The sequence below is a fragment of the Ursus maritimus genome, unplaced genomic scaffold, assembly GCF_017311325.1.
Source record: "Ursus maritimus isolate PB19 unplaced genomic scaffold, ASM1731132v1 scaffold_2, whole genome shotgun sequence".
Lineage (NCBI taxonomy): Eukaryota > Metazoa > Chordata > Mammalia > Carnivora > Ursidae > Ursus > Ursus maritimus.
The window spans coordinates 78,726,364-78,793,064 of record NW_024424452.1 but is presented as its reverse complement, the minus strand read 5'-3'; the positions used below and the strand labels follow the sequence as shown (position 1 = coordinate 78,793,064).

Below are 66,701 nucleotides of genomic sequence, written 5' to 3'. Positions count from 1 at the left end.
TAAATAAAATAAAGCGTATAAAGCATTCAGCATAGAGCCTGGCTTATAGGACATGCTCTGCAAATGTTAGTTGTTTTAATTAAGGGTAGAAGGAAGATAATGAGAGAGTTGTATCCTTGAAGTCAAAGGAGAAGAAACTTTCAAGAAGAAAGGAGTCCATAGAGTCAAATGATGTAGACAGATCACATGAGATAGGGGTTGAAAATAATGTGCATTTTCTATTCCTCTCAGCGTGGTATGTTCCATCATTTCACCACACACTGCACAGTCTACAATATTAAAGATACTCCCAATTCGCAATATGTGATGGTAGGGTGTCTACTCACCCTTGCCTCAGCCCCTTCTGCACACAACGAAGCCACCCCGTGTGACAGTGCCCCCTGGTGGCCAGATCAAGAAAGACTTTGCGCCAACATCTTTCCACTTTCTATGGTGGTTCCCTTAAAACATCAATCCAGCTAGAAGGCTGGGCTTCAAACTAGACGCGCTAAAGAGTCGCTGGGTTTTATGTGATGTTCACGAATCCGTCAGGGTCGAGATTGCCATGCTTACCTGACAAATGAGGGATTTTCATAACCCGAAGTCTTAATTGTCATTATACATATTTGGTGAAGTATTTCATAGTTTACATCACTGTCTCCAAGAAAGCTTCCCTAACCACACAAGTCTTCCAGATTGCAGCAAGATCAGACTAGGCTGCCCCGTGTGTGTTCCTGTCTTCCCGCACTCCCCTCCCCTCCCATCCTCATTAGAAGTAGCCTATGTGAGGCCTGAAGAGTAACTATCTTACTCACCACCTTATTTCCAATAACTAGAATGGAGCTTAGTGCATACATATGCTAAATAATATATTGATTAGGAGGAAAAAAAGAAAGGAAAAGGATCCCTGGGGTGTTTCTTACACATGCAGATTCCCCATCCCTCTGGCCTCGTGATAGATTTTCGAGGTCTAGGGTGGGTCCGGACCACCGGCTCTTCTAAGGAGCACTCTAGGTGATTGCCAGTGGTCCCTGAACCACATCTTAAGAAACATCATCTACTCAGAAAACAACAAAAATGCTATGGTCAAAGAAGTTTGCAAAATACTACATAACATGACTTCCTCTCTCTACCCCCATGAGATCTGCAGTCGTGCTTCACATTAAAGGTTCTAACAGGTACTATAGTAAAGAAACTAGTGTAACTCCCCATAACTCAGAGTTTTCCCAAGCTTATTTGGTCATGAAACCTCTTTTTGTAGCAGATCTGGAGGGGCAAGGGTCCCGAGGAACACCATTTGGGAAACGCTGCCATGGAGGGTTCATGCACAGCTCAATTCATATCATCCCCAAGGAACCCCTGTCTGATTCTTTCTCACTCTGCCTTTCCTCTTTCTTCATTTGTGAGCTGTAACCATCCCACTGGTGGCTATCCATAGCACATGCGCCTTAGAGCTGGCTACAGATACACCACTATCAAGGGAAAAAAAAGAAGAGGAAAGAGAAGAAAGAAAATCCAAACATTTTGATGGAAGTTATAAGGACTAAGGATCCAAGCCCTCTTACCATTCCGGAGTGCTACATATTACATACGAGTGTTTTCAGGATCTCATTTGATTCTTGAAGTGAGTACATCAGGGACTGAGGTCATTCCCATTTTATAAATGAAGAATCTGAGAGAAGGTGAGCAACTCACCCAGACCTGGAAAGGAAACCCAAGTCTTCAGGATCCTCTCCTAGTGCCCCTACCACACACCAGGCATCGTGATCCAGGCTACTCTGCGGACTTGGGCTCCTCAAAGACCGTTAGCTTGCAGTGTCTCCTCTGAGTCGGAAACCTTTTGAATACACTAACGGGCTCTACCCATAAGACTTCAGAGTACTCAGATGTCTCCTTCAGATGTCCTACAGCAAGCCTCACCAGCCTCCTTACCCTTGTCTAATTAAACCTAATTTTCTTCACTTACCCAAACAAAGAACCATTTCCACCCCATTTTGTTTCCTTCCCTTATTTAGATTACAGTATTGCAATACCATCGTTTTCTATTTCCGTCATTATACATGCACTGCATTGTAGAATACACAGGCGTGTATGGGCTAACCTGGGAACCTAACTTCTTTGTATAACATTGGAAGTGGCATTCTATCCATTCCCCATTTCCCCCATAGAAACAACCAACTAACAGAAGGACTTTGGGATGTGAGTTCATTTACACATTAGGAGCTGCCTAAAATCTCTTCTGGGGGTGCCCCCCTCACCTTTCATCATGCCAGGGGACCCATCTCCTGTCTCAGCACCAGCCCAGGAGACCACATGGGGGGATTAGAGTCCAGGTTTCACTAGGCAATCTCTTCAAGGTATTTCCCAGTTTCCTGTTTTGTGCATTAGTCCAGGAGCAACACTACCTGCACCACTACCAAGCATGGGCCGGATGCTGAGCCATCCCCCCTAAGCAGATTCTCCAGGAAGGAAGAAAAGTGAGGACCCCCAGAACTCCCCTTTATAGAGGATTGGAAAGTGGCCTTGAAGAGAGGCTCCCGATGGGACAACACTGCCATCTCCTGGCCCATCTGGGTACAACATGTCTACTGCCTGGGTCTGGGGCACTGACTGTATTGATCTGAGCTCTTTATTGACAGAAACTCCTTCCTGATCCTCTTCACCGTCCTGGTGGACGGCTTAAGGGAATGATTTGGAAATTGTGTTAGCAGAGGACTTCCTCCAGCAAAGGACTATGTTTTGCCCCGAGTTTTTCATTACTTCCACTTGTTTTTCCTCCTGCCCTGCTGTTCGTCTGTTCGCGAATTCTCTTTTCCCATGCCACACCTGGTGCGTGTCCTTCCTGCCATCCCCTTGCTCACAATCCCTGGAGTCGTTCTTAGTCTTTCTCCCTGGCTCATTCAGCAGGTTCTGGCTCTAATGATCCTTGAATCCCTGAGACTTCTACGTTGAAAAGCAGAGCTTGTGATGTCATGTGACACACATAAACTCTAGGACCCTATTTCCAGAGGAAGGGGCGTCAGGCACAACCCACTCGACACTGTGCCATGAAGGGACCCTTCCCTTTACCACCCAGGCCCTCGCCTCCTGCTGATCCTTCCTCCTAAAAATCTCTCTAATCTGTGCCCTCTCTGCTTTCCCGCCGTGCCTGCCCCAGACCCAGGAGCTGTGGTCTCCTGCAATAGCCTTTAACCTGTCTGCGAATCTCCATCGTCTCCCCTCTGCAGCTCCCCACCCTCCTCTAACCTGCCAGCAGACGGAGATTTCCAAGATGCACGCCTGACTACCAGAGCGACTGCAGGATTCAACACCTGGGAGCGTCCTCCGCAGCACAGCTCGCCGTCCTGGCAGGGGTCCTCAGGGCTGACTGCATGGCAGCTTGGAAAAGCTCCAAGGCACAGGCCACAGAGGAGACAGAGTCCCTGGAGGTGATGCAGTTTCCGTATACCCACAGCTGAGCTGATTCGGACGCACCGTGCGAGCCGAGAATGGTCCCTGCCCATGTCCCTGGCGCGGCTCCCCACCAAGCACTCCTCACCCCACCAAGAAACCGCGTTCCTCCCTCACCCATCCCTCACTCTGCCCTTTCCCACCTTTGCCGCCACGTTCCCTTTCCTCAAGGTGCCCTGCCTCCCTGACCCACTCAGACTCTTCTTCCGGGCCTAATGGTGACCGTCACGTCCATGACGCTTGCTCGAGTATCTGTCCACACCACTGCTGACTCTCTGTCCCCGACGTGCTACCTGCTGTCACGGTGTGTCCCCACAGCCGTCCGCCCGCACCGTGTCCCAGGCTGCTGGAGGCAGGGCCTGTGCTCTGTGCATGACTGCTTGGCTGGCATCTTGCGCGGGACAGAAAATGGCTCAGAAACTCCAGCAGTTGCTTGGGATACTTCTGTCCTTGCCTCTGACCTCCTGCCTGGCTTGCAGCCCGTCCCTTCGGTGACAGCCATTGTTCTCTTTGGTCTGTCCTCACGGGGAAGGATTGCCCCTGCAGCTTCAAAACCCTGATGGCTCATATCTGACTCTAAGGAAGCTGCCCTCTGAAAAGCAGGTTTGTGCAGACAGCCCCCCGCCCCGGGGCCTACACTCAGCTGCCTGTCCCCTCGGGCAGCACGGCTCCCACTGGTGAGAGAAAGCAAGCCGAGTTTCCCGCAAGTTCCTAGGTTGGCCGGTGGCGAAATGCTGCGGTGGGCGAACACAGGGGCCTGGGGCTGGCCTCGCAGGCAGCTCCAGAGCAGAGAGACCCGCTGCTCCAGGAGCGGCCCCCAACAGGGCAGCAGCCCCAGCCCAGACCTACTGAGTCCCGAGGCCTGAGGATGGGGCCCCTCGATCTGTGCTTGACCCAGCACGGTTCCCAGGCATGTCAGAAGTTGGAAAGCGTTGCCCACCGCGCACCCTGGCCCTGCATCACTCTGGGCCTCGATCCACATTGCAAAGCGGGCCCTTGTTTTCTACAAAGCCTGCGTTCGCTGGGTTGAGCGTCAGGCTCCTGAATCATCACGGCGAGGTCCCCCTGTGCCCACGGAAGACAAGAGGACTCGGAACTGGGAAGCTGGGCTGAGGGACCCTCAAGACGGCGAGGAAATCAGCTCCAGCTCCAGCCCCGACAAAGCAGGTCTCTGCGAACGTCTCCTCCTTGGAGAGACCCGGCCGTCCCGACCCCTCCCCGCCCTCCTCCCCACCCCAACCTCCACCTCCACCTCCCAATCTATTTTTCTGCCAGGGCCTAACCCTTCTGGACTGGGACATTTATTTGCTGTTTATTGTCCGTCTCCACCAGCAGAATGAAGCGGGAGGGCAGGAATGGTGTGCTGTCTTCCTTCCTCAGCATCAGGACTCAGAGCCCGCCTGGCCCCAACAGCGCTTCATCAGCATTTCTTAGAAGGAATGAGGGAGAGAAGGAAGGAACACAGCTGTCCGGCTTGCTCACCTCTGCGATGGCACCTCTGTTCCCCCCAGGGCAGGGCACGCTGCCTGGGAGGAAGCAGGCAGACACGAACTCTCACTGAGCTCTTGTTTGGATCCCCTCACGAGATCCAGCAGGTACTATGGTAATGGGGGGGGGGGCGCGGAGGCTGAAAACTTACAGGGGTGAGGTGAGCCCTTTCGAGAGTACGGCTTGGCCTTCAGCTGGAGGTGAAAGCCTGGAGAAGCCCCGGCAGTGAAGGCCTCTGGTCCTGGAGCAGCACTGCAGCCTTTAGGGCACGTGCCTCCCTTCCCACTCCCTCACCTTTCCTGGCTCCAAACCCCATTGTTCGCCGTCTCCCAAGTGTGAGACCCCAGGCCGACCAAATGCCACTACAACGCACAAATTGTACCTTTGTGTGCACTTAGGTTAAATTTAGAATTCAAGTGCACTCGTGTGAGTTCAAGAACACAAGGCACATTTTTTTTTAAATCAGGTGGTTTATTATTTTTTCTTTCTTGAATAGGAATTTAAGTTACTTTAATAATGATCACGGACTTCGCTACAGAAAAACCTTCCAGAGTCACAGGAAAATAAGCCCAAAGGATCCGACTGGCCAAGTGCCCATTCAAACAGTATGCCTCCATCGTGGAGTGCCTTCAGAAAACCTAAGGGTCTGACCATGTGGGGGGCCAGGGAAAGGAAAGGGTGCTGACGGCCGGAAGGCATGAGAGGGAGTCACAGAAGAGTCTTTGGGAGGAATCAATCATCAGAAGAGTCAAATTATTTAAAGTTGAAATGAGTGAGAATTTATTCACAACATATGCAGATCTATGCAAGTGATTATGCAAATAGGTGGGAAGGGGGCCCTCGAGAAGAGCTGTAACACAGAAGCTGGGTTTCCAGCATGCTGGACACTGGTCACAACTTTGCTAGACGGGAGTCCATCTTGGTCCCTCCTAGTTCCCTTTGTTCTTCCTCTTAACACTAGCATTTTTTTTTTTTTTAAACAGGGAAAGTTTTACAGCTTTTTCCTCAAAACCCAGTGGTAATGCGAGGTAACAAACATCAGACCACTTTAGCCCCTGGGCCACCAAAGAGAACCCCTCCTTGGTGCTTCTTTCTAAGGGAAGATTTCTAGTAGCAGAGCTTTACATAAAATATATATATAGATATATCTATGTCTATATATCTATATATACCAATTTCCAGAGATTTCCAATTGGTGAAGTGCTAGATGATTCTTTTTTTCCTTTTTTCCCCCCAATCCCATGTATTTGTTACTGAAGATAGACTGAAAAACCTCGCAGCCTGGTGTCGTCTTTCTCGTATGCTACCATTGGTTGATTTTCAGGCCCCCAATACAGATGAGCAAAAATGCAGGTGACAGGGAAGTAACCTGTATGGTCTGAAGCTTGGTCATGTGCTTTGTCCTGCAGGTTATCCAGCCATCTCAGAAACCAGAGGCCAGGAGCCTCCCCCAAACTCCCAAGAACCAGTCACTACCACCCACCCTGCCCCAAGCCTACACAGCCCCAACCCTGGGCCGGTCTTGTCTCATGTGACGGCTTCTCCCATAGGCCATCAGAACGTTCTCGACTTTTCTCCCAGTGTCCGCTTCTTTCTGTCCAGGACATGCTCCCCGCTGTAGCCATGAGGGCGGATTTTCAACTCCACATAAGGAATGGAGAATTCATGTCCTTTCCACGGCTCCCAGTTCACCCCCTACATAAAAAAAGCCAGCATCAAGAAGAGGCAACTTGGGAGGAAGAAGGGGTACAAAGGAATGCTTCTTTGACAGGAAAACCACTCCCTCTCTGCTTAGGGGAGAGAAAAAGATCCATCAGCGGTGACTGGGGTCCTTATAGAAGTCGGGCTGGAGGTAGAAACAGGCGCCCTCTTCTGGGCATCTGAGGTTTGACAGGCTGATAACTTGGAAGACCTCCCCCCCCCACCCCAGGGGCTGGAAGGATGGGGTGTGGTCCCAGGGGTACGGAGGAGACCACAGCAGCAGCAAAGCTAACGCAGGGTCGACCTGGCCAGCAACACGCACATTATCTTTGCCTCGCTCTTTTCCTTTCCAAAAAAATTAAAGGCAAAAATAAACATATTAATTGGTCAATCGTGTAAAATCATTTTCAATTTAGACTGTTTAGATACTAGCTCTGGGGTAACGAATAGCCTGCTGAAAACTAAATTTCATTTTATGTCTTTTGACTGGTGAGGGCAATAATATTTAATTCACTTAATAACCTTGCAACCTGGCCAATAAAGAGCCCAAGTGACCAATTTTATGTATTTTAATTTGTGAGGTAAATAATAAACAAGAAGCTAAATGCCTTGCAGACTGTGAAAAGCACATTAACCAGATGAATGTCTTTTATTAGCAAATATGGGGATGGTTTAGGGCATGCTGGCTGCTCATTTCAAATATCTGATCTCTGATCACAGGCTTCCGTGCGTCAGCCCACATGGCGCCACCATGATTCATGGACTCGCCCTCCTTGGCCTCCCCGGGGGGAAATTTCTTCTTCCCTTTGAAAAATCGCACAAGGATTGGGAGTTCCTGCGGCCTGGTCAGGGCCAAAATAATCAAACTGTACCTGGATTTGAGGTGTGCTAATATTTACAGTAATATCGGTAACAAGGTGAGTTCTGGGAGAGGCGGCTTCCTGAAGGCTGCAATAGACCCAGGATGGGAAACTGGAAACCCAAGATGGGGAGGAGTTCGTGGAGGGGATGGATTCATGATGAGCAGGACAAAGATGCCATTTTCAAGGAGCTGTGAGGGAGCAGCCAGGAGACGCCCCACAGCTGGCACGGAGTCCAGATGATGCCCACAGGTCACAGAGCTTTGAGAAATCATCGGTAGCAAAGCTTCAGAGCAAAGAAGGGGAGAGGAGCCCTCGCGAACTCAGCCCTGTGCGTACCTCCTGAAATGGTGTTTAGCGTAACACTCTGGGTAGACCCTGAGTGGCTTTGGAGGAAGTGGATCCAAAGGTGGGTCTGATCAAAGGCCGAAAAGACTTTGTTTTCCTGGTGATCAAAGGATTTGAGAAAAATAGCTCTGGTTTCATTGGGAGAACAACTAGAAAGAATTATGAAGTGTCTGTTACAGAATGGAATGTTTGTGCCCTGCCTCCAATGCATATGCTGAAGCCCTAACCTCCCGTGTGATAGTATATGGACGCGGGACCTTGGGAAGGTAATTAGGGTTAGATGAGATCATGAGGGTGGGTCCCCCAAGATGGGATTAGTGCCCTTTTTTAAAAAGATTTTATTTATTTATTTATTTATTGAAAGAGAGAGAGAGAGAGAGAATGAGTAGGAGGAGGAGCAGAGGGAGAGGGAGACAGAATCTCAAGCAGGCTCCGTGCTGAGTGCACAGAGCCCGACACGGGGTTCGATCTCACGACCCTGAGATTATGACCTGAGCTGAAATCAAGAGTCAGATGCCCAACCAACTGAGCCACCCAGGGGCCCCAGGATCAGTACTGTTATAAGAAATGGAAAAGAGACCAGCGCCCTCTCTCTCTCTCTCTCTCCACTGTATGAGGACACAGTGAAAAGGCCACCATCACAAGACAGAAGGAGAGCTTTTATCAGGAACTGAATCGGCTGATAACTTGATCTTAGACCTCTTAGCCTCCAGAACTATGAAAAATAAATGTGTGCTATTCAAGTCACCCAGTCTACAGGATTTTGTTCCTAAGACAGTGTCCATGTGTGAACCAGTAAACTGAGATGGTGCATAATCCATGTTATGTATCTAGCAGTGGACAGCCTGAGCTCCCACCCACCTACACTAAGTAAGTGTGCAGCACTGATAGGAATCCAGAGCAGGGGAGAGCTGCAGCAGATGGGCAGGGAAGGCCTTGACCTCAAGGCCATGGAGCGTGGAGAAGCCCTTCTGCTCTGACTGGAGGCATCAGAAGGAGAGGGGTAGCCAAACCAGCCTGGAGAGTGTCACTGGGAACTGAAAGCTTTGAGCAGAGCATGGGACAGAAAAGTTCACCTGTCACCTACCTCACTGTGTTTGGTCTCCCCGTATCTGCCATTGGGGTTGGCCAAGTGACAGTTCTTGTACCACCAGCCACCATGATGGGTCAGGGCACAGTTGCTGAGGGCAATATCATTGTCTCTGTCAAAAGTTGTAAACTTCCATCCATTGTGGTAAGTAAGAGCGTCCCCTGCGGGAGAGGAGAGATGAGAGGTGAACGTCTAAGTTTTGCCACTGAGATGGTGATTGGGCTCTGGACTCAGCAGGACAATCTTTGGACATGAAAATAGCAAGGATCCGGCCAGTTACATCACAGGGAATCACTCGTCTCTCAAAACGGCCAAGATGAGAACATGATACAGACGAACAGATTCTCCTTCCTGGCCTGTCACCCAAACTTTGGGCCTGTCTCTCCAATAGCCTGAAAAGCCTTGACAGCATTCTCACTTTGAGGCCCTGCAGTCATGGCAAGTAACCAAATATCCAAAACCAAACCTGTGGGCTCTCCTCACAGTACCTGAGCACCCCTTCCACAAGGTAACCCCTCACCCGTCTTCCCCGTCTTTGCTCAACCATCCTCCCTGCCACCCCACCTCGAACTCCGAGCCACATTTGACAAACCCATTGCACCCTTTTATGGAGCCCTTCCTCCTGCAGGTCACTCCCAGATGCCCTCCCTCCAGCCTGTGCTCCTCTTTTTGCACCGGTCTCAACACAACAGCCCTCCCAGCCTCCCTGACGCACACGCATCCTCTTTCACGCTCTCAGACTTAAGGGCCTCCTTCCCACCACCTTCCTGGCTTTGCAGGCCTGGAGCTTGGCGGTAGCCTTCGTACCGTCTCAGAGCCCACTGTCCCTGCAGGCATGTGCCGCTTGTGCGGTGGACGGCTCTGTCCCTGTGCTTCTGCTCCCGCGCCCTCCTCGGTCCAAATCCTAACCATTCCTCAAAGGCCAGCTGGGCGCACGCCTGAGGAAGCGCCAGTCTCCTTAATAATCCTCTCACACGCGCTCCTTGCACACACACCTGAGTTTCTCGAGCCTTCCTGGCACACAGGTACAGTTTAGGGCTTCATGACAACCTGTCCGGAAAGCCACTCGCATCATTTGACTGGTATCTCTACTATTTCCCCAACATCTTCATCATCTTTTTATCAGTTTATTTCTTAATTCAGCTCATAAGAGGCGATAAAGGCCCGTATCAATCCCAAGCTAAATCAAGTCGTGTTCCTGCAATAACAACACTTAGTTTTCATCGGATCTCTGAGTACCGACCCTCTTCACGTAGGTGCCCTCCTCTGGCCCCCACTCCAGCCTATGAGGTGGGGCGGGTGGCTCTCAGTCCCAGGAGGAAATGGACTCACAGAGGTTAGACTCTGGGGACTTGTCAAGGCCCCACTGTCGACAAAGAGCAGGGCCGGGGGACTCAAAGCTGGGTCCTCAGATTCCAAGCCCAGGGTTCTTCCCGCCTGTGGCTTCCTCCTTTCTGCAGGGGTCTCGAGTTATGCTAACAAGAGCAAGCTGGCTCTGGTTCTCCAAGTGCGGGCCCTGGAGCAGCGGCATCAGCAGCACCTGGGACCTTGCACATTCTCGGGCCCCCAAGGTACTGCCCACCTGCAGTCTGTGTTTTCACGAGCCCTTCGGGTGACAGGCCCCTGGGGTGCAAGCTGACGTCAGAGACCTGGAGTCTGCAACTTCATTTATTCAGGAAACTCAGACCCCCGGCCCGGCCAGCGCCACGCTCGGCCCTGGGAATACAGACTGAGGGGGCCCTGCTCCCAAGGACTTCGCTGCAGGTGGGAAGGGGCAGATCCAGGGAAAGAGTTAACACCAGGTAGTGAAGGGGGAAGGTCCCAGGTTGTCCCTGTGATTAGCAGCTCGAACAGTGAGTCCTGCCAGCTTTACCCAGCATGGGGCGGGGGGAGCGGGGGGGCTGCAGAGGCCACTCCTGCTAAGACAGCTGAAGGGCTCTGCCCCCATTCCTTTCCTCCAGTTGAGGAAAGACATACTGTGTCGCGCTCGCTCTCGCACGCATCTCCTCTCCCTTCGGCTTTCTGGCAGATAGTCAACGACAGCTTAAAATAACACGCGATGGCTCCCTTGGTGACACCGTTAACGAGCACAGCTTACCTCACTTGCACCTAAAGTTCCCAGAGCTGTTTTCTAAGAGTCTGTGCAAAGGCTATTTCTTGACGATTTGCTTGTGGTTCTCTAACCTTGGGCATTGGGATCAGGAAAAGCGAAGCAGGGTTCGGGCTTAGCGGGGCTGCTTATTCCACAGACGGATTTCCTTGCTTCCGGAACCGAAGGCGTGCTGACGTTCAGAGCGCAGACAGTGAGTGTACCCATGAATCAAAAAAATCACTTTTCTCTGGTTGTCAGGCCCCCAGCCAACACAGTATTTTGATTTATTGAGCTTATCTCAGAGTAGAAAAGCCAGTGGTGGTCAGACCCTCTTTCTTCTCTCAGGGTTTTAGGAGAAAACACTGGGTGAGAAATAAGCACCCCTAACTTCTGGTATAATGTTTTCGGGGGGGGGGGGCCGCTGGCTCTCCTCAGGTCATGGGTTGGAGGGGTTGGTGGCAGGCCCAGAAAAGCCCAGAGAGGGGCCCCTGAGCTGGTCATCTCCCATCTCATCTAACATTAGTCCACCATCACCTCCTGAGACGGGAAGGAAGGCCCGGACAGCTGAGCCAACTCAGACCCGAGGAAGCCATCCACATCCTATCGCCCATAAGTCACACAGGACCATGTGTCTGGACCTTGAACTCCGGACCAGGAATGGGCCAATGAAAGAGTGATGTGTGCCATTTTTGGCTTTCCCTCTTGTCCACGGACCCAACAATTTTTTCCCCCGTCCTCTGAAGCACCAGTATGTAAAAATCCATTTCAAAGCGAGGCAGGCAATTTGCGTAGAGCAGTTCTTCACTGTGGACATTGCCATCCCTGGCCCCACCCACCGAATGCTGGCGGAGTTCTTCGGTTGTGCTTCCAAGTGCCCCGGGGTGTGGACCCATCGCTGGTTGGGCATCACTGAGTCTCCTGGAGGTGGGACTTGAACCCAGCTGTAAACAATGGGTCAGCCCATAGAAGTCACTCTGCACCATTCCAAACGTCTATTTATGTTTTCAGGATGACCTCTCAAGGGATGAATAGCATCTTGAAGGTAGAGCTCACTGGGTGGCCTTCCTGCCCCACTCCAAGATTCAGAATCAGAAACCAAATTTACCCAGCACCGCCTTGCTAGGGCTTCTTCGTGGCAGAATCAGGGGCTCTCTGATAGGACATCCGTGGAAGCCGAAGTCGAGGGCCCAGGTGGACAATGTGAGTAGTGGTGACGTTTCCTGGCATGTCTCCCCCAGGGCCACGCAGCTCCGATTCTAATCAGAACTCTCGTGGCGGCAGCGGGCACATGTACAGAGACATCAAACCGTTCACCTTCTCTTTGAACGCCCCGTCCTCTACACAGTACCTCACCATTTAGGACATGGGGAGCCAGAAGCTTCCTAAATTTCAAGACCCTCGTGGGGACCAATCAGCATATATAAGGAAAGCTAAAACACCATGAAGCCCACCATGCAATTTCAGAGTTTCCAAGTAGGAACGGTGGCACGTACGGGGAGACCAGATTGCTGGCTGAATGCGGTGTGATCTGAAAGTCTTCCCAGGCTCCCTATGAAGAAAACACACCCTCCACTGACCGGCATTGCGGGCCTGAGCAACCTCAGAATGGGAACTAGCCTGTAATCACGGTTAAAATGCAAACAGAGTCCCTGGGAAGAGAATCACATTAATTTGTGAATAAATTGACTCCTTTTCACTCATTTTCCCGTTAGCATCCGTTCATTTCCTGGTTATTTTAAGACAGGCCTTGGAACAGGTACACGTGCATAAGAGAAGAGAGGAGAATGGGCGACCCTAGCTGGTCCCCCGCCAGCAGTCCAGGAAGTCACTGGGCTTCAGGGAGAGACGTGAGACACCATCCCTTGTCCCATGTCACCAAGCTCATGCCTTCACTGACCCCGACCCAAGCTACCTGGGTCTCAGGGACTATCCTTTACGACATAAAACATCTGTAAGATTGCACGGAAAGCTCTTGCTAGCAACGTCATGCTTGAAACTCACCTACCCCGCCCCAGACCAGACTCCATGCTAAGCACTGGAAAACAAGAGCAAATGCAAAATTCATGTGATTTTTTAAAAACAATTAAATTACAAGACCTACGAGAAACTTTGCCTTAGCAGTTGGCCACTTCGGATCCTGCCACTAAAAGAGGCATCTGTCCACAGTCCTCTGCTGTTAGGGGGTTCTAGAGTGGCCTCAGGCTTCCCAAGCACACCCCATTTTCCTTGAGGCAGCTCAGTCCTTGCTCACCGTGGACTCCCCCAGGCGTGGGGACCCCTTCTTTGTTTCCCATCTAAGTCCTACCCTTGCAGACCCGGCTCCAGCCCACTGTCCTGCGGGGAGCTTCCTTCAGCAGCCTCAGGCCTCAATGTCCCCATCTTCTCACACCCTATAGCTCTTCATTCTCCTCGCCAAGATGTGGCTCTTTGTAAAAGTTCTTTTCTAGTATGACTTCTCCGCTCACACGCAGTCTCAGGGGAGAGCCCATGGCCCGTACAGTCGGTGAACCCAGCTGGCAACGCATTCCTACGTAGTTACCCCCAAGTCAAAAACATGTGGACTTACTTGTTAGGGTTTAAAAACTATAAATCCAGGCGTAAGGTATGATATCAAACCAGTAACCACCCTGTCCCTCTGAAACAGAATATTCAATGGTATAATCCCAGTGTTTCAGTCACGTGGCTTGATTTAGTTCCCTTCCTTTACAACTGGACACACCATCAACGGGCTTGTGTCCACTGAGCTGCTAATCGAGGTTAGACGTTCCCGGCTTTCAGCTAAACTGCTCACCTCTGTGTCCCACAGTTGTACGGAGTTAATGAGACCCATACTGCTTGTTGTCTGAATCAGCACTTCCATTTTTCCCTTTACTTATGGCAAAGCGCTGTGAAATATTTAAATAATCACACACACACACACACACACACACACTCCTGGGCAAGGACAGCAGCCAGCTTGCTGGAGCCCAGTGACAGGTGGGCAGGCATCGTGAATCACTCCGGAGGCGGCCTCCTTGGCGGCCGCACAACAGCCGGAACCAGGGGAGTGTAAGAGGAGGGTTTTCACCGGTGGAGGGGTGCGGGGATCAATGCATCACAAAGAAAAGTTCCAACTTTGAGATCATCAAGGATTGCTTTCATACTTCTGTTTACCCCCCGCCTCCTGCAGGGAGCAGGGCCTCAGCCATCCGTGAGGACAGTTCACCTCCACGGAGCAACATTCCATCCCCCCCGATCCGTAGACGCACAGAGAGCCAGAGACCCGAGCCGGGAGCAAATGTGTTTTCCTACCTGCGGTGCCTCTGTATTTCCCAACCGAGAGCCTGTACCGCTCCTTGCTGGAGGCCACCTGGAAGGAATCATACACGGCGTAGGCGGATTCGTTGGCAGTCTGCAGGTCCACTCTCACCTCATAGCGGGTTGGGGTGCCAGTGGTGAGATTGTGTAGCTTGTCAAGTCCTGAAAATAAGGAAGGGAATTCCAACAACCGACCCACCGGGGTGTGCAGGCGCGTGGCCGCTAGCATCTGCGGTCCTCAGCACCGAAAGTCACCGTGGCCTTTCCCTCCTTTGCTACTGGGGGCTCTCCTCACACTGTCTCTGCTGGGGGGGATGCCCATTTTCTCATCCTATTATGTCTTTGGCACAGCTGTGTTTATGAGTGTGCAAACTGTGTCCTCTGGGAAGGAGCCGTGGAGGGCAATGCGCGGCGGACCTGCCCCCAACTCCCTTTCTCTAAAGCTGAAGCACTTCCCCCTGTCGTCCCCATATCTCACCAAGTGCAAGAGGACATCAACCACCACTCTGAGGTCTCTGAAGGAATTCTGCGCCGAGCAGACCACAGCCATCATCTACTCCATCAGACACTGAGTCTCTATATTATGATTTTGTAATTCTTCGTTTCCCTGTGGATGTTTTTGGCTATTTCACTCCCCATGAATATCTGCTCCAGATTAGAGCAGAAGGAAATGGGAAAACACCATCCCCATAATGAGTGGCGTTACTAGAAGAGCTTCAGGGCCTACAGGCATGACCTCCTAGGAACAGCCCAGAATCCCAATGGGTCAGCTATTTTCTAAGATGTGTAGGCTCCAGGCAGATCCCATGGGGCTTACAGGCAGTGGGAAGACCCCCTGTGACAGGCCCATCCTGTCACAAGCCCGGCACATGAGAACCTTCCCCGCAACATGGCCCCACTGACACCCTGGTGGTCAGGATCCTTAGAGTGTCCTGTCCCTGTCACTGGGGACAGAGTATCCTGTCTTCCTGGATGTGAGGAGCCTTCTTGAGCTGCCGACCAGCCTTTGAGGGTGAAATAGCCCCTCCCCCACAGCCCTCCTGGAACCTCAGAGATCATACCAAGCCAGAACTCCTTCATGGGGTCCCCAAAGCCTTCCACGTAGGTCCGCCAGCGCTTGAAGAAATCCAGCTGCCCAGTGTTGCGCCTCTGGAAGACCTGGGAAGGGAGACGGACCTCTCAGTCTGACACACTTGAACAGACATGACAAGTGAAAGAGGACAGTAGCTTGGCCTGGGGGCTGCCCTGAGGTTAGACAGAAGCAGAGAGAAGGTCAGACTGACAGATATGGTGACAGACTGAAAGCAGGACTGAAAGAGAGGGCAAGGTCGGGAGCGATTCGCGTGCCTAGGGCTTGCAGCGCTGGATGGCCGTTGACTGGCTCTTCACTGAGACAGGGGCTCTGAGAGAAGACAGGTGCCGCCAGGGTGAGCTCACCTGGGACAAGGGAAGTGCGAGTCACTCCCGCGGTCCCCTGGAGAATAAAGATGCCATAGCAGCGCCTGAGCGTAAGCGCTGGGGTGCTGAAGAGAGATCGGGGCCAGACTTGCAAAGGTAAGCATGTGTCTGAGGTGGTGCTCAGTGTTCACCGGGTCCCGTTTCAATTGCCTGTCCCCAGGAACACAGGCAGGAACGCTTCTTTCTCAGGCTCCCTGGCGGTTAAGTTGGAGTCGCATGACTCATTCCAGCCAAAGAGCTGTGAGTGAAAGCGCAGAAGGGCTGGGGGGCTCTCTCTCCATGCTCTGTCTTCCACTGCCCTGTGCCTCGGGGCCTCGTGGCCCACGTGTCCACCGGGCAGAGCCGCGAGTTGGAATCAGCCCGAATCCCTGAGTCACCACTGAGAAGTGACTGCCAAACCCACAGAAGGCTTTGCACACGTGAGAAGAAACACCTCATGTTCTCGATCATTGGAATTTGATGTCGGCGTGTTACTACCGTGTGGCCCACTCTATCCTAACGAACACAGAAAGCCACTGGGACAGAGAGAGTCAAGTGAAGCCTCTGGAGAAGATGAGACCACCTGGGAAGAAGGTAGGAACGGAAGAGAGAAAGTGGCCTAGAATCAAGACTCGGGGACCTGCACTACACAACAGGCAGGCGCAGAAGAATGTGCTCGTGAAGGAGAAAGAGGAGGACCCGGGCGTGTGGAAGGACAACCAGGAAAACATGGAACCACAGAGACCACGAAGAGAAAGGTGTGACTGATAGTGTCAAAGGCAGGTAAGCTTCAAGGGTTGCGGAGACGAGGACTGAGGAATGTGTCCATAGAATTTAGTGACACGGAAGTCACGAGTGACTCTAGCGAAGGCTGCCCTGGAGAGAGACGAGGGCAGAAGCCAATGGGACTGGCCTGAAGAGTGAGTGACAAGTGAGAAAGCAGACACAGACTTGGGTACCCCTATTTCATGAAAGTATGTGCTGCTTTCTTTTCAAAAGCTCCTCTCTTTGGGGAAGGATGGCAGTGCCAGTCAGAGTGAATTGGATTCTTTTATATGAAGTAAACCTGAGGAGTACCTCCGAGCTAAACGCACCTGTGTAGACTATTGGAATAGATAGTAATGGGTCATCCCTCGTGACCTCGAAAGCCACGCTCAACACCACCCTCGCTAATTGCAGAAATGACTCTGGGATTCTGGAAGGCTGGAATGGCGCCTTTGTCTCCACCTGCTTTCCTCTGCACTCGTTCAGATGCGGAAGCCCCAACACAGAGCCCCATCTCCCTTCTTTCTGCCACGCTTCCCAGCAGGTGCCTCAAAGTGAAACGTGTTATCTCGAATTTGGTAAGGTAAACCTCCCAATATTTGTGCGTTCTTTCTATTTTTTCTGGGAAGAGACAGAGAGGGAGGAGAGAACAGGTAGCCTGCATCAGTGCTGAAAGCTCCACGTGGGAGCTCACATTTCACTCCTTGTGAAGCACCAACCCACCTTTGCTGGCCCAGGAAGCACTGGACTAGGGCATCTATCTACGGCGGGCGGGGAGAGCCCGGGGCTCTAAGGCAGACCATGGCCACTGCCTGGCCAGCGGCTGGTAAGCCAGGCATCTCTGCTACTGAGCCGCAGTCAGCCGTGTGACACACAGGGTTAGAAGCGGGAAGGAAGCGTCCATCGCAGAGGTGTTAGGAGAATGGTAAGTGTAATGGTAAGCAGAACCGAGGGAATGATCGAGCAAATCACTCCATACTGCATTAACACTGTGGTTTCTTTCCCCTTTGCCCTTATTTCAGACACTCCCACTCCTCTCTGGGCTTCCTTCATGTCTTCGTTCGCTTACCCACTCATGAAACTGCCGTTACTGAGTAGCGTGTTCAGGGCTGGCTGCAGGACAAGGACCTGTGATGCCATTGTACAGACATGAAAGTTCAGGAAAGCGATTAGCCAGATTAAACCATAATCAGCTGATTATTTGGTGGCAGATGCAAGGATAAAACACGATCTCCTCATCTTTTCATCAGAAAGTGTGAAAATGCCAGCTTCACTGAGTCCATTTTCCAAAACTCATTTCCTAAGATTCTGGGGCTCACTGTTCATTTCCCAGAAGGGTGCCCATTCCCGACCCTTCCCCAGGACTCTTCCTGTGCCTCGGACGGTGAGATCCCAGGGCAGATGCCGGACCAATGTTCCTCATATGTCAAATCCAATTACGTTCCCACTAACATAATTAGTTATGGTGCAAGGTCAGGCTCAAATCGGATCCTGCCCTCCTAGGCTGGGCGCATTACGAAGGCATTCTCCAGTCAATGAACAGAGTACCCAGCGTGATAGGGGTTTGTCCACCTGATTTTTTTTTAAAAAGATTTATTTATTTATTTTAGAGGGAGAGCACAAGCAGGGCGAGGAGCAGAGGGAGAGGGAGAGGGAGGCAGAGAAGTAGATTCCCCACTGAGCACAGAGCCTGACTCGGGGCTCAATCCCAGGGTCCCAAGATCATGACCTGAGCCGAGACCAAGAGTCAGAAGCTTAACTGACTGAGTCACCCAGGTGTCCCTCCGTTTTTTTTTTTTTTTAATAATGCTTCAGCTCAGCTAGGAAAACTCTGAACAATGATTCTGATGCTCTCTGCATCACTACCGAGACCCAGCTCCGCACTTACTAGCTATGTCCTTGGGCAAGTTACTTGACCTTGACAAGCCTCGCTTTTCTAAACTATGAGATCAAGATGTTAATAGCCCATTTGTCATGCTCTTAAATCAAGGCTTTAGCAAGATCATTAATTACGATAAATCATAAAATTATGAAGGCCAGAGACTGGCACATACACATATAATAAGTTATTATTATATCTCAATAAATGTTAATTTGCATTTTATTAAGTCAGATTCCAAATGAACTGACCCATCGTGATCTTCTGTACCTCTCGATCAGGCAGCCTGATTTGACTCCCTCATAATCTAGCCCATTCCCATTCTATGGGGTGAAAACACCTTATCATGAACTGTTTGGGGTAACAGAAGCCCCTTAGTAGGTATGTCTCAAGGCGGGCAGAGTTCTACACTCCAGAACTGTCCTTGCACTCTAGAACTTACTCAGTGTCCTGACTGATTCCCTGGGGAGAAAAAATGAAAATGCCATTTAAATGCCTGTGGAAAGAACTTCTAATATAGTCCTTAAGACTTGCAAGACGGAAAACAAAGATGGAAATGCTTGAGGCACTTAAGTGTTCCCGTCTGGTCCTCAATCCAGCCTGCCTCCTGTGACACCAATTACCTCGGGGTAGGGTTTTTCTGGCCTCTTAATCACATTGGGTTCCTGCCACTCCATGGAGAAAATTTTCCTTAAAAGGATTTTGGAAGCTCCCTTTAAAAGAGCAATGTACTGGGGCGCCTGAGTGACTCAGTCAGTTAAGAGTCTGACTCTTGGTTTCAGCTCAGGTCATGATCTCAGGGTTGTGAGACTGAGCCCTGCGTGGGGGGGGGGTGTCCATGCTCAGCGGGGAGGCTGCTTAAGATTCTCTCCCTCTGCCCGTCCCCCTCTTGTGCTCACTCTCTCTTTCTCTCTCTTTAAATAAATAAATAAAATCTTTTTAGAAAATAAAAGAGCAATGTACGAAGGTCATCTCTAAGTGACAAAAGATTCTCGAGCCCAAAACCATGGAAACTGTCAGTAAAAGATCTGGTGTAGAAGTTTTCAGGACTCCACGTGTTTTGGGGACTGTGGTGGCTTTGGGGAGAACCCTACAGAATCTCAGTCCATGTACTGCCTTCAGGAGTCTGAGTCAGAAAACAAGACTTGGGAGGGGGTGAGGGACTGGTGTTGGTTAGAACGCAGAGCGATGTGATGCTTTCTGGAACGGACCTCGGCGTCCTGGTAAGGGTCGTTTGCATGAGCAGGTCGCAGAAGGCAAGCTCCTTGAGGGCAGGGGTTTTGGTCTGTTTGGTTCCCGGCTGGTTCTTGAGTGTATAAAACAGTGCTTGACACATAGTAGGCACTCAATAAACACTTGTGGAAAAAATCCGGGGTATTCCCAGGCAGGCAGACCGGCAGGTATCGTTCTAGAGGTTGCCCTGGACCAATGTCTCCTTCCCTAGGGAAGGCTGGCTTTCAAAAAGGCCACACGCGACAACACAAACATTCTGCCAATGGTCAATTCTGGGCACAAGGCAGGAAACTGGCCTCGAGCCTGAAGAGACTGAATGCTTACAATGGTGCTGATGAAAAGCAGCAGGTCCAGCCCTATGGGTCTGCTCAGGTGCAAGACCTTCCATGTTACTTTCTGTTCGGTTATTTTTATAAATCCATCAGGAATCTTCTCCCATCCAATCGGGTTACTGCCTTTCAGTCGCCAGATGCAGCTGTGTGGATAATAAGTTTTCTTCACTGCTGCTTCTCGGACGGGATCATTTTACCCGCGGCTGCTCGAGTGTCTTTGCTTTCCCAGCCCCCTGAGCGAACGAGTAGATGAATGTAGTTTGAGCACTGGGAGCTCACGCTTTCTCCTCGCGACAACGAGCTGCGGATGCGCAGCGGGTAAGGCCGCACGCTGGGGGAGGGGGGGAGCCTCTATCTGCTCAGGCGTGGGGAGAAGGGGGCGGGGGGGGGATCGGATGGCAACCCTCCCAGGCAGCTCATCCTATAACTGGATCAGGCCGCCGCAATCAAAGTAGGTGTCATGGGGTGTGAGCAGACAATGGCCCAAGGGAATCCAACCTGCACACAGAAGAGGGACCGTGGGCACACTGCCAACTTTCCCCCTTTCAGGCTCCAGCCCTTCACACCAACGTTTTGCTTCTGAACCGCAGAGCAGGAGCAGAACCTGGACAAAGGGCTTTCGTTCAGAGGTCCGAGGCCCAAAGAGGTCATGCGTTTCCATCTTGGATGGCCTGAGAGGACCCACAGGGAAGACCAATGATCTGGGAGGCTGGGGCCCGGAACTCTGGTCTTAATTCTTGTGAAGTGCCAAGGCACTTCTCCCCGTGGGCCTCAATTTACCTACCTATAAAAGAGAAATAATAACCTCCGTCTCTTACTTGAAAGCTTCTGTGGGAGAGTCATGTTTGTGACGGGGCTTGGAAGAGAAGAAAATGGAGGTGATGCACACAGAGGGCATTATTAGATGCCAATAAACGCACAGCCTCCGCAAATCGTTAACCTTCGTTCAATGAAGCCTGCTCTATCCCAGGTGTGAAGTCCTTCCGGCGGGGGTGGGGTGAGGGTGGGGGTGGGGCTGGGATCTCTCTGGAAACAAGCGCGAGCCACCAACGCTCCTCTATCCCAAGGAGAGAGACTCACAATCCAGCCGCCTCCGTCGGTGTCCATGTCGCAGTACACCTGCAGGGGCCGGCTGGTGTCACCGTGCACGTAGATGGTGTACAGACCACTGGCGACATTGCTGTTCTGCTGAACTTGACTGCAGTCCGAAGGATGTGGAAAACGTGCACCAACTGGGAGTCAAGCAGGGAGATGGTGTCGTTAGGAGAAGGGCAAGGAAGAAGGAGGACGGCTGTGCCCCTATTTTAAGATAATTTATTTTGTTTAGAAACTTTCATAACCTCCTACTACGTTGCTTCTTCCAACTCTTCATGAAGATCTTATTTTTCTCATGCACCTCGCTCTCATCGATTCCTTCAAATGTACTAGAAATAAGGTCAGGTTCACATCATTTCCTGCCCTAAGTCCCACAAAATAACATTCTGTTCTGCTCCCCTCTTTGGTCTTTGTGCCACGAGATAGATTTCATCTGAACCCATAACCCTATTCTATTGCCCCATTTCCAGAGAAATCCATCACTCTGTCTACTCGCTCCTCCTTGGACACCTCTTCTGGGCTCTCCGACACTTGTCCTCTACTGTGTTCTCATCCAGAGGGCAGGAGTCCACATTACCTGTGGAAAGGGTGGTAGATACGCTCTTGCTCCGGCGATCACCCTTAAAGGCGACCAAGGAGACAGGGTAGGTGAGTCCCCGCTCAAGGCCTTGCAACTCAAGCCTCTCGTCCCCTCTTCCAAGCTGTAACTCCTGCCAAACAAAGGAGAGAGGAGACAGTAGACAGTCAGTGTGTCATCTCCAGTGCCCGAGGTATCAACGGCATTCCCCGGGGCTAATGACGGAGTTCTCTGAGAAGATGGTATGTGGTTTCTTTGAGGGCTTAGTGGTACCCAGAGTCCCGGTGGGTCCCAGCAGCTTCCCTAGAGGGTGGTGCCATGGAGACTCAGCCCTGCTGGGAGCACTGGCAGAGAGCCAGAAACAGGTCCTGCCCCTGGGGCAGCACCCTCCAGGTCTCCTAGGAACCTCGGCCTCCAGATGCATGCTGGGACACCAACTACAGCCACCAAGGCTGGCAACGCAGGGCTGACAATCTAAAAAGGGGCATAAAAGTGATTGGTGATATCTGTGAGGCAGGGTCACAGTTGGCCTTCTGATACTTCCTTCTGAACCGATCTTATTTCCTCTATGAACATAGGACTAACTTTCCTTGAAAGACTGTCATAAGCAATCATTGAGATCATGAATAAATCAAAGTGCCCTTCCTTTTTCCCTTCCTCCCTTCTTTCTTGCCAAGAAGAAAGAAGAATTTTCCATCTGAACAAGTTACCAAAATTTGCTGGTCCTCAGATTCCAGGTGGGAGGTATAACTCTTGAAATCAGGGTTAAGCAATTCATTCAATAAATATTTATTGAGCACCTCTTGTGTGCCAGGTTCTGAGCACTTTAGATACAGTGATAGATAACACAGACAAAAAGTCCCTGTCCTCATGGAGCTAACACGAATTGGGAAAGACAAACAACAAATACCATGGGACAGATGTGTGGCCAGCGAATATGCAATGGTCAGCTAGGAGCAGGCACACAAGTGAGTCCTATGAAATGAGGCCACATGTACGATGTCGACAAATAACCGTGCGTAGCACCTTCCCTTACCACAGCAGATGATCACTAAGGATCAACTTATTTCTCAGCAGGTCACCATGACACCAGCAATCAAGCTGCTTGGCCCAAGTCAGGTGCTTCATACGGAGGCAGGGCATGGGCACCAAGAGGGAACAAGAGAAGTTTCCAGTACCTTAATGGTGCCATCTGGGAACTGGTAGGTGAGAATGTAGCCATCGATCGGAGCAGAGGGCGCTGTCCAGGTCAGCACCCCTCCGGACTGTGTGATGGCAGATGGATGAAGGTTTCTGGGAGGGTCGATGTCTGCATATAAAGTCAAGTAATTACAATTACTAAGTATTATTGCAACTGGGGCAAGATAAATTTTGATGTGTTAACACATTTATCCCTACTTCTCCTCCCATTTCTTTTCCTCCCTTCCAGCCAGTAGCAGTCTCTGCTCTTCCTTGCCAGCAGCCCCTTCTGGCCTTTGTTTCCAAAAGCACACATCCACTGAGGGCAAGGGGATTAAGGAAGTGGGGGTTGGGTGGGTGGCAGACAGAGTGAATCTGTGCTCCCACATGCCCCCCCCCCCCAGATTCTCCAAGAGTGGTGGGTATGAGCAATCTAGATTAGCAGACAGGTTCTAAGTGAAAGCCCTGCGTGCAGAAACCAGGGGTCTCAGCAAACACCTACCTGGAAAAATGACTGAACTGCTGGATGCCCGCCTCCCCTGCCTGGCACTGGGAAACTACCCAAGACTTTACACACAGCCCTGGGGAGGGAGCATGTTCCTAAATTTACTGAGATTCTGACCAACAAGCAGAATGTGATAAACATTAAGTTGGCACAGAAATATAAAGTTCTAACTCTTACATAACTAAATATGTGGTCTTAGATGCCTACCCTGTACAGAAAGCCCGGGGAAGCAGGGGGGTGCTTGTGTGATGGAGAGAAAGAAAGAAAGGGAAGAAGAGGTAGAGGGGAAGCAGAGCTTTTCCTCGGACTCTGAATATGGGGATGTGTGCGTGTGCGCTGTAGACCAGGGAAACTCAAGCTCAGCAAAAATTCCAGTCGACACCATATTAATTGGTCAGATGGCTCGTTTTTTTAAACCAAATAAGATATTGAATGAAAATTTCCATTTTGAAAAATCATCACAGAAGATGATTTTAATTTAGAGGTTCCCAAAAAAGATGTCTCCAGGCTATTTTCTCCCCAGTAGCATTTCAGCTGAGAACGGAATTGCGATATTTTAATAGAAATCAGGCAGCTGTTGTTTTGAATTAGGATGTTTTGACAAATTTTGAGTTTCGGTAATATCAGCTTGGTCTGACTTTCTAAAGTGTAACATCTGGTATGGATTTTTTTTTCTTTCCATCCACTGCAAAACTGAATTTCCTGCTTTCAAAAATTAAAGCAAAAACCTTAACTATTTAAATATCTTAAGCTGGCCTCTGTTACTTCTCTGACTGCCTACCAATCCCCTGGTTACAGGCTTGAGAGGTCCGTCTTGGTTATTTCCACATTTCTGTGAAGCAGAAAGATGGTAATACTGTCATCTTTAAAGACGGCAAGAGCAAAGCAAAGAGAAGATAATGATGGAACAGAGGACGAGAGGAACAAGGGAGACAAACAGAGAGAGGGAGGGAGGGAGAGACTGCTTGTCTCTGGAGAACCGCCCTGAGGATTAGGGAGTCTGGGATACAGAAGGGTTTTTCTTTCTATATACCTTTGTTTGGTTTGAAAATTTTTACTAAAAGTATACTAGACGTTTTTTATTTTAAAACCCCCTGCTAATGGTAACTGATAAAGAAATTCAAGGCACCTCTAACTCCAGTGCGTACCCACACACGGTGTAGCCGGCCACAGAGGGGATGGCCAGGCCTTGCCCAGACTGTCCGCAGAGGCCCGCGGACGTCAGGATGGGCACAGTGAGCTTCCCAGGTCCCAGGGAGGGAGATGGAGATGGAGATGCGAGAGCTTCCTGGCCTCCCTCTTCTCCGAACTGGAGCTGAGGCCAAGCAGGTTCGACTACCCAGGCGGACAGTCTGGGAGCTGGCGGGGTGGAGGGGACAGTGAGGGAGGCTACATTCGCACAAGCACCTGGAAGAGCCGCACAGGTTCACTTTCACACTGTCTCCTCTACACTGTTCTTAATCAGAGCGGCCATGCCTGCCTGCATAGTACCTCAGAAAGGGAAGAAGGAACCACGCTGAGGAATGGCCTTGGGTGAGACAGCTGCCCTCCCTGCTCCCCTCCGCACCCCTGGGTATGAAGGAAGACTGTGCTGATGGACGTGTGGGTCCTTGTCCCAGACCCTCACAGTACCTGTCAGGGCCTTGGTGTCGGCCTTCTTGCTCTCCCGGGCTCCCTTCTGGGCCCACACCTGGACCGTGTACTCCACACCTGGCCTCAGGCCCGTCAGGACGGTGCTGCTCTGCTCCTTCCCCACGGACACCTCCCTGGTGTCTCCGTCCGCAGACGTGTAGCGCACCGTGTACTTGTCGATGACCGCCCGCACCGGGTCCCAGGAGACGGTGGCTGTGTCCTCTGTCACACGGTTGGTCACCAGGTTTTGGGGGCTGTCAATTTCTTTTTAAAAAGGAAAGGCTGAATTTTAGAGCTAAGGGAGGCCATGCCACCACCCCATTTGCCAGGAGCCCTCCGTTCAAGTTACCTTTAATAATGATACAATTCCATTGAGCACAGGAGTGAAAAGCCCCCGGTTTCCATTTTCCAGGGAAACAAACCACTGGATATTACAACTGGGAGGAATTAGATCTTCTGCAAGTTCATCAATATGGAAATTTTCTGTCTCTCTAGTTTCCACAGAGGTAACAACAAAAAAAAAAAGTCTCCCGAGCAACAAGACGCCCGAACTGCTGTCGAAACCCCCTCTTCTTGTTATCTCTGTGGTATCTCATTATTCTGTTTCACAGAATCTCCGAGCTGAGAAGTCAGACCTTCCAACCTTCTTGTCTTTTATCAGAGGGGAGCATGGAGGCCCAGAGAAGTGAAAAGTCTCGCCCACGATTCTGCTGTTTTCTTGTGTTAAAACCCAGGCGAGCCCCTCTTTGTTCTGAGTTGTGAAGCCTCCCACCTTTTAAAAGACCTTGCTCCTTTTCGTCTGTGCTCTCTCCAGCACCCCTGGTCTCTCCTCCTCTACTGTCATTCCCAGACTGCAAGCTCTAGGACCTCCTTCTCCTCTGCACCCCTTAACTGACAGACTCCTCAAGAGAACGGTCTGCATACCTTCAGTTCACTCCTCCCTTCCCGTTCACTCCTCAATTCAATGAAGTTTGGCGCTTTTCCACAGCACGTCACTAAAACCGCTAGGACACGTCACCCCCAGCTTTGCTTTGCCAAATCCAATGGACCGTCTCCATCATCACCTTACTGGACTTTTGGGCAGCATTTGGCAGAGCGGATCCATACCCTCTGTCTTAAAACACTCTCAGCTCTTGACTTCGATGACCACACGCTCCCCTGGTTTTCTTCTAATGGCCTGACTCCTCCTCAGTCTCCTTTGTCAGCAACCTGGCTGACAGCCTCTCTACACTTCTCCCTAAGTGACCTCAACCATGTCCATGGCTTTGAATACCAACCAGTGCTCTCTGCTCCCTGATCCATGAGCCCCCGGCTTGCACCTACAACCTCATCTCCACCACAGCGCCTCGCATGTACCGGGCACTAGACCAGTATTTGTGGAATCAACTAGTGAGTCACTCAATCAACCAAGGAATCTCACAAGCTTGTCCAGTTTAAATGCCTAAAAGTCTTCACATTCCTCCCCGAGCCTATTTATCTCTCAGTCTCCCCTCAGAAAATGCTGCCCCAACCTTCCATGTTGCTCAAGCCAGAAACACGGGTCACATCGGATTCACTTTCTTCCCACCCCACGTCTCATCCGTCAACAAATACTGGCATTTATACCTCCAAAATCTGTACCCAGATATCCCCCTCTCCTCTTTCCCAATGGCCATCGCCCCTTCTTACCCGGATTTTACACTAGACTCTCCACGAACCTTCCTAATGCTACTCCTGTCATGTCCTCCATGGATTCTCCTCACTGTGGCCTGAATAACCTTTTTTAAACAAACATATCATGTTGCTCTTCTAATAAATATAACATACTCCCTCTTGCAGGCACTGTGTGGTCCTGTGTGAGTGACCCCGCCTCCCTCCCACCTCACCCCATACCACTTCCCCTCTCACCCTCTGTGCTCTAGCCACACCAGCCCCTCACAGTATGGCAACCATCTTAGCTGTTCCAGCTTAGGGCCGTCACACACACCCTTCCTTCTGCCAGAAATGGCGAGTTTTCCTCACCATCCATTCTGCCTTTCTTCCATGAGCACACTGTCCAAAGGATCTCTCTGCAATGACAGAAATATTCTGCACTGCCCAATACAATAGCCAATAACTAATGTGGCTACAGACCACTTGAAATGCGACTAGTACAACTTTGCAAATCATTTAACTTCTTTTAATTAATTAACATTTAAGAAGCCCCATGCGGCCAGTGGCTACTGTCTTGGATGGGGCAGTAGAACAGAAGTGCAGGCTGGGCAGGTGTCCATGCAGCTGAAGACTTCATTCCCCAGCCTTTCTGGTAGTGAGGTCCGGCACTGAGTCCTGGATCTGGCCAGTGGAACGGGAGAAGAACTGAAGAACGTGGGCAATGTTCCAGGCCTGCCCTCCCCTTTCCACTGCTGGAATGAGGGTGGAGGATAACCACAGAAATAGAGGCAACTCCCTAGGGATGACTGAACAGCAATACGGAGGGAGCCTGGCTCTCCTGTGCCATGGAGCTACCATACCAGCCCGGCCCACTTACCCTCTGACCATTCCACGAGACAAGAATAAACTTCTTTCTTGGTTAAGCAAACGCTGTTTGGATGTTCCTGTCAATGTGGCTCTTAACTATTACTATCCCATCCCTTCTAAGAAACATCCCTACCCTGTTATCCTTTATACCTGCACCATGTTCATCTCCTCCATAGTACCGACCATAGTTCACAGTTATAATTTGTTTGCTTGTTGATTGCCTATCTTTCCCACTGGACTTTAAGAGAGTAGGAATCATATCTGTTTTGTTTGCCACTGTATCCCAGGCTTTGCCCTTAGAAGACGCTCATCAAAACTTACCTGTGTGTTGAAACGAGCACAGAGCTCCAACCTGCCAAGATAACACTTGCTGCTCTAAACTACACGCCGTTTATTAAGTCAAACCTACATAAAACAGCTTGTCACAAAACAATTCTCTAATCCACGGATTTTTGGAATTTTATATTCGTTTTGCCATATTCCCTGTAATTTGTTGTCACTGAGAGGCAGAGCGGTTAAAACACAGGTTTGGGGAGAGAGTTTTAAGACCTTCACAGGACTGCTCAGCACTAAATCCATGACTATACTTTGATTTTTCTTTAGGTGAATGAAGTTTTTTACAACAAACTTTCCTAAAACAGTCCCTGAGTCACAGACCCCAAAAGCAGCAGTGGCATGATTTAGCAGCAACAGATCAATCAGCCCACAGTGATGACCTGAGTTTCTTTTCTCCTCCCTCCTGTTACCTGTCGGGGCCTTGGTGTCGGCCTTCTTGCTCTCCCGGGCCCCCTTCTGGGCCCACACCTGGACTGTGTACTCCACACCTGGCCTCAGGCCCGTCAGGACGGTGCTGCTCTGCTCCTTTCCCACCGGAATGTCCCTGGTGTCTCCGTCCAAAGAGGTGTAGCGCACCATGTACCTGTCAATGACGGCCTGCACCGGGTCCCAGGAGATGGTGGCCGTGTTCTCTGTCACCTGGTTTGTCACCAGGTTTTTGGGGCTGTCAATGTCTAAAAGGAAAAGTACTGATCAACATGCACTATTAATAGGCCTCAGGATACAGACCCTCATGGTCATTTTGCTTGGGGTGAGATCCTTTCACGTTTCGTGCTTTCTCCATCACCTATGCCCTAACTGCTTCATTGAGATACATCTCCTCTCCCCAGACAGACTTTGGATCCCCAAGAAGAAAGCACAGTAAACCAAAATCTACAAATCTACACTATTACCTCCACTAACAGTTAAATAAAATAAACCTCATTATTTATTTAGTAAGCGAATGTCCAACTCCCACTAGGTACAAGGCATGGTGTTAGGTAACGTGCAGGGCCTGGTTGAAGAAGACACAGCCCATGCTCACAAGCAGTAATAATTTTGTTTCTAGCATCATGTCAATGAAGACCTCTGATTACATACAAGATGATTCTAATAGCCAGATGCAAACGTCAGCTCCTAGAGGCATAGGGCCACCTCCTATTCCCCTCAGGGTTCCCACAGCCTCGTAGAGAACAGAGCACATGGTAAATGCTCCACATGCCTTGTTAAATGAATCCGCCAATCAAAAACCACTTTCAATACGCTTTACGTATTGTAGATGCACTTGTAATGCTGGTTAGCTGGTTAAATCACTAGAGAACTATGGCCATACAGCTTTTTCACAATCGAATTAGAAGAGAACATAGAAGTTATCCTTATCCTTAAAACCAGAATTACCATGATTCATTCATGCTAAAGCACACCACATATATTTACTTGCTCTGGTAGATGTAAAGTCTATTTTTCAAAGTTGAATTTTCAGCATGTTATTATTAATATTAACGTTTTTCATTTTCTGTTCTCACTCAAAACACAATGCGAGGCCCTGAATACTGTCCACAATGAAATATTCATGCACTCACTCAGAGAAAGAGTCTCTGGGCTTGACCATCCAATCATGGCAAAACTGTAGCTTGAAACTGCCACTTGGACCTGACTTGTAAGGAAATGAGTTAAAGAGAGGTGAGGGATGGTGTGTGCAATCTCTTACGAAGGGACACTATCCTGTTCCTCCATAAATCATCTAGTCTGCCAGTGTCAAAGCAAGAAAACAAATTGGACCAGCCATAGACTTAGGTTTACGTTCTCAAAGAACAATGCTCCCTCACCTGTTGGGGCCTTGGTGTCGGCCTTCTTGCTCTCCCGGGCCCCCTTCTGGGCCCACACCTGGACCGTGTACTCCACACCTGGCCTCAGGCCCTTCAGGACGGTGCTGCTCTGCTCCTTCCCCACGGACACCTCCCTGGTGTCTCCGTCCGCAGACGTGTAACGCACCATGTACTTGTCGATGACGGCCTGCACCGGGTCCCAGGAGATGGTGGCCGTGTCCTCTGTCACCCGGTCGGTCACCAGGTTTTTGGGACTGTCAATTTCTTTTTTAAAAAATGGAGGGCACATATTGCATGGAACACTGGATGTTATACGCAAACAATGAATCATGGAACACTACATCAAAAACTAAGGATGTACTGTATGGTGACTAACATAACATAATAACAAATTAAAAACAAAATTTGGAAAAGCCTAAGCTTTGAAGCCATGGAAGAGATACCCACCACCCCGTCACTGTCATTTTCATCTTCTAGGGCTCTCTCCGCACAAGGCAACGGTATTCCCATCCAGGGTCTCCTGGGAGTCAAGGGAGAAAGTAACCCCTGGCTCCCAATTTCAAAAGACTACTCATTGCAAACTTAACATATGTTCTTGGCTTTCAGCTCCCTAAAATGTGGGAGGATGACGTCTTCTTAGCAACGTCATGGCACATCAAAACCATCGTTAAACATCTGCCACGACGTTCAGGGTACCCGATTGATCATTTTCTCAAGGGCTACTTCACAAGAATCATTCGAAAAGCATTATCGCAAGCATTGCAATGGTCAGAGCCTATAACATCTTTGCTGAGTGCTGAAAATGTGGCCACTGCACAGCTTTACTTCTCCCTCCTAGCGGGTTGAGTGGTTTCGTGAGCAGCTCATCACTATCAGGCGGGGTGACGGCTACCAGCTCTCAGCCCACTGAGACCACTACTGGAACGCACTGTCTTTTTTGATCTTTAGAACTTTCTATGCACAGTCTCTCATGTCAGGCCACATCTTTGGTTCCATGCACACTCAAATCCACACACTCACAACTCAATTCTGATGGCCCATCTTTCTCTTGTTACCTGTTGGGGCCTTGGTGTCGGCCTTCTTGCTCTCCCGGGCCCCCTTCTGGGCCCACACCTGGACCGTGTACTCCACACCTGGCCTCAGGCCCGTCAGGACGGTGCTGCTCTGCTCCTTCCCCACGGACACCTCCCTGGTGTCTCCGTCCGCAGACATGTAGCGCACCGTGTACTTGTCGATATCAGCCTGCACTGGGTTCCAGGAGATGGTGGCTGTGTCCTCTGTCACCCGGTCAGTGGCCAGGTTTGTTGGGCTGTCAATGTCTGAAAGGAAAATTAAAGTGCACTATTAACAAGCACCAAAGAATTAGACCATGTTGCTTGGAGGGAGGCAGTTTCCTGTTCTTATGTTTTTCCCATCTCCTATATCAGTTTTCAGCCTGTTCATGCACGTAGACCTTCTCTCCATGACTGGACTCTTGGATCCTCAAGGAGGCAACACAGGACAGTAAAATAAGCACTAGATCCAGAGTCAGAAGAGCGAGGTTCTTTTCCAGCCTAGAGATGCAGAGCAGAGTGGCAGGTAAGCCCAGAGCAGAGCCAACAGACCAGAGGTCTAGGGCTAACTCTGTCATCAGCCAGCTGTGGCCCTGGACAGCTAGCTCTGCTGCCTCCAGCTGAGCCTCAGTTCCTTCTTTGTAGACTGCGGGCCTTACTATCTAGATATTAAGGTACCATAATATTCTATAAATACTCCACAAATCTGACTCCTTGAATCATCAGCTAATTACATGACTTATAAAAATTATTCACATCTTTGTATTTGATGTTTCTGAACTGTAAAATGGGGATATTGATCCCTGTGCTACCCATCTCACCAAATGCCTCTGAGGACCAAGTAAATGAGGAATAACCCTCATTCATTCCTAGTGCCACCACTCTGGAAACAATTTAGCCATTCCTCAAAAAGTTAAACATAGAGTTACCATGTGACCCAGCAATTCCACTCCGATGTATAAACTCCAAAGAACTGAAAACATGTCTACACAAAAATCTGTACACAAATGCTCATAGTATCCCTATTCGCAATAGCCAAAAAGTGGAAACAACCCAAATGCTCATCAGGGACAAATGGATAAACACGATGTATTACATCCATACAATGGAATATTATTTGGCAAGAAAATAAAGTACTGACACATGCTACAACGTGGATTAACCTTGAAAATATTACACATAGTGAATAAAGCCAGTCATGAAACACCACAGGTTGTATGGATCCACTTATATGAAATGTCCAGAATAAGGAACTCTGTCTATAGAGACAGAAAGTAGTAGTTTCCTAGGGCTAGGGGAGTTGAGATGGGGAGGGACTGCTAATGGGCAAGGAGTTTCTTTTCAGGGTAATGAAAATCTTCTGATTTAGATACTAGTGATAGCTGCATAATTGTAAATATACAAAAACCACTGAATTACATGCTTTAAAAGACTACATTTTATGGAAAACAAATTATATCTCAATAAATCTGTTCAAAAAAATGAGAAGGGACGCCGGGGTAGCTCAGTCGGTTAAGTGTCCAACTCTTGATTTCGGCTCAAGTCCTGATCTCAGGCTCATGAGATGGAGCCCCATGTCAGGCTCTGTGCTGAGCGTGAGGTCTACTTGAGATTCTCTCCCTGTCCCTCTGCTCCTACCCCTGCCTCTCTCTCTAAAATATGTAAATAACATCATTTTAAAAATGAGGAAAGTGAGATGAAAGAGCTTTAAAAATTATAAACCAATACAGTTTGTAAGTGCAACCTTAGGGTCCTCAGAACAGAGCACACAGTGCTCCAGAGAGGATTTATCCACTAAGAAGAAAATAACCCTTCCTTGTCCCAAAGAGATCAGAGCAAAAACCATTTCCCTAAAGTACAAGGCTCACAGATCCTAACATATATAGTTTCTTCCTATCTTTTCCCTTTCAAGAAGAAACATTTCAATGATTGAACACAAATCAGAGGAATGGTGAGTAGATGGGACCAATCATCATTTATCTTTCTAAGACCAAAGTAAGAGGCCAAGGGTGAGCTCCTTAGTTTGAGATCATGTGTAAAAGGGAGGTGAAAGATGGTGTGTGCAGTCTCTTATGAAGGGACACCATCTTACCCTTCCATAAATCATCTAGTCTGCCAGTGTCAAAGCAAGAAAACAAACTGGACCAGCCATAAGCTTAGGCTTTACATTCTCAAAGAACAATGCTCTATTACCTGTCGGGGCCTTGGTGTCGGCCTTCTTGCTCTCCCGGGCCCCCTTCTGGGCCCACACATGGACCGTGTACTCCACACCTGGCCTCAGGCCCGTCAGGACGGTGCTGCTCTGCTCCTTCCCCACGGACACCTCCCTGGTGTCTCCGTCCGCAGACGTGTAGCGCACCATGTACCTGTCAATGACCGCCTGCACCGGGTCCCAGGAGATGGTGGCCGTGTTCTCTGTCACCCGTTCGGTCACCAGGTTTGTTGGGCTGTCAATGTCTGAAAGGAAAATTAAAGTGCACTATTAACAAGCACCAAAGAGTTAGACCATGTTGCTTGGAGGGAGGCAGTTTCCTGTTCTTATGTTTTTCCCATCTTCTATATCAGTTTTCAGCTGGTTCATGGATGTAGATCTTCTCTCCATGGCTGGACTCTTGGATCCTCAAACAGCCAGCACAGGACAGTAGAATGAGCACTAGATCCAGAGTCAGAAAAGCTATGGCTCTGCACATCTCACCTGCCTCTGGCTGAGCCTCAGCCTCATCATCTGTAAATCTGGGGTTCAGGTTGGATAGACTTTAAAGTTCCTTTGAGCAGTAATGTTCCATACATACATCTAATTTCATAAATTACTAATTTGCTTGATGACCTTGGATAAGTCATCTCACATCTCTACATTTATAAAATAGGATTAATAGTTACTGTACATATCTCGCTGGGTGCCTCTGAAAACCCAGACAAAAAATATCATGTAAAAAGGGACCTTGAAAATATTGAATATTAGTGTCTATAGAAAAAAAAAAGGCAGAGCAAGATAATATTAGTTATATCCTGGAAACTTGCTGTATTAAATGAGTTAATAATAATACGCCCTTTATGACAATTCTTGGCACAGACTAGATGACCAATGACCATAAGCTATTATTAATTATATCACCTTGCTGATATTTTATGAATGAAGATTATGAGCCTCCATACTATGCACAAGGAAGGCATTAAAAAATGTAGTCACCAAGAAAATAATAGCATGTTTTTGTGTCAAATAATTCATTGCAAAAGTCATTTCCCTAAAGTCCTTGTTTCTAGGTCCTATCACAGATGTGCAATGGTATGATCAAGCAGGACTCTCTTATACTGGTTTGGGCTGTGACCCCAAGAAAACTGGTATCTACATTCCAACCTGAGAGCCCACAGCCAAGGCAGGACCAACAGTCTTGTGGCCCTTGGCTGACCAGCCATCTCCAGACTATGAAAGAGGTTGGAGGGACACCTGGGTGGCTCAGTCAGTTAAGCATCTGCCTTTAGCTCAGGTCATGATCCCCGGGTCCTGGGATCAAGTCCCACATCAGGCCCCTTGCTTAGTGGGGAGCCTGCTTCTCCCTCTGCCTACCACTTCCCCTGCTTGTACTCACTCTCTTTCTCTTTCTCCAGCAAATAAATAAAATCTTGAAAAAAAAAAAAAAGAGGTTCGAGAGGCCAAAGAGATGGGACTTCAAGAGTGGATTACTTTGAGCCCATCACACTGTGAGCTTCATGGGTGAGACCCAAACCTCAAATAAGCACTTGCAATGGGATCCCTTACAGAGCGGGTTACGCATACCCTGGAGCAAGTGTTCTCAACCAGGAATGATTGGCAAGGTCTAGAGACCAACTTGGTTGTCACAATTCAGAGTGGGATAGGGAGGCTCCTGGTGTCTAATGGGTAGAGGCCAGGATGCCTTAAACTGCCTATGGCACACAAGATGGACCCCGGCAGCAAAGAATTAATCAGGCCAAAAATTTCAATAGTGCCAAGATTGAGAAACTCTGCCCACGGCTTGGGGAGCACCGCGGGCTGGTGTCTGACATGGGCCTAAAATATCTAAGAGGTGAGAAAACGGCTGTTTGCTCTGATGCAGAGCGATCGGAGGCTGCAGCATTGCAAAAGGGCCATACATTCAGTTGAATGGACAGAGGGTACATGCATGTTCCCCGTGGACCCGAGGAAAGGAAGAAAGGGCCCACCTGGGATGGTTTTAGAACATGTCCAAGAGGCTCACCCAGAGGGATGAAGTGACCCCAACCAGAAAGGCACCGGAGTGCACCCACATGTGCAGGCAGAGGAAAGGGAACAGGTGACCAGCAGGAGAGATGCGTCTGCCAACAGGATTACTATGATGAAAGACCGGCGTGTAGGGGGGCTGCTGAAGAGCATGCAGAGTGCTCCATGAGGGAAAACATTAGCTTTAACACCCGTCAGGCTCCACAACAGGCCCGGGGCAGCTGTGACTGTTACGGCCAAGTAAGACCCCTTACCTCTCCTCTTTCTGCTCCCTGACCTCTCTCCAAGCTGTGCCAAACATACATGGGTCAGAAATCGCAGTTAGCATGCTGGAAGGAGGGGGCCTAAAGTACCAGAAGGGAAATACCAGAGAAGTCGAGCACGTTCCCTTCCCAGGGCAGGCAGTTAGCCTGCAGTTAGCCTGCCAACGGCCCAAGCTGATGGCAGGGAGAAGCTTTAACTTTAAATGAAGTATGGATAATTACTAAAATGATACATGTTGGGGACTAAAAGTGATCAGATATTTGCTTATTTTTCGCTAATAAAACATTGTTATTATTTCTGCCTAAAACATTCACCCAAAGGACAGAAACAAAAAGCAAGCTCCACAGAAAGGGTTTAAACGAGTAAGGATGGAAAACAAAGTAGGTCTGGGATCGCAGTCAGGCTCCCTCCACAGGGCGGGCACTTGGGCTTTCAATCACGTTTATTCCTTATCAGGGGAGGCATTCAGTATGTTAACCACAGCAAATGCACACGCAGAGAACAAAGGACAATGAGTAATAATATCCATCTTAAAAGACCAAAGTTTGAAGACAAGACGAGCTATGCACTCTAAGAGAAGCCATGAAATCGAAGTAAGGGATACACAGTGGGCTCTGCAAGGACACCAACCTGGAAAACCTCCCTTTCTGCCAAGGTCACAGAAGGAAAACCAACAGACCATGAGCTCAGCAGTGACACAGTGATGATGCATGCTTCCTCACCTGTCGGAGCCTTGGTGTCGGCCTTCTTGCTCTCCTGGTCCCCCTTCTGGGCCCACACCTGGACCGTGTACTCCACACCTGGCCTCAGGCCCGTCAGGACAGTGCTACTCTCCTCCTTCCCCACGGACACCTCCCTGGTGTCTCCATCCACAGACGTGTAGCGCACCATGTATTTGTCGATGACAGCCTGCACCGGGTCCCAGGAGATGGTGGCCGTGTCCTCTGTTACCCAGTCGGTCACCAGGTTTTTGGGGCTGTCAATTTCTTTAAAAAAAAAAAAAATTTGGAAAAGCCTAAGCTTTGAAGCCGTGGAAGAGATACCCACCACCCCGTCACTGTCATTTTCATCTTCTAGGGCTCTCTCCGCACAAGGCAACGGTATTCCCATCCAGGGTCTCCTGGGAGTCAAGGGAGAAAGTAACCCCTGGCTCCCAATTTCAAAAGACTACTCATTGCAAACTTAACATATGTTCTTGGCTTTCAGCTCCCTAAAATGTGGGAGGATGACGTCTTCTTAGCAACGTCATGGCACATCAAAACCATCGTTAAACATCTGCCACGACGTTCAGGGTACCCGATTGATCATTTTCTCAAGGGCTACTTCACAAGAATCATTCGAAAAGCATTATCGCAAGCATTGCAATGGTCAGAGCCTATAACATCTTTGCTGAGTGCTGAAAACGTGGCCACTGCACAGCTTTACTTCTCCCTCCTAGCGGGTTGAGTGGTTTCGTGAGCAGCTCATCACTATCAGGCGGGGCGACGGCTACCAGCTCTCAGCCCACTGAGACCACTACTGGAACGCACTGTCTTTTTTGATCTTTAGAACTTTCTATGCACAGTCTCTCATGTCAGGCCACATCTTTGGTTCCATGCACACTCAAATCCACACACTCACAACTCAATTCTGATGGCCCATCTTTCTCTTGTTACCTGTTGGGGCCTTGGTGTCGGCCTTCTTGCTCTCCCGGGCCCCCTTCTGGGCCCACACCTGGACCGTGTACTCCACACCTGGCCTCAGGCCCGTCAGGACGGTGCTGCTCTGCTCCTTCCCCACGGACACCTCCCTGGTGTCTCCGTCTGCAGACGTGTAGCGCACCGTGTACTTGTCGATATCAGCCTGCACTGGGTTCCAGGAGAGGGTGGCCGTGTCCTCTGTCACCCGGTCGGTGGCCAGGTTTGTTGGGCTGTCGATTTCTTTAAGAGAGATGAAAGAATGTAGCATTTACCAACTCTCTATTTCCTGAAAGGCCAGCACATACACAGACAACATGATGATCTCAACAAATTTCAGAGTCTGTTCTATGCAAGTGATTGGGATAACTTAAGGGTTTAATTAAGCAAGTGGTCTGAAATTCCAAGAATGAGCTAATAGCATTTAATGAGATGTAGGGTTTTCAGACAAAGCCAAAATAGTCTCAGCTCTATAAACTTTACCCAAAAGTAGCCTTTGGATTAAAAAAAGAAAAAGAAAAGATGGTCTTCATATACAAATTTCTCCTTTACCCTGAATTTATATAATACACTCTTTCAGTTCCTGACTCCTTGTACCTGAAAGCAATTATACTTCAATAAATCTCTGCATTGGCTCTAATATTTTCTTTGGGAAGAAAAATATCCTGGAAGTAGGAGCTGTCAGTTCTTTCCACATAAAACATTATGTCTGTGGCCAGAGAACCAGAAGACTTATACTGATGGTATTTGAGGTCTGGGTGGATAAAAATAATCTTACTTGCAGAATCTGTCTGGGTTTCTATGCAGTTAAATTGGGTTGGAATCTGGGCTCCACTGTTTCCTAGTTGCTAACTTGGACAGACTGTAAACCTTACCTCTCGGTCCCCTCACCTCCACGAAGGAGGAAAGAGCAGTACCTACCTCACAGGTTCTGGCAAATCACACGTGAGATAGTCACATGGTAAATGCTTAAATATAAGCTCTTTGTTATTACAAGTGCCATTTTTGAGGCATGAAATACCCCTTTCTCCTTAAAATGTGAACCCCTGGAGTCCGAAAGCCATGGTGCACGAGTAGCATGCCTTTATATTCCTGTTTCAAAAACCACTTCCTCAAATGGCAGAGCTTTCTGTGAAAGCAACTGCATGACCAACGTCTGCACCATCGTTGGACATGCACAGCCAGGCCGGGTGGCCGGGACACAGCCATGGGAGACAGCTCACCTTGGGGAGCACCGAGTTCAGAAAGCGCTGGAACAGGGGACATGGAAGGAGGAGTTTCACTCTGGGATGCTCACCCTTCACTACGCCACTCTCTAGACCTGGCCACCATCCACACCACTTAAGATGATTACAATATTTGCATATTAAGATACGACAGAAAAATAACTGTCCTGTTCTTATACCTTAAGCCTTTGCATATGCTGCTCCCACTGCTGATGCCCACCCCTCCATCTAGACTCTGCCCAGGTGTCACCTCCTCCTACAGCCTGCATGAGCCCCTCTCCCATCCCAGCCTGTGCTAAGTACCCTTTCCTCTGGCTCCCACAGTTCCAGGGACATTTGTTGGCTCTAGAAATAACATAACTCACTGTGCTTTACCTTTTTTACTTGTCTTCTCTACCTAGATGGTTGTGAATGCCATGAGCGTGAACTATGTCTTTCATCTTCGTACCCCCAGAGCCTGGCTCTGGGCCTGACAGCGCCAACCACACCACATCCCAGTGGCTTCCCGTAATCTGGGGTGCTGACTCACACCACCCCCACCTAAGAGAGAGGAAGATTCTTCTCTATTCCAACTTCTACCATCTTAAAAAGACTGACCCACATGCTTCCTTTTCACAACACTCAAAATCCTACTAAATGGAGAGCCTTGTGTAATACAAACCAGGAGGTGGCGATCAACAGCCCATAGGCCAAATCTGACACACTGCCTTCTTTTATAAAGTTTTATTGAACACAGTCTTACTGGTTCATCTACACATACTCTGTGGCTGTTTTTGCATCTCAATGGCAGAGCAGAATTGTTGCAACGCAGACTCTATGGCCTAAAATCTGAACATACGCACTCTCTGGCCCCTCACAGAAAGTGCTGACCCTGCCTTTAAACCACTAGAGCTCACCATCCTTACTGGCAGCTTCTCCTCCTGGAGGAGATAAGGCCCACCCCTGACCCAGGGGGCTCCACACCGTGAAATCCATCAAGGGCTGAATGCTGATTAACATTTGCTATGGACTGAATGTCTGTGTCCCCCCTCAAACTCCTATGCTGAAGCCCTAACTCCCAATTTGATGGTATTTGGAGGCGAGACCTTGGGGAGATAATGAGGTTTGCTGAGGTCATGAGGGTAGGTCTCCCATGATGGCATCAGTGCCTGATAAGAGGAGACCTGAGCTTCCTCTGTCCACCACGTAAGGGTGTAGGAAGAAGGTGACCACCTAAAAGCTAAGAAGACGGCTCTCACCAGAAACCGAATCAGCCAGCGCCCAGTCATGGGACTTTCCAGCCTCCAGAATTGTGAGAACTAAATTTCTTTTGTTGAAGGCCCCAGTCTATGGTATCTATTAGAGCAGCCCAAGCTGACTGAGACACATTGTAAGAAATAATTACTACGGTCACTCACAGAGCGCTTGGCTATGTGTTGGGTATTTCCATGATTAAACTCATGTAACCCTCACAATTACCCCGTGAGGTAAAGACTCATAGGCCCTCTTTTACAGACAAGACTCTGAGGAACAGAGGTCAAGTGACTTGCCCAAAGCCACTCAGCTAGTAAATGGCAGAGTTAGGATTAAAACGTGGACAGTCAAGCTTCTGAAACCACATTCCTAACGAATTATCGGCTTCTCTGACTGTCTCTACACTAAGTGTCCAGAACAGAGCCCAATCGATAAGCGAATCCTTTTCTATGATTTCCTGTCAAGTGTCTGGAACCTCAAGTGGGCTCCAGGATGTGATTGCTCAGAATTCAGGGACAGGAGCAGGGGAGGCTTTACGCAGAAACAATGTCTGGGATGTGCCCCCCCCACACCCCCTGCCATCTCAGGGCATCTACAAGCCCAAGCTGAGCGGAACAGCTAGGTGAAGTCTGGGGACGGACCCTTCTGGTTTCTGGAAGCTTCGAGGCAGAATCGATACATTTGGTGACTGTTGACTCAGGAGACAAACCATTTCCACGGTCTGAAAGAGAGCTCCAGATGATAAGCAAAGTGCCTGTACAGCCTCTGCAAATGGAGATAAGCATTCAAATTCACTGTCAGGCAAATGTTTTGAGTTTTAACATCCAAAACCTGAAAATTAGGAAGTGTTACTCTGCTCTGAGAGAGTCGCACATGGAATTCTAAACCAAATAAGTGTGAACTTCTGTGTAAAAAAAATAAATAAAATAAAAAGGCTAGTTTCTTTTGTTTGAGGTTAAAATGGGAAAAATCATAATTGTGAAATTTTACATTGCTTTTGCAACCCCTTTCCCCACCCCTGCAAGCAGAAGAGTTGATGTCTGGTGGGCATCGGCCTCCTGATTCATGCATCAGTCTTCTCCCGGCCATGAAGAAACCTGTTCAGGCTCCCATCCCTGCATTACCCGTGAGGGCGTTGGTGTCAGCCTTCTTGCTCTCCTGGTTGCCCTTCTCGGCCCACACGTAGACTCTGTACGCCTCTCCTGGCTTCAGGCCCGTCAGGACGGTGCTGCTCTGCTCCCTGGGGACCGCCATGTCCTTCGTGTCCCCATCGGTGGAGGTGAAACGCACCACATACTTATCTATGACAGCCTGGACGGGGACCCAGGAGACCACCGCTGTGTCCTCTGTCACTCGATCAGTGACCACATTGGTTGGGCTATCAATTTCTTCATGAAAATATGAGAAAGAAAAATTAGAGAAAGACCTTTGGTTGGTCAAGATCACAGCTGCTTCAAGCTCTAGTTCATCCAGGTGACCTCGTTCCACGGTCCACACAATGCAAGAGGGTCTCACCGTCCTCCGTGACAGGTGGACAACTGGCCTCTGCTTGAACCCTCGGCTGACAAAGGGCTCCCTGAGGGACCAAACAATCCCTTCCATTTTGAGACCGCTGAGCACGTTAGACATTAGTTCCTGCAAATGTAGGCACTTGAAGTGGAACCCCCTTCCAGAGGCATATGGAATACACCTCATGCTCTTCTGGGAGACCCTCCAGCAGGTGTTCAGGAACAGTTACCAGTCTCCTTCCTAATTCTCCTCGCATCAGAACACCTTCACCTCTCCAGTGTATGCACTTGTAAGTTACTAGCTTTCACATTGTTATATCATATCATGCCGTACCGTACCATATCATATGATACTTCCTAAGTATAGTTTCTAGACCTGGCACATCTAGACTGGCCCCTTTCTTTCCCTGATTAGGGAAAAGTCCCCAAAACTCAGTCCATTCATCCAACAATTCACTGAGAATCCATTCCATGCCAGGGAATATAATGGCACTCAGGAGTCACCGATGAACAAAACCACCAGAAATCCCTGCCTGTGCAAGGCTGATGTTCTAGAAGGATCAACCCAGAACAACATGTCCTCTGTGTCCTGGACACCGTGCTCTGCAATAACATATCCTCAGCCCACGCTTGTTCACACGTGTCCCCGCAACCCAGGGGTTCTCAACCCCTATCAACACTGGGCACCTACTAAGTACCTCCCCCAGAGAGTTCGTTTCAGAAGGTCTCAGATACACGCTGGCATCTCTGCTAAAAAAAAAAAAAAAACAAATATGCAAAACTCCACAGGTGATTCTTTTTTTTTTTTTTTTAAAGATTTTATTTATTTATTCGACAGAGATAGAGACAGCCAGTGAGAGAGGGAACACAAGCAGGGGGAGTGGGAGAGGAAGAAGCAGGCTCATAGAGGAGGAGCCTGACGTGGGACTCGATCCCATAACGCCGGGATCACGCCCTGAGCTGAAGGCAGACGCTTAACCGCTGTGCCACCCAGGCGCCCCTCCACAGGTGATTCTGATGTACATCAAAGGTTGAAAAACCACCAGGTTAAGCCACGTCGTCCCCACTTCTCCATATAAAATTCATTTCCTGAAACCAATGTTTATTCTTGTTATATTTTATCTTATGGATTATAGTTTATCTTACGGACTTCACTCATAATTTAGTCTTTCACTTAGCATGCTGATTTTCCTTTCTAGCTTATCATTTACAAACCTAATAAGTAAGCCATCTGAGCCCGGCAGCCATCAAGGTCACTGACAAAGGTGCCTCACAGAACACAGCGGAGGCATGCCCCGAGAACCCTCCCTCCATGCAGATCTATATCCTTTTGGGTAAAGACACGCAAAACAGCTTCTCGCTCTCAGAAATTCAAGCAGTTTTGCTTCCTCCCCATCCTGCTCCAGTTCTCCTGGCCCAGGATTCTCCAACAGAGAAGTTACAATTTTACGTAGCTGCGTTTTTCCACATCGACTAGAATCACCTTCCTCGAGCACAATGGCAGTGTCTTATTTGTGTGCAAGGAAATGAAATATGCTCCATCACCAGGCACAGTGCACATTTTATTTAATAAACTAAATGCCGTTGATTGAGCATATACTAAATGCAAGGTGCTGTGCACACATTACGTTATCAAACCTCATAATAATAACTCCAGGCATTTAGCAGATTCCCCATGTACTAGTCTAGAAAATTAATAATAGTGATCCTTTTTAGAGCACTAATTGTATACGGGGCTCGGAGAGGTTAGATGACTTAGCCAAGCTGACTCAGCTAGTAAATGATAGTCACTCACACACTCTACCCACATTCCCTGAGTGCCTAGTTGGAGCTGGGAATTCAGTTTAACTCGGTTCTAAATTAAAGTGTGCTTCCCCCCACCAAAAGAAAGATATGTCAAAATGCTAACCCTTGGTATCTCAGAATGTGACCTGATTTGGAAAATCAGAAATAGGGCCTTTCTAGAGATGAGCAGGTTGACCTGAGGTCACTAGAGTGGGCCTAATTCAATACGCCTGGTGTCCTGAAGGAAGGGGGACTTTGGACACAGAGCCAGACATGCACACAGGGAAGACGATATGAAGACACACAGGGAGAAGTCAGCCGTGTGCCTGGAATGTTGCGGCTACAGGGCAAAGAATGCCAAGGATTGCCAACAAACGGCAGAAACTAGAAGAGGTGAGGAACGATTTCCCTAAAACTGTCAGAGAGAACACGGCCCTGCAGACACCTTGATTTCAGGCCTCCAGCCTCCACAATGGGGAGATAATACATTTCTTTTGTTTTAAACCACCCAGTTTTTGGTACTTCGATACAGCGGTCCTAGGACACTAATACACTTGACCCCTGAGCAGTGCAGGAATTAGCTCCTCAATTCTTCTGCTCAGTCAAAAAGCCACCGACCCCTGAGCAGTGCAGGAATTAGCTCCTCAATTCTTCTGCTCAGTCAAAAAGCCACCTGTAACTTTTGACTCGCTAAAAACTTGACTCATAACCTACCGTTGACCAGAAGCTTCATCGATAATAAACATTCAAGTGACACATATCTTGTATGTTATATGTGTCATAGACTGTATTCTTACAACAATACCTCCTTTTTCTTAGTTTTCTCAGGATTTCTAGTCTACATGGTTTGTCCATGAGTTTTTCCCTCATAGGAAAATTCCAATATATTTATTGAAAATAATCTGCATATAAGTGGACCCATGCAGTTCCAATCCATGTTGTTTAAGGGTCAACCATATAAGCAACGAACGGAATAAAAACTCTCTGCTACAGAATTTACATTTTCCTGAAGGAGAAACAAGTGGTGACGGTATTAGGAAGCCCAAAAAGGCAAGATACAAGATTAGAAAATGCCGAACAAAAGACATCTGCGAGCTTAGACAGGGAGGTCAGGAAAGAGCTGGCTTGCTAGGAAGGGAACATCTGAACAGAGACTGAAATGAAATGAGGCAGCGGGCCACATACAGTCTGGGAACTTTATTCCAGGCAGAAGGAGCAGCACGTGCAAAGGCCCTGCTCCACATATTCAGGGAACAGCAAGAGGCTGGAGCATCTAGACAGAGTCAGTGAGGGGGCTGAGTGTTTGGAGGTGAGGCCCAGGAGGTGAGGGGTGAGTGAACTGTGGGTGGCCACAACTGTGGCTTTTGCACTGAAAGAGGTAAGCTTCAAGCTTCTGGGGGGTTGGCACAGAAGAATGGCATGATCTGACCTGCATTATCAAAGGATCCCTCTGGCTGCCAGAGAGAGTGGGCATGTAGTGGGTCGAGAGAAGAGGTCACCTGGGAGCCGCCCCAACAGTGGGAGAAGACAGGAATGTGGACCAGTGTGGCAGGGTTGAAAGTAATGAGAAAGGTCGGATTGGGGAGATTTCAAATGTACACTTGTCAGAATCTGCTGACGGAGTTGATGTGGGACACAAATCCATCCTTCCATCCATCCATGTTGGTTTGAGGCCTGAGCGACTTGCAGAACGTGGTGACCATTTACAGAGATGGAGAGAGCCGAGGGAGGGCAGTTTGCAGCAGAAGGTGGGGAAAATGGGACCAAGAATTTGCACCTGGACACTTCAAGTGCTCGAGCCATGATGTGAACCATTCCTATCGGTCAAAGACTCTGCATCTCCACTTTCTACGTCCCCGAGCAGCACTATCACCAGCCTCTTCTTATGGAAATACCACAATAAATAAATAAGATCAAGTGTGGTCTGGAGGCCCCTGCAATCTGAATCCAGCAGTAGCAGGGGACTGAAGGTTGTAGAGGCGACAGGAACAGGGAAACAGTCTTACACTGTTGCTTCTGGGAGACCGGTGGGGCAGAGTGGGCAGTGCAATCAGGAGCCGACAGCAACAGGGCCACGTCCCAGGCCTCTGGAGGCTGGAGCAGGCTCTCAGAGGATGCTCAGGGGACAGTGTGCACAAGGGAAAGCACTCCCTCTCCACCCTATTCCCCTTTCTGAGCAGAGCGTGATTCTGCGGAGGACGGAGAGGGAATGAGGAGAGCCTCCAAAGGGGACATGTCCATCTGGGAAACCAGCGCTGACTTGGGAATGGGGACATTTAGACTGGGAAGCGAGGATGGGGAAAAAGAAGGCAAGAACACCCTCCAGTCCTGCCTCTTAAAGTCCCTGGTCACACAGTACGGTGACCCACATCTGTACAACCTATGGTCCCAGCAGTGCCCCCCCCACCCCTCCCTGGCCCAGATCAGTGCTTGGCACTGCAGCTGCAGGACCCGCAGCACAGGCCTCTGCTTTGCAGGGTCAGGGACCTCCGTGTGTGCAGCCCTCTCAGGACCCACCATGCCCACATGAGTGTGACCAGCCCTGACACATCTTGTTCCCTCAACAGTCCCAGAGCACTTGAGGCATGGAGAGCCAGGAAAGGCATCTTGGCAATAAAGAGTAAGAAGGTAGAAAGGAAAAATAGAATCCTCTCACGCCAGGGTTATAGAGACCTAGCCCGGAGAGGAGATGTGACTTCTCCAAGGTCAGAAAGCCTGTTAGAGGCCTGGCCAGCCTGGAACTCAGGACTCTGCCCTTCCTCTCAATTCCCTAAAACAACACCCTGAAGGAGAGTCTTCGTGGAGCTGCTCCTGTCTGTGATAAATCTAAGGATGGGAACCAGATGCCGAGACACAGAAGCAGGAGGACAGCCTCAGTGATGGGACCCTGACGATGGGCCACATAGCTGAAAGAAGCCAGCTGAGCAAGACCAAAGCCTCGCTGTCTGCCAAGAAGGAATGTGGGGATCAGAAACAGTTTTTCCATGGAACAGAGCCTTCCAGTAGCTGCAGACGGCTGGCTGAATCACAGATGAGTCACAGCGGGACCTCAATGAGGAGACAGGCTCTCCTTCCCAGGCCTCAACTTCCTTCCCACCTGCTAGACAGCAGCAGCCCTGATGGGACCTTTCTCAAGGCCATTCACTTGAGGTCAGAGAGATTTAAGACAAGACTTGGTAAGTAGACCTTTTGAGTTGCATGTGTTGGAATAAAGGGCATCCCCACTTCAGAAGATCGAACTTACAAAACAGAGTGTACAGAAGAGGCTAATTAAGGGCTCTAGGTACATCGGGAAAGTTTATTCCACTCTATAATGAGGTTCGCCACCGGGCTGGGTAGGGCACGGCTGTCCTCGGTCTGAGCTGGCACACCAGCCTCACGCGTCTTTGTTCCAGCCCATGGCCACAGGCATTCGGAATAGCTTTCTCCATTCCCAGTGGCTGCTTCTGAATCACCCAGCTGGCATACTGGAAAATGGCATAGCCAGGATCTAAAATCTACAGGGATATGGGCTTGGGGGCAAAGATGGGGGATAGGGCCTTATGCCCCTAGTTGGAAAGTGAGTTTCTGGAAGGTGAGGCCTTCCTTCAGACTACAGTAGCCATGCGTCCCATCACCTTGCTTCCTCAGGCCTCCCCTACTGCTTTCACTGTAGCAATAAAATTATTCCAAAGGCCTTACTTGTAGAGAATGTGCTCAGAGGTCAACCTCTCTTCCTGCTCTCCTCGAGCTTTGCTTCTGGAAAGGTTGTGATCTGACCTCAAGCAAACGTATGTTCAAATGTCGCTCACTTGTTCACCCTAACTCTCCTAAACTTTGTGGGCTTCCATTTTCTCGCCTGTAAAATGGGAATAATAGTGCTTGTAATGCTATTACAGGACCAAAGATAATGTAGATGGAGCCCTGGGTACCTGGAATACAGCCGGTACTCAAATGATGAAGATCATTACTTTTCAGCCACTGGGTGTGCGTGGGCGGCTGTGCGTGAGGCAGGAGCTCTGAATGTTGACAGGAGTTCATCTTGAAACATGAAGGAGTTTAAGAAGGAAAGTTTTAGGGGCTGAGCCATTTCAAATGCAGCAGTGTGTTTGGAAGGCAGTAAAAAGTGAAAAAGATCCAAAGAGAGGCAAAATTGCTATTTCATGGCACTGTCAGAGGGAAAAGTTCTAAGAAAATCATTAACACGTGAATATGGAGGCTGTATGTTCTGCCGCACGTGGGGGCTGGCGGGATTACAACAAAGCGAGCAGCCCTGCGTTCTGGACCCGCCACAGAAAAGCATGAATCGTGGAAGTTATGAAAACACTTAAAATAATGTAAAAAAGAGAGGGACTTCGAGCTCTATTTAGTCCAACCTTTCCTTTTACAGATGGAGAAACTGAGGACAAAGGGGTAGCATCATCTCTTAGTTAGTGGTCTGCCCTTCCTGTCGTTGGATGTGGGGTGGCTGTGAGGGTCCGAAGGCGAAGTTCAGGGCCCTTCCCCCTGAAAACACCGGCCTGGCTTATGCTTGCTGCTCTGAAGTTGACCTGCTTCTGGAAGATGCTTCAATGCACTTTGAGGGTCTTAACAGGGTGAGGATTTTCAATTGACCCCTTCCCTTTCATGGATTAGTTCCACTGAATGACTTGTCAAATGGAAAATACCTGAACTGTGGCATTTTTTTCCCTGCAAGTGGTTATGCTGTTCTTAGATTCCAGTGTCTTTTTCCATCACAGGCAATGCAAAATATTTGGAAAAAAGAGAGATTCTTTTTTTTTCCCCCTTAAATGAATGAACAGTCTGACCAGGTTTGAGAGTGTTTCCTGACCTCAGAAATGATTGTGTCTTTTTTTTTATGTTCGTTGGACACATGACACAAATTTATTTGCTATCCAATAAAATATCCCATCCCGCTTTTAGAATATAATTGACAATAAAAAAAACTTCTTGAGTGCTCACATTCTAGTTGGGATGACATACTTGAAACGTTAGCAAGCAATTCAAGGCCACGTGTGATTAAATGCTCCAAAAACTCAGAGGAAGAGTGGTTGCTATTTAATGTGGTCCCAGAAGGCCTCGGTGGAGAGGCTGAGGTTGGAGCTGAGCCTGGAAGGATGAGTGATCTTATTGCTATGAGCCCCTGAAGGGCAAGGACCAGGACTTTTTATCTTTGGAAGAATCTAAAGGGACCACATCTCTAGTGCTCAGCAGTACTCTGCAATTAGTTTTTGTTGAATTAATTGATAGCTTGAATTAATTGAATCCCCGATTGAATTAATGGATAGCTAGAGATTACTGTGCAGGGTTTCCTAGGCTGGGGTAACATGAACAAACCTGTAATGTGGAGATAAGCCTTCTTTGTTCAGAAATCCAAAGAACAGGGGCACTTGGGTGGCTCAGTTGGTTAAGCACCCGACTCTTGATCTCAGCTCAGGTCTAGATCTCAGGGTCGTGAGTTCAAACCCTGTGCTGGGCTCCATGCTGGGTGTGGAGTCTACAGAAAGAAAGAAAGAAAGAAAGAAAGAAAGAAAGAAAGAAAGAAAAAGAAAACGAAAGAGAGAACCCCAAGAAGAGTCCAGCAATAGGAAGGCTTCCCATTGGGAAGTAGCAGTGAGGAGAACAACAGCCCAGGATGGTTGGGTCCACTGAGGCCACGATATAAGGGGTCCCGCATTGTCCTAAACCAATGAGGGGTCGCAGAAATTTTTCTAGTTAGGTACACAGTAGGAGAATTAGCCAGAAACAATGGGTGAAAAGGTTAAAAGTGGGAGGCACTATAGTTGTGTGCCCACCGAAGCGAATATCCTAGGTTCAAAGCTCTGCTCCGTCATTTCTTGGCTGGGCGATCCTGAGTTTAACTTCCCAGTTTTGGGGGGTTTTTTATATGTGTCTTAGAAATCATAGTAGGACCTACCACACAGTTAAGGTGAGAACTAAATGAGATCACTTATGAGAAGTGCTTAGGTAGCAAATGCCTAAATTCACAGCTAAGGAGAAAGCCAAGGAAGTCCTTGCCATCTTCCACCCCACTAAAAGTTTTCACCGGTCCACCACTCAAGCAGGCTGCACAGTCTGTCCTGTCTCATTCTTTTTTTTTTTTTTTTAAGATTTTATTTCTTCATTTGACAGAGAGAGAGACAGCCAGCGAGAGAGGGAACACAAGCAGGGGGAGTGGGAGAGGGAGAAGCAGGCTCCCAGCGGATCACGCCCTGAGCCGAAGGCAGAGGGCTTAATGACTGAGCCACCCAGGCGCCCCTGTACTGTCTCATTCTTAAACGAAGTTCTATCTTACCCTTCAGAACTGTCTGACTCTAGCTTTCAGACTACAGACACGCGATCTGTTAGGCAACCAAAATAGCGAATTCCATTGCTGCACCATCTCTCCACCCTGGCCACCGCCTGCTAGGACAGAATCGAAAAGAACTAAAACACGTTTCGAGGACGTCTCGAAATTCAAAGATCTCTTCTTGGCCAGCTTCAAGGATTAGACTTCCCCCAGCAGCATTACAGTGTATCTCCCCGGTTCCCAACTTCGGCTGGCAGGAGCACAGCGATTACAGAGACGCACCTTTCCACACGGACTCAAGCATTGGCTCAAAACTCAAAGCTACGTGGACTATCTTCCATGTATGACCACAGGGATTTCGAATTCTTTTCTGATTCATAAATTACCAATCTATCGTCCAATGTTACTGATTTATAACTTCTGTCATTATATATCCTTTTGCAATCCACATTTATTAAATATACCACTACTCCCATGTAAGAGTCTTTAAAATCTTTTGACATTTTAAAACAGAGTGCTTGAAGTGATCATCAGGAAAAAACACAGGAATGATGAGAAAAAGATTACAGATCACCTGTGTTAGGTAGGTAATAAGAAGGAGTTGTGTGCCTAGGTCCAAGATAATGAAGAAAAATAATCCAGTGATAAAAGCTAATAAAATAAGCAGAAACATGTCAGAAATGGCCTTTCCCCTTGACTCCAAGATCCTGGGGGAGATTGTCAATGGTAAGACACATTTCCAACAGGAAAACTTTCCTACCCTCCCCTGCCTCACAAAATAGATGTCAGTACACAAAGAATCTTTCTACATAAAAATCCCAGAGTTTTGATCCAGAGAGGAGTCAGCCAAGAAAAATATCAGAAAGCAAACTTGAGAAATGTTCATAGTGCCTCTAAATGGCTCCTACCTGTCCTGCCATTCAGGAGAATCGGCTTGCCCTCCAGTTCTCCTTTCATGGGAACAACGGTGATCTTATATTCCGTCCCGGGCTGTAGACCTGCCAACAAGCAGCCAGGGCTCGGTGAGGCTGCGCTCCAGACTCTCGCCCCCAACCCTGCTCTCCCTCAGGATTTCCCTCATGCGGGGGGGGGGGGGGGGCTGTGCTTCTCACCCGAAGACCAATCTAAGGCAGAGAAAGCGTGGCAGGGCCAGAGGAATACGAGGCGTCATCAAGGGGCTTACGGGGGTGTAGGGGGCCAGAGTGGATGAGGTGAAGGTAACAGAGCTCCTTTGTTGGGCTGCCAGGCACTGATTTCCCAATTTTATTTATAGCTCAAGTGGTTTTCTGCCCCCCAACAATCTTTTTCCCTCAAAAGTTTCTTTTTGCCTCATTGTAATAATTAGACTCATTGTATTCCATTATTTTCTTCTCTGCTTTGCCTTTTTTCGTTTGTTATTTCTCTGTAGCAGCAGTAAGAATGACTGTTCTTTGTGGCACAGATATCCAGACTGTGGCAAAGTACGGTCAGAAACAGCATATGGGAGGCACACTCGCTGCTCTCCGTTCTGCAAGATGTCCTTCCAAGATGGAGCTCACAGGGTGGACAGCAGAGGAATTAGTAAGCCTCAGTCCCCCTCCCCTGCGTGCGCCACCTCCAAGGGTATTCGCTTGGGTATTCAGGATTGTGTATTATTTTCCTTAAAGAAAGCGCTAAAAATTCTCTAAGCTTCAGGAGTCACAAAATGTGATCCAGCCCTGCATGGCCCTGTCTCCTTAGCGGCCATCAGATTTCCAGCTCTCAGCAGATTAACTTGGTCAGTTGGGATAAGGACCTCCCCACCCAGGACTCCCAGCATCACTCCTTCCATGCAGCATTCCAAATAAACCAGTCTCTCTCCCTCTCTCTCTCTCTCTCTTTCACACACACACACACACACACACACACGCACACATGCACACAGTTCTTCCAAAAGGAATGTCTGTTCCAAAATCCACCCTGAGACACAGACAGGGCTTTCAAGAAGACATTGAGCCTATAATCTGTGCAGGTGCACTGAGATTCCAGTTCTGGGATGCTAGAGCACTGTCTGCAGGCCTACAGACTGGGCTCTTGTCTGGGAGTTTCCAGGGTCAGAGTTCAAGCAACTCCTAGGGCTCCAGGACCCTCTATGCACACAGTCCCCACCTCAGCGTCCACAGCAAACTTCCCACATCCCCAGTGTTGGCTCTTACCGGTGATGTCATATCGGCTCTTGGGGTCATTGCTCTTGGGCACGGTGACCTCAGCCACCTCCTGCCCTGTCAGGGGGCCATACTGCAGCTTGTAGTAGTCCACCTCGGTCAGGGGGTTCTCCCACTCCACATCAAGCGAGTTCTCAGTCTCATCCGTCACCCACGCGGTGCCGAGCACAGCAAGATCTAGGGCAGGGGTCAGGGAAGCCAGGAGAAAGCAGTGAGGAGCAGAGCTCAGGTAGGTCGGGAGCAGGCCACTGGCTACCAGGTCAGTGCCCTTTCTTGACCCATTGAGATCATGCTTCGGCCCAGGACACAATCCTTAACAGGTGTCTTAAAACTACCAAAGTAGCAAATAAACTGTTGGCTCTCACATTATCCACGGAGGACAGACTATCTTCTGGGAAAGCCTCCTCTCTCCCATCCCATCCCATCAGATGCCATGCTGCTCTCCCAGTCCAAGCCACCATTGGGCCAAGCCCTGGACCACACCTCTTCAACTAGCCATCCAAACCGCCAGACCCAGGGGTCAGGCTGCCCCGAATGAAACACACCCTTTAGCTGCAGAACGCTGCCCTCAAAGACTCAATCCCAGAAGGAGAAGCTCAGCTTCTCCCATGTAAAGTGTGGGAAATGCATTTGAAATTTTCTGAAGTAAAATACTGATAATACAACCAGTCTCTTCCTCCATCCCCCAAATTACAGCTCCTTCCTTGCCGCTCAGATTCTCCTATGAAGACTAACCCTAGGCAAACTATAAAATAGGTGAATTTTAACTTGGTCCTTCTATGTATCTTTCCTGCAACTTCTACCACAGCTGAGACCCGGTGACCTCAGCTGCCCAACCCTCCAGCCTGCAAGGAGTGTTATTGTACCCATTTATTCATAGTCAAATATTAATGGCTAAATGTTTACCCTCCGCTTGGAAAAAAATGAAATTATAATGATTTATGCAAAAGAATGGATCGCTGATATGCCTCCAAGGGAAGAACTTTTGGGTGGTGGCTGGGGAGGAGACTGGATCTTTGAGAGCATGGTGCATTCCAATGGCCTTATCCAATGGCCATACCCAATGGATGTCATCTGACCTGAAGTTTGAAGACAAGCCCCTAGGCTCTCAGCCTTGCCCCTTCCTTGGTCATATGCCCACCTTCACCGCCTTGGTCGTGCTCCCTAGGAGCTCCCTAGGCTGACTGACCACTTGTCAAGGACATGGGAAAGAGAAATTGTGCATTAGGCAAGGGGTGAACTCGGTGCTCTTAAAGTCCCTCGGGTCTGAATGTTTCTGATTCACTCTATTATGAACAAAGAACCTCAAAGAGCCTTTCTCTGAAGAATTTCCTCCCACCTACTGGCTTCCATCTGCCAGCCTTCAGGTTCTTCCTTCAAAGATGGGAATTCCTGGTGGGAACAGGTCAAGAGGTCAGTAATGAAAGTAACTCAAGGATCACAGAAGGGTCCTATATAGCTCACAAATGAAAAAGCAGAGACTTAATGAAAATATTCAAGATTATTATGAGGATAAGTATCTCTCAGACCAAGTCTCCCCTGAGGAACAAATAGAATGGGTTTAACATGAATCAGATTAGACAGAAAGACAAGCTTCACAGTTGCAAGATTTCACAAGTCCCTAGAGCAGAAACCAAAAGGGGTTACTAAGACTTTCAGAACAGATGTCTCTGCTCTTTGTTGGGAGGCTTTGGGCACTGGCCTGTCTAAAGGCAGAGGCAGCCACAGACAAAAAAGGGGAGAAAGAGAAAAGCAGCCCAACAGCGGGGAGCTGGTCTGGCTCTTACAGGTTAGCTTGGGTGCAGTCCCATTGAGCATAAACGATTTCACAGAACATCAACATCAGACAGGCCCCTGTGTGGCCATGATGGCTGAAGACAAAGCAAGGCCATTCTGTAATCATGTCTGAATACAGGCAAAAACAAGAACACTGTCCAAACCACAGAAACAGGGGTGCCTGGGTGGCGCAGTCGTTAGACGTCTGCCTCCGGCTCAGGGCGTGATCCCAGCGTTCTGGGATCGAGCCCTACATCAGGCTCCTCCACTAAGAGCCTGCTTCTTCCTCTCCCACTCCCCCTGCTTGTGTTAATAAATAAATAAAATCTTTAAAAACACACACACAAAAACAGTATGAGCGGCTACCCCTTCTTCACTGATGACGCCTTTAGCCTCCCTCTAGTCTGCTCTTTCTAGATGAGGTTCACTAAGTTACCCGTCATGGAGTTAACTCCCCTTGACGACAGCATGCAAGCCAAAGCAAACCCCTGCTGCCTTCGACTTCCCCCAAATCACCCAACACAAGCCCCAATGCCATCCCAGTCCTTTCTAATGCTCTTATTAGAGCACTGTGATGTGTTGTCCCGCACTCCAACAGCCAAAAAACCCAACCTGCTCGACTCCAGAGCCGTCCCGAGGGGTCTACAGCTGGAGGGGGTTGAGAAAGGCAATCACAGATTGGATTCCCAGGATGACAGGTCCCTCGTGGCCCTTTCCAACATGGAGCCATCCCTATCCCCACTACCGAACGGGACAGGCAGATTGATGTTTCTGCAGAGACAATGATGTGCCCAAAAGCCCATCCATCTGGGTCTCCCCGGATCTCTCCCCAGGAGTTTAGTGAAGGGTGGAGGCAGCTGATGTTTATCAGCATCTAGAACAGTGCCTGGTACACAGTAGATGGTCAGTAAAATAAGATGAGTGAATGAGTGGATCAGAATCGCTCAAATCACTAGGTTTCTCCAAGCTCTTGAAGATCTAAACTGCTTTAAGAACTTTCATGAGAAAACAAGAATTTCTAACCAGTAAGCAGTGAGGCTTGTCTTCCCAAACATTTTGGTAACATTTGGTGGTACACTGGAGACTTTGTCCCTCTGTCCCTCCACATCCATCCTCCGTCCTGCTGTGTATCCTGGATTGTGACCTCTATGAATTGTGTGAGTCCAATCCCCTTGCCCTCTGGCTTCTTGTTATGTTCAGCCAGTGAGTTACCAGAAGACCAGAGAGGAGGATAGAGAGTTTAGGTAACCGATCTCCTTCCCTCCCTTCTGGTGAGGTCATGGTGGACCGCCTGCCTCTCTACACATCGCGCCTCCTCGGGCAGCCCTCTCCTACGGCTCTGTTTGGGTCCCACTACCAATTTCCATCCCTGCCCCTTCAGAACGGGCACATCCCTGCTGATGCTAGTCCTAGAGTGTTTCACCAGCCAAATCCTACCACCCATGCCTCTTCACTCAACTGTCTTCAGTTATGCTGTTCGCTCTCTCTATCTTTCCTGCTAAGATGAATCTGATACAGGGGGCTTCAGCAAATCTTCACCCATCCCAACTCCAACTTGCTGAGTGGCCTCAAAGGCTCAGGGAGGGCCTGCGTGTACAGGTGCACTCCTTGGCTGCTTGTGTGTGGCTGCCGGGCAATCAGACCTTCCCAATCTCAGGGGCGGACAAGACCCCTTGAGCCCCAATCCAGCAGACTCTATCACTGACTTGGGGGAGCTGAGAGAAGTCAAGGGATTTTTCTCCAGAAACCAGGCTTGCAGCCGCTATGTTCTTCAACCCCAAAGGAGAGCAATGTTCTGGGTACTGGAAGGGTATTTGTGGGGACAATGGAAGAGAACATTAAAATGGGGCCTCTCTTGGGAAACCTGAGGCATCCCACTGCTTCCTCACCTGTGGTGGCAAGTAGATGCTGTGGGCTGCTGGAAACCTCTTTCTTCACGTTGCGTAGCGTGACTATGTACTTGGTTGCAGGCTGCAAACCGACGATCTCGTAGGTGTGCTGCTCCTTGGGCACTTGGACCTGCTTCCCAGAGAGCTCCTGCCCCAGAGGGTAGTAGCTGAGGAGGTAGTGATCCACCTCGCTGGAGGGCTCCCAGCTCACCAGCAGGGACTCCTCGGTGCTCTTGAGCAGCTGCAGGCCCTGGGGAGCCACCACTGTGTGCAGAACAGGAAGAGGGGTGGAGAGGGTGAGGAAAAGGGTGAAAATGCATAACCAACCTGTGGTCACTGCGCACCTACCATATCCTGAGCACTGCTGGCAGGTTAGAGCACGGGGCGCCTGCGTGGAGCACCACTCTGGACCAGCCACCACCCCGCTCCCGCCGGAAGTTACGTGGTGGGGAGTTAACACCGACTCGGACACCCCTAGACACACACACACACACACAGCGCCATCAGATCACAGAAGACCGCCGGTTCTCAAACCAGCGGCACCAGGATCACCTGCAGCTGGTTATTAATGCCAGTCCTCGGGCCCCACCCCACACCCCCTGCCTCGGGCACTCAGGCTGACCCGGCCATCTGTGTTTCACAAGCCCCGCTGGGCTTCCGAGGTGCGCTAGAGGCCGAGTCCCTGCGCAGGCCGGGTGTCATGGTGGCTAAATGGTGCCGGCGCGGGCAGGGAAAGGAGGCCGTCGGCCCCTCGGCTCTCTCACCCTGGGCGCAGTCGAGGCCTCGGAAGCCCTCCTCGCAGTAGCACTCGCCCGTGTCGCAGAAGCCGTGGCCGCTGCAGTCGCCGGGGCAGCGGCGCTCGCTGCAGTCCTCGGACGTGAAGTCGTCGTGGCACTGGCACACGCCGCGCACGCACGCGCCGTGCCCGCTGCAGTCTTCGGGGCAGGCGGGGTAGGCGCAGTCGGCGCCCACGTACGGCGGCTCGCACTCGCAGCGGCCGGCGGTGCAGCGCCCGTGGCCACTGCAAGCTCCGGGACAGGCGGGCCGCTCGCACGCGGCGCCCTCCCAGCCCTGCTCGCAGCGACAGGTGCACGTCTCCGGCGAGAAGGTCCCGTGGCCGCTGCAGTGGTGGCTGCCGCCTGCGGGCAAGAGGAAAGCGGGCTGGGGGTGAGGGCAGGCGAGCGGGCCTCTCCTTCCCTGGAGACCAGCGCAAGCTGGCTGGCCGGTCCTGGGCCCGCATGGCACGTTCTTTGGAGGAGGGCAAGGCCCAGGACGAAGACAGGGGTCTGCCCTTTCCAACCTGGGTCAGACGCTGACCTACGACAGCTATAGACGTGTGCGCCTTTTACGCTCCTAAAGCCACGTGAAGCCCCTTCCATTTCCCTTCTCATCCAAGAGCTCAGGTGAATTCTGGTTCCCTCCGCTCTAAATGGAGGAAACGCTGAAAGCGCGTGCACGGCTCCAGCCTGGGCGTCGGCATATGCTCAGGAGCAGGGCTCCGGCTGCCAGGCAGGTGAGATCCAGGCTGGCTGGGAGGTAGCTGGACCTTAGCAAGACTGGGTTCTTGGGAAATGAGCCCAAAATGAATCCTGGAAAAGTGGGCCAGCAGAAACTACCAAATAGCCCAGGCACAGTCTGGGGCTAAAGGGTGGGAAAAGGGATTCCCCCAGGCTCCCCTCTCTAACCCCAGGCAGCAAGAGGCAGTTGGAGGCCCTGGCAGGTCAGCAGCCCAGCTCCTGCTTCCTGGAACACCCTCTTTCCTTCCTAGAAGTCTTTGCCCTGGAGGCTCCTCCGCGCAGTCTGGGCCATGCCATTCATGGCAGTGACCCCAGTGCCCAGCTGTCTGTCTGGTGCAGAGGAGACGCTCTCAACCATAGCACTTCCTCCAGCATGGAAAAGGATGCCAACACACCCTCGTTATGACTTGGATCAGCTTTGCTAAATATCTGCTAAGGGCCAGGAAACTTCTGTACAGCATTTATAGTCCTCGTAGAATTATCCTAATTGGACGGTTTGGGAAAACCTTTTTAATTGAGAAAACTCCAGGAATTTACCCAGAGTCCCACCACTAAGTAGTGATGAAACTGGCATTTGTACCCAGTTCCATCTAGCTCCAAGGCCAACCCTCTTTCTTCTCTTCCCACTGCTTCCCCTTCCCGTGGAGATTCCCACAGGTCAAACCACCCAGAAGCGTAAACCCAGGAGTCCAGACTCCCTCTAAGAGTTGCCGGTCCCTCTCTACTGGGGCTTGCAGATACTGCCTGGAGCTAATGCCAAGGACAAGGCCCCTGCCCGCCCCGAGAGTGAGGCAGGAGCCCACCAGACTCACAGGAGCACCGGGCATGTAGCAGGTGCCCGTTCATGGTTTGTTGAATGACTACCAGGTGGCAAGCTCACCAGCAGCTCCTTGGCAGCAACGCTGGACATCACACTTCTCCTTCATCTCCGCCATCTCCTCCTCCAGCTTCTTCACCCGGGCCAGGAGGTCTTGGACGCTGCCAGCCAGCTCACAGTCCTTCTGCGGCGTCTGCAGGCGGATGTTGTGCCTGAAGATGATGTTCTGTTCCTCAGCCTCCCCCGGGGCCAGGAGCGAGGCCCCGTCATCACTCAGGGGCTGAGGGTCAGTCTCCACCTGGACCAGAGCGGACTTGGGCACGTCAATCTTGTAGGTATGGCTGACAGTGACCTGTTGCTCCTTGTCGCTGCAGCCGTGAGGTTCGAGAGTGGCTGGGGCTGACGCCACCAAGAGCACAGAGCCAAATAGGATCCCCAGGGGGAAGCAGAATGTCCCCTGGAGACCCATCCTTGCAGAGACAGGGGGCAGACTCTCTAGGAGACCTGTATCCAGAAAAGATACAAAAAACGAGCCATGGAGATTTGCTGATGGAAACTGCCCTTTTGAATGGATTCTAGAGGCCCACAGGAAGCCGAGAAACCAGCAGAAATATTTCATCCTGTAGGTCCTGAAGATCCAAACCAAAATTTTTGTCCCTTCTCACACATTGTCCATTCCTGCCTCCTGTCTTTGCTTACACTGTTCACTACCTAGGAGACCCCCTTCTTCACCTCTAATTCTATACTCACCTGACTTATAATAACAAGGATAACAACTGTCTCTTATGAAGGGCCTACTGTGACCGGGCTTCGATTCCCCCCGTCCCTCATCTATACCACACCCTTAATATTACCACCCCATCAACACCACCTACAGAACAGCTGCCCATAGAGACCTCCCCGCTGTGAGAGGCAGTGACAGTGTGCTGGAAAGACAAGTCAGGTCCTAGCTGTCTAGCCTTGCGAGGGCTGCTTATCATGGCGTCAGCCTCCTCTCGTCAAGTGGGAATGGTCACACCTGCTTCGCCACGTTATACGTGGAGAGCACTTTGTACCACGCCAAGCACACAGTAAGTGCTCAATAAATGCTTGAGGTTTTGATTTTAATCAACTACTGAGCATGCCTTCCTTTTCTTTCTCATATTTTTTATTGTGAAGGGTGATATTTAAACTGAAAAGAGCATACGAGAAAAATGGTATCATTTTAACAAATTGTTATAAAGGCAACAGCCATGGAACCACCACCCAGCTTAAGAACTAGAACATTGCCAACATCCTGGAAGCCTCCATAGGCCCTCATCTGGTGCCGCCTCTCTTCGGACTCGGCAGTCAGTCAGCAGAACACCATCAAAGGAATTGACCTGAGCAGATAACTCTGTTGGTCAGAAAAGGAAGAAAGCATCACTGAGCCCCATTCTAATACCTGCTAAAATCTTTAATTTCTAAGAGTCGTCATTTATTTAGTATGAAGAAGTGGAGGATGAAGGTCCCTGGCAGAATTATTATTAAGGATAACGATAATAATGTAATAATACTACCTGTTATTTATCAAGTTGCTGCTTTGTGCGAGGCATTGGTCAGGTGCGTTAACGCTCGTAATCCATCTTCATCGCTGCTAAGTGAGATTAGTGCTGCTCTGCTTATCCTGGGTGAGCGACCAGAGGTGCAAGGCAAAGTCACTTACCAGGCGTTGTCCAACTAGTTAAGTGGCATAGTCAGGTTTCAAAACTAGGTCCGTCTGATTGCAAGCCTGTGCTGGCTGTACACCGGTATGACCTTCTGCCACAAATAACACATGAGTTCAGTACATACCTTCCCTATGTGATTCCCTCCTTCGGGCAGACGCCCTGGGTGTTTTACCCAAGGGATGTGCTACCGCTCCGAACTAAACCGTGCAGCACCAAAGGAGAGTTCTTCCTAGGATTACCCCTTTGCCCCACTCACTTCTTCTTAGCTCTTCCTATAACCTGAAGCATGCATTATTGATGATAATAACTGGGGCGCCTGGAGGGCTCGGTCAGTTAAGTGTCTGACTCTTGATTTCAGCTCAGGTCATGATCTCAGGGTCATGAGAAGGAGTCCCGAGTCAGGCTCCACACTCAGTGCGGAGTCTGCTTGAGATTCTCTCCTTCTCCCTCCCCCTCTGCCCCTCCCCACCGCTCACGCACAATAGATAGATAGATAGATAGATAGATAGATAGATAGATCAATCTTTTTTTAAAAAATTATAATAGCTCAGGTTTTCTGAGCGCTTACTATGTCCCAGGAACTGAGCTCAACACCTTGCAGATGTAACGGAATGGTCAGTGAGCCATTTCTTGTCATGGGATTTGGACAGTGGGTAATAAGCACCCACACATTCTAAAGAGAGATGCTTTCCTGAAGCTTTTCTGGGAGTAGGTTGGTTTGAATAGAAGGTGGAGGGCAAAGAGACCAGTACCTGCCTCTTGCTCAGAGGAATTCAGAGGTGGGAGTTTGCCGGGCATAGCAGAGATTGGAGAGAGACTATGGTGGGAGACACCTGCGCCCCAGAGTTTGGGGAGACAAGAATATGGAAGTCCTGCCGTAGGTCAAGTCTATGCCACATATATAAGGCAGCTGGGGGCCAGAGCTGAGGTGCGGCCCCATGGCTCAGCAGGAGTATGCTTCCCCAGTGGGCAACCCAGGGGGGTAGAATGCAGACTGTCTGAAAAACCCACAACAGATTCCCACAAGAGGGAGGGGCGGAGCCAACACTGGGATCAGCGACGGCAGCGAGGGCATCCGATAACTAGAAGGAACTATAATAGCTCTAACTAGATAAAAATACCTTTCCCCTTCCCTTCTGACTCCCCTCCCTGCTTCAGTCAGCAACCTGCGGAAGCCAGAAGCAGCCGGGCAAGGTGGGAGAGGCAGTGGGGGAAGGAAGGCACCAGGCCCACCAGGGCCCCTGTCCCGCTGCTCCCCGGCAGATCCCGGTGTCAGGCCTGAGCTGGGTGGGAAGAAAACACGGGCCGGGATAGAAGACTGAGGCTGTCCTCTTGGGAGGGACCTGCCCTTCACAAAAGGGTTCTCTTCCAATACCAACAGTGACCAGGAAGCTCTGGAATCTGCTTGGGATTTTTGTCAGAGTAGTGGGGGAGGGGGGGTGGTAAAGTGAGGTGGAAGGCAGGTATAGGGTAAAAATAATGACATTTCACAATTGCTGTCCTCAAAAGTTCAACCCCATGATAACACAGTCACACGTATAGCTCTGTTCTTCCCCAAGGCGGGAACGGAGACTCAAGGGAAGAAAAGTGCCAGGCTGCAAACTCCAACCCACACAGTGTCCACCAACTGAGCCCTTAACCACCCCCCAGCACTTCTGTCGCCCCAAATAGCCACACACACTGGTCTCAAAGGCGACCTCTTTGTATGGAGTTTCCACTGTCCCAAATCGCCTTCCCAGGCAACAGGCAACGGTGGAGCGAGGATAGCAGGCTCGGGCTTCTCTGCCCACTCCTGCCAACCAAACCCCGCCCCCACCCTATGGCTCCCTCTCTTCTGAGACGCAAATGGAGTACAGATGGCTTTTTGAAGAAGTTCTGCACGAATGCAAAACAGCCACAGACTGCTGCCATAAACCGCAGCAAGGCTGCGCGAAGCCCAGTCTCAGTGTTTGTTTTTGGAAGCCTGGAATATGAGAAACCCCAGAAGCCCTCGTAGGAGCCCTCAGTGTCGCCCATCCTTCTGCCGCCTGTCGCTTGTAACAAGATGTCCTCGCTAATTGCAGCCTCTTGGATTCCCCGAGTTGAGCTCAGATTTCCCTGGGCAGGGTGATTGTTCGAAAGAAGACGGGGTGGGGGAGGCCTCCTCGACCTAGCGCTTCTGTCAAGTGTAATGAGCGAGCAGAGAAGCCTGCTGGCTTTCCTTCCAACACGTGGCAGGAGAGACTTGCCTGGAGTCAGAGCAAGGGAAGGGATGAGCTCACCAACGTGGTTCCTACGTGCAGCCGTCTGACCACACACAGAACTCCATCAGAGTGGGGAGGGGGCGGACAGGGCAGCAAATGTCACCCAGGAAAATGCAGGATAACTTTCCGAATGGGGATGATTTTTCTGTTGAGGAATCATTTAGTAAAGGCTGAGGAATGCACGAGACAAAGGGCGGTTACAGGCACGGAATGTGCCTGCAGGAAACCACAGGAAACCAGGTGTCCCGGAGAATCAGTCTCATTGACTCTGACCTTGTCTTTAATTCTGACTGCAGGAGGGACAGTAGGGAACGTGGGGAGGTGGGGGGCAGAGGCATAGGAAGACTCAGGACAAAGGCTGCCTGGCATTGCTTTTTCGAGAAAGGCTTTTTGAAGTGTGTGCTGATGATCAGCTGGGCGGAGGGTGCCCCTGGTTCCGCCCCAAGAGACACACTGATGTCCCAGGGCTCTACATCCGTGCTCTATTCGTTCTCTCTTCATGACCATATCCACCCCTGTGGCTTCAATTTCCGGGCACACACTGATAGCTCCAAGATCTGTATGTGTGTTCCTCACCTAGACATCCCTGTCATCTCGGGCATGGCAGTGGCCGTGAATATGTCGATCCCCTCTGTGCCTCCAGTCTCAGAGCCCAATCCTGACCATGGTAATATTTTGGGTATTAAGTGATAAGAGCACCTAGGTTTCTCACGTATGTGTTTATTAGATGATGGGGACTGTGCCAGGCACTTTATAAATGTTATTCTCACTTAGTCTTCAAAATCCTGGGAGTCCATTGATATCATCCACTATTACAGGCGTTCAGAGAGGTTAAGTAGCTTGCCCGAGGGCATACAGCTAATAAGCAGCAGAGCTGAGACCAAACACCAGGTCTGTCCCCTGTCCTTTTCTGTGTTCTTCATCTCTCTGCTATATGTACTGTCCCAAATAAAAAAAGCCAGTGAGAAGACTACTAAGTGTGAAAAAGAAACCAACATCCTCCTGCCTATCATATTTAAGAGAGGGGTTCAGCTGAAAATAGGAAACTCAAGGCTTAGTGGGTGCACTATTCAGTATGAATTTCTCAATAACTAAATCCTATGCCTGCACTTCCTCTGAGCAGGGCTGAGGATGATCTCCTAGAAAGATAATTCGTTTTTCCCCCAACAAGGAGGTTAAATCCTGCTCGCTTCTCATGAGATGTGGAGAAGTGCCTTCCCAAGAAACACAAAGCAGACCAAGACTTCTGTCTGTAGGGCAGATGTCAACCAAGGCCGGGCCAGAGGAGAAGGATGGACCCTGAGTCCCAGATCGCCCTCTTCCATCTTGGGCAGATGGTCTCCACGTCACCGCATTTTCCCCAAAGAAGGACACGCACCCTGGTCAGAAATAAAAGATGCTACGTCCAACGAAGAGAGTGGCAGCCAACTTCTAGCCACCATTACAGATCTTTCTACTTAAATTCAGGGCTTTCTTTCGTTCCCCTATTACCTCATCCTGCCTTTACAATTAACCACAAGCAAGTGAGAGCACTGCTTTGGGTTTTAGAAAAATCGTATCATCCATTTCCAGTAGAGTTAAAAAGATATTTTTTAATATTCTGCCCCCAAATGACAGCGTGGACATCATCGAACTATGAAAGTGGGGCAGATGGTGGCTAGGGATGCACTGATGTCACAAATGTCACCAGGCAAATTTATCACTCCTTCCCCAAACTCTCTTGGGCATATTCAGCCAGTGATCGACAACCCGGGCCCTGGGTGACCCCAGGGTCTTCTGACCCAAGTACTTGGTCCAGGAGAGTAAGTTCTTGGGTGCCTGGCTGAACTCGTGCTGGGCGGGATCCCTCAGCCTACTGATTTCACCTCTGGATCTGTTTCTCTTGTACTAACGCAAGCGTGTGAGAGGCACAAGACAGTGCACAGCTAGGTCACACTCCAGACAAACTGAACACATACGGACACTCTCATATCTGGTCCCTGTGACACTGAACTCTCCACACAGGAGTACCATATAGGATATGAGACACCAAGTGTGGGTGAGAATGAAAAATTGGCTTCGTGTGATAAGGCTTAATATGGGGGCATTCCAGGCATCATTCGGTCTCCCCTCTTCTAGGTCTAGTGGACCACACCCAGTGAGAGCCCAAGAAGTCCTTGTAGATGACTCATACCGCCATGCAAGGCCCCTTTTCCTGAAGAGCTCTTTCCACCACATCTGCCCACACACCACAAGCTAGAAAAGCTGACACGTGGTGTTTCTGATCCAGCCTCAGCACTCAATCACCTTTCAGTGGGTGGTCAAGCTGGTGTGGTGGTTTTGTTCCATCAACCAAATATTAATCTACCTTATGGGGCCTCAAATGGGTGATAGTTCCCATTTTCTCAGCTCTTATGATGCGCCAGGCTCTGTGCTAAGCTCCTTTAAAGCTTTTCCTGAGCATCAGGCAAAGATGTCCATTTACACCATGGGAATGAAGCCCCTTCTTACAAAAAGCCCTTCCTTTTGCTTTCATGGGAATACACGGGCTCATGCACAGTGAGAAGACAAGATGGGCACAAGGGTATACATTCAGGACCTGCCTCCCCCACATCCAACCACACACCCAATCTCTAGAATGACTTTAAAGCACCACTTTAGACACACAGGTGTGGGGGGCTTCTGATGACAAACTCTGTTTCAGCTGGATGACAATGAAGAGAGATGTATGATGTGGTTTAACGTGTGGTTTTCCACATATTGAAATAATTTTAAAATTCCAGCCTTCTTCCAGAGAGGCTGGGTCCCATCCTCACTCTCTGGGGCTCTCCTTGAGACCAACAGCACATACTCAGATGGTGGCTGGTTGACATTCGCGGTGTGTCTACTGTGGTGAAACCCTACAAAGCCCCTGCCCGTTCAGGGACCAGGCTTGAGATCTCAGCGTCATCAGTTCAGAGACTGGTGGCTCCAGATGCTGCTCCAGAACCTAAACCATGATCTCATGTCTGGATCCAGATCCTACAGGAGCCAAGGCTCTGGAATGAGCAGAGGATGGACAAGAGTTTCCACTGGCATGATTTCTACAGGCATCTTCTCGGTAGCAGACCCCAGTCTACCCTACATTTCAAACCACAGAATGGTGCTGGAATAGAAACCAGAAGCCACAGATGATCTGAAGTCATCCTGCCCAATTTTCCTTCCTTAAAAACTCAGCTATAGCCACAAACTTGGGGATATGGCAGAACTCAAAGTTGCATGAAAGAATGTCTGGTTTGGGGGAGTGGGGGTGTTCCCTCCTCCCCTGGGAAAAATGGTAACTGATGTTAATACTTTCTATTGCTCCAGAGTCTGTCTCCCAGCATCATCACCTTGACTCTGAGTCTCTAACAAACACCTAAATGCCAAAACCCACCAATTCTTCCCATGCAGATCCTGTGCTCAGCCAGCCACCAGTCTACAGTCCTGGTTAGGCAGGTGTCATCTGCTGCTTGGTGATACTCTGACTTCTTGAAGAACCCATGGACATTAGGCACTGTGGCTAATCTAGTTTGTTATTTTCACATTAGAATTTGTTCTTTTTTAAATGCTTATATCAGCAACTCCAGTTTCGTGCTTTTAGGTAACTATTCTCACTCATTCTTTCTCTCTCCATTTCCTCAACTGTCTCCCAACCACAAAAATAAATAGATAAGTGAATAAAGAGAACTAGTCCACCACATCATTTCTTGAAATGTTTCCAAATGGGTGTTCTTGAGGCATTACAAGGGTCATGGCATGGGAGTTTTGGGGAAAGAAGTTATTCTCTCACTAATAAAAAACAAAACCTATAAAATCAAATGTTTGAAAACATTTCAAAGCTTTTCAAGTGCATTTGTAAACATCATCTTACTTGGATATGCAAAATCCAGAAAAGGGGAAAGTTAGAACAATTTCCTGATCACATTTAAAATCAAAGTTTCATTTTAGGATTTTTAAAAAAAGTGAGATGTAAGAAAAATTAGCCAAAAAAAAGAGGACTTTGACATTGTAATAATAATTTTAAAAAGCCAACAAAGAAATAGTGCTGAGAAGGACATGCCAAACTTGAAGGAAACAGCGTATGTAAAAATCTATTATTATGCCAGGCAGAAATTTCCTACAACACAGACTGAGTGTGGCCAGGTAAGATGATTGCACTCAGTCCCACCAGTGTATCGAGTATATTGCTGGCTAAGGACATGGTACTTGGGTCCTGGGGAATATTTCCTAATTAGGTTTTCCCTCCCGCTAGAGGTGATAGGACACTGGTTACACTGCCTGGATTTTCAGGCTCAGGAGCTCATTTCCACCTGGCTACCTTCCTCCCTGTCGCAGGTAAAGCCTTCAGAGACTGGGGCTCTTACCTCAGAGGCTGCTGGGCACCACTTCCAACACTGCTGCCACCCAGAAACTGGGCCCCTTGGGCTGCAGAACTTGGTGCTGCTCCCGTTCCGCCTTCTCTCCCCTCCTCAGCTTCCCTCCCTGGTTTAAATCCAGTCCAGGCCAGAGGAGGAGCCAATGGGGACTCTTGGGTGTTTCCCTCTTCCCGGCAGAGACTCAGTTAAGAGATAATGAGCAATTCCTTCTTAATTCTAACAAGGAAAGAAAAACCGTACACATTTCCCCCGTCTTTTTTACATCCATTACGCAGCAGCTAAAAATACTGGAGACTGTTTCCATTTAAGTGGATCCAGAATAAGGTTATTAAAAGAGTTTGCATGTCTCCTGGCCAGGAGCTGGTCTTTGGGTTTGAAAGAGATTTTATAAAGTCTCTTTCTCTTTTTTCCATCTCAGGCACCCTGGGGCTTAATTGCCTACCATTTTTTAAATAGGAGAAGACCTTTGGCACAGAAAGAAATGAGCAGAGACCCTCAGGGACGGAACCTCCTGCAACCTCCCATCTCCTCCTTCCATCAATTCACAGCTCTGAATGGCAGGGCTCTGAGGACTCCAGGAGCAAGAACAGTAGGTCCGGGGCATTCAACTTCGCTGCCTGCTCTGGCCCACCCCTTTCCAGAAGCCTCCCCCACACCAGCCCCAGAAGAGCTCCATCACCAGGAAGGCACAGTGGTGGTCCTTTCCTGCTGCCCTTTCCTCTTCTGCCATCAGATGGACAGACCTTAATTCTTTCTGTGAACCAGAGCTATTCCAATGGGTCATGGCTGACACTCACTGTCCTTTCTACCCTCTACCCCACTTCTGCCCTGCCTGAAGTAGGTTCTAGAATGCAGATCTACAACACAGTGGAAGGAGCTGATATGTTTCAGCTTACCTGTGTTGGCATTGAATGTTATTAGAAGGAAAGAAGGAGGACAGGAGAGATGGGATGGAGGAGTTGCCCCAGAAGTGTGAGGGTGTGTCCAGATGTCAGGTTGCCTGTATCTGAAGTTTGTGTCTGCTACTTGCAAGTGATCTTTGACTTAACCTTTTCCTGCCTCGGTTTACTCATCTCTAAAAGAAGAATAATATGGTTATGGTGAGGATTAAAGGAGCGAATATGTGTGAAGAATTTTGACTAAGTCCCAAGGACACAATGAGGACTCAATAAACGTTAGCTGTCATTACCGTTGTCATTATTATCATTTTAAAGATTCTCTTGCATACCTTACTAAGTAGTCTTTAATAATCCCCACCTCAGTCTAGATGGGTTCAGAGTTCCCTGCCCTTCTTTACGCAAAACCACAAGTAGCCCCACTCTCTGCCCTTGGAATCGAGACCAGCGATACACAGAGGTGGTACATTCATTGTGGTGTGAATTAGGGGTCACCAGAAAAT

The 66,701-nt window shown here is 49.4% G+C and overlaps 1 protein-coding gene across 1 annotated transcript; it reads right to left on the bottom strand.

Annotated features, from left to right (window-relative positions):
• Positions 1–6,446: 6,446 nt before the first annotated feature.
• TNN (tenascin N) lies at positions 6,447–57,482 on the bottom strand. The gene is made up of 18 exons (XM_040636240.1): positions 57,059–57,482; positions 55,426–55,800; positions 54,662–54,925; positions 50,988–51,173; positions 49,722–49,811; positions 40,377–40,640; positions 36,773–37,036; positions 35,840–36,103; positions 32,828–33,091; positions 29,583–29,846; positions 28,185–28,448; positions 22,802–22,932; positions 21,624–21,756; positions 21,032–21,183; positions 15,367–15,463; positions 14,300–14,467; positions 8,914–9,077; positions 6,447–6,612 (listed from the first exon to the last, which is right to left on the bottom strand). The coding sequence occupies exons 1-18, from the start codon at positions 57,462–57,464 to the stop codon at positions 6,472–6,474; spliced, it is 3,891 nt and encodes a 1,296-aa protein (XP_040492174.1). The 5' UTR covers positions 57,465–57,482; the 3' UTR covers positions 6,447–6,471.
• Between the last annotated feature and the right edge of the window lie 9,219 nt (positions 57,483–66,701).

What these genes read in the sequence shown, in the direction of transcription:
- TNN (XM_040636240.1), bottom strand. Translation starts at nt 57,464, where the DNA reads ATGGGTCTCCAGGGGACATTCTGCTTCCCCCTGGGGATCCTATTTGGC. An exon ending in AGGCCTCGACTGCGCCCAGG is followed by an intron (nt 54,926 to 55,425) that starts GTGAGAGAGCCG and finishes TTCTGCACACAG; the next exon opens with TGGTGGCTCCCCAGGGCCTG. An exon ending in CGACACCAAGGCCCCGACAG is followed by an intron (nt 22,933 to 28,184) that starts GTAACAGGAGGG and finishes CTTTATATGCAG; the next exon opens with ACATCGACCCTCCCAGAAAC.